A 72,089-nucleotide genomic window follows, 5' to 3' on the forward strand; every position below is an offset into this window, starting at 1 on the left:
ATGTCTATTATTAAGGACGCATAAAATTATGTCTTGACCTTTATTGGACCACGTCCAAGAACTTTTAATGTCTTGTTAAGCCATAGTCAGCAATCAACACACTATCATTACTCTAGACATAATTATAAAGTTACAAATCGGGCACAAAAATGCAGCACAACAACACAGTCAGCTTCATGGAAGACTGGAAAAAAGAACATTGATCCTCGTCAAGGAAGGTTTTGCTAAAATTAAAATTTAGAATTGTTTTTTTCAATATCTCGCAAAAGTGTACTTTATAAAATGTATGTTGCCGCTTTACTACATGTTTATCTTTTATATTGAAATAAAGGAAAAATTCCAAATCGTTTCCTTATCACACAGGAGAAGAGTTTCATCCTATTTATGTAAATAATTTGTAATTTGTGAAGTTGCCCAAAAAATAAAAAAAATAATGATAATAATAAAAAACAAACAGAAAACAAACGCAAAAAAACCTGGCAAGCAACCCCGCCCACCCCTCCCCCTAAAAAGAGAGAAAAAAAAAACAACCCCCCAAAACGATTATGACACTGACATTAGACAAATGATTACTTAGCAAAAATTCTGACCTCAGATAACCGTGTTTGATTCCATTTCCTGATAACACCGGAGAATATTACGATCAAATTTTAAACTAAGAATGACAGTTTTGGCCTGAAGTACCATACTAAAAAACTTCTACAAAAAGCCTTGTTTTTGTATCGACAGACCGTAGATGAGAAGATGAAGAAGAGGGGTGGGGCGGGGGGGGGGGACACACAATAAAACAAAAGTAGAGTGTCATGGCCGAGTGGTTCGAATCCCGGTCGTGACACTGGTGTCCTTGAGCAAGATACTTGACTATAATTGCTTCTCTTAACCCAGGGGTAATTGGGCACCTGCGAGGGAAGAGGTTGATATTGTGTATGAGGAGGCGCCTTATATGCAGCTCAGTCTTGTATACTCCCCAGGGAGCTGAGAAACATTAAAAGGGATGTTATTGGCCCTATGACCAGGGCACTATAATGTAAAGCGCAATGACACGGTTATTGTGAAATGCGCTATAATAAGAACTTGTAATTATTATTATGAACAGAGATGGAGAGTGTTTCTTTGCGACAATATAGGCAGCAGTACTTTATCACTATTGGCTGCTTAATAAGCGTGCGGCTAAAGTGACTGTGTGCTGACGCCTATAGTACCTACCGTGTGTCAAAAAAACAAAACCTAAACATTGTTCGAAATGGCTCCCGAATAACAAGTATATGATTATGTGAAAAAGGTTTATATGCATGAATAGCTTATGGACTCAACTTTCAAAGTTCGAAAATAATTCATGCTCGGGTGAGCACCGCTTACTTTTGTAACAGGTATGAAAAGTAGGCTGCGTAGTAATTAGCCTTCCCTTTGTGGGAGGTAAGCCCTTTGGAGCTATACACAATTCAGTTCAAGATGTTGGCTCACCCAAGCATGAATTATTGTCGGACTTTTTGGATTCATTTGAAAGTTGAGTCCATAAGCTACCCATACATATAAACCTTTCCCCCATATACATATATTTGATATTCGGCAGCCATTTCAAAAGTGTATAGTGTTTTTTTGAGACACCCTGTATAGGCCTAAATGATATTTCCCTTGATATATATTACTATCGTGTTGTGACCTTCCTTTATCATTTCAGGAAAGCAATCATTTAAATCATTACAAACAAACAAATAGAAACAAACACAAACACCCCAAAAGCCCAACGGACAAACATTCAAATAATACCCAAAACCAGTAAAGCTGTTTACTGGAAATATGGACTGAATTGCAGGTCGACTGCCCTCTTTCGTCTGAAAAGTGCCATGCAGTTTGTCGAGACCTATCCACAATTAATTTCAATCGTGTATTTGATCTTAGAAACAACAACTAAAATAATACAAGCTATTACCTTTTTTTTTGCAAATTGTCAATCATCTTTACTCTTAGTTTCAAGTCTCATGGAATGTTCAAGTTTCTTAACGATCAGTATAAATAATTGTACGTCATTAATTCTTATGGCAGACAAACGTGTGCGGCACATGACTAAGGAAAAATCTTATAAAATAGTACAGCCAGGCCGCATTTTAAAAACATAAACCTAAGGTATAAACTTGACAAAATTGCACTGCTCAAAGCATTTGGTTCTATGTTAGCATCATTGTCCGGAAATTGGGTCACCCTTACAAGGTGAAAAGGAAACAAACAGGTGGGGAAAAAATGGCAGTACACAAGTCAATTGGGTGCTTCATCACGCCACTGCAATCTATGTTTAGTTCCCCTGCGTTGTCAGTATGATCGCAGAAAACTAACAAAAGGGGGCCAGTCTGTTTCCAAAATGGTAGATTCAATTTCATCACAATGCGAAACAACAGCGTGAAAAAAGGCCCATATCCAGCCTTTTGTTTTACTCGTCTGGTGTCCTGACGCAAATCATTTCCATTCCTCTGGAGGTGGTGCAAGGTTCTCTTCCGTGTCCGATTGATATTTTGCTAACCTGGGCCCCACATTGTGGCCAGGGTACGCCCCTTCAGTCTCCCCCTCGCACTCCTCTTTGAGCGACTCTTCCGTAACGAACTCCGTTATCGCCGTCAGGGTGCGCGCAGGCACCGACTGATGGCTAGTCGCACCCGCTTTGGCCTTTTTCTTTCGTTCGTTCTTGTTCGAGTCAACTTTCCCGTTGCTCATGTGCATTAGTAGAGTTACTGTGGTACTGTATTCCATAGTTCGATCTCTAAGAAATTGTTTTTTACAGAGTAGGCGCTTAAAGGCCGTGCGGAATTCCCTGTTCGTGGCATATATCAAAGGGTTCAGGGAGCTGTTTATCCAGCCAAGCCAGAGGACTACAGTAAATACACCGTCGGAGACACACTCCGGACAGAACGGCAGGATGCAGTTCACCACAAAAAACGGTAGCCAACAGAAGACGAATACACCCAGTATAGCACCCAGGGTCTTGGCCGCCTTGTGCTCCCCTTTCTGATTGTTATCAAGGACCCTATTCTGGCTTCGTATGCTTTGCTCCTGTCTTCTCGCCTCGCGGTAAATCATCAGGTACACGATGATCATCACTATGGAAGGAACGTAGAAACTTATGCACGACGACAACACGGCGTACACCCCGTTCAAAATAAAATCACATTTGGGTGGGTTTTCGTCCATGGTGTCCGGGCCGTCCACCGTGTGTATCCCCGTCAGAACGGGCACGAAAGACAGCACACAAGACGTGATCCACACGCATGCTATCATGAACATCGCTCTGTTTTTCGTCATTTTACTCTGGTAGTCAAAGGGCTGTGTCACGGCCCAGAAGCGATCCAGGGAAATCACACATAAGTTCAGAATGGAAGCTGTCGACATCATGATATCCAGCGCTTGGTGCACCGTGCAAAATTTACCGAAGGGCCAGTACCCTATGGTGAAAGACGCAGCGTTCCACGACATGACCAGAAATCCCACCAGAACGTCCGACAACGCGAGCGACACCACGAACCAGCTTGTTATCTTGTGCCGAAGCTTCCGCCATGACGTTACGGCAGCGATCACAAGTATATTCCCAAAGACGGTAAGCAGCGAGATGATGGCCAGCGCGATGCCGGCAGCCACGTTGGGATCCCCGGGGGCTAGGAGCTCCGCCTCACTCATTGAGACATTCCGCAGCTCGCCCAACTCGCTGTACATCAACTGGGAGCTGGTGGGGCCCTGTGATAGTGAGGAGGACAGCTCGTCTGCTAAGTTTTCCAAACTCACGGTCATCTTCCGCACGAAGCTAGGTGTGACGCCGCTGACACCATGTCCTCAAGTTAAATCCAAACAAGTCACCGCTCCGAAATTTCCCCGCGTGTACACTTGCCCAAACGGACACGGCATGTAAAATCCATCCGAATGCGTTCGCTATTAGAATCCCGAGAACCTGTGGATTCAAGAACAAAAAAATAACAATCATCATCGCGTCAAGAATCTGTGTCAATCTATAAAAAAAAAAAAATGACAAGTAGACCTGTATGTACAGCAACAAACTCCCATGTCCTTGTTTGGTCGAGGTTGCTTAGTATCTCCACGTACGGTTGCTAGATTGTTATTGATATTGGACGTCAAACACGATGGCATGGCAGCGTTGAATGTTAGCTTTAATATCAGCGACATACAAACCGTATCTGGTATGTTTTATTGGATATCGAGAAGGAGTGTGAAGCGACTGCTGATGTGCATTGGTGACGTGCGCGCATGTCAGCGGCCCCAACTCATACTCGGCATCGCACCACGAGGCTGCGGCGAAGTTTGTTTGGTTTCCCAAATGCCCCCCAAAATTATCATCGATACCATTTTTATCAGAATACTGCAGCCTGAACCTACTTTGTGTCTAGCATTCGTTATAACATTCAAAGTTGCAGAACCATTCTCTCCTCCCGGTTGGCGAACTTAATGACGTCAGTAGTGACGCACAATCTATACAAAATCATTTTTTGTAATACAAAGACAGGGGAGAAGACCAAGAAGCCCGGTTTAATGTCTCTGTAGAGAAGTTAAAGCATGGGTAAATTTCTGTTCATCCGAGAGGGCACTATATCATATTTTGTTTAAATGCAGTGGACACTATTGGTAATTACTCAAAATATTTGTTAGCATAAAAACTTACTTGGTAACGAGTAATGGAGAGCTGTTGATAGTATAAAACACTGTGAGAAATGGCCCCCTCTGAAGTAACGTAGTTTTCGAGAAAGAAGTTATTTTGTATGAATTTGATTTCGAGACCTCTGATTTAGAATTTGAGGTCTCGAAATCAAGCATCTGAAAGCACACAAGTTCGTGTGACAAGGGTGTTTTTTCTTTCATCTTTATCTCGCAACTTCGACGACCAATTGAGTTCAAATTTACAGAGGTTTGTTATTTTATGCATACGTTGAGATACACCAAGTGAGAAGACTAATCTTTGACAATTACCAATAGTGTCCAGTGTCTTTAAAACAGAGTTCAGGTGAAAACTGGGGACAGTGACCGTGAAACAACCTGTTTTTTAAATAAAAGAAGATTCATGTAATATTGTAGTTTTTCCTCTGAAATTTAGTACCATTTTAGCGTGGTCCTGCACGATAATACACACAACCTATGACATAGCCCTAATTGAAGTTATGTATTAATTTTGGCCATTTTCCCTCATATACACCGATGTGTGTGAGCACTGTACACTCAGGACTTTCCCGAGTTCTGTGAAAGAAAGACACAGGCATATTACTCGAGTGGGGTTCTAACCCACAACCTTTGCATTTCTAGGGCAGTGACATATCTTACCAACTAGACAACCGAGATTGCCCGGTAGCTAGAGGCAGTTCGAATCCTATGTTTTAGCGCAGGGTACCGCATTGATGTAATATATGGACAATGTTGTACATGGGTAAAATCAAAATACGTATTTTTATATCCCCGATTCAAATTTCCATCTAGGAATTTCAGTAGTTGGTGAGTCTTTAAACAAAACCTACAGCACCCCTTCCTCTATTCTTGTCAACAAACACAAACCCCCCATCCATCGAGAGATGTTGTGCAAACATGCATACACCACTGGCACTGCCATCACATAATAATATTGGTCGACTGTAGGACAGTCGTCCCTCCGCCACCTGCATATCGGCGTGCGTGATTAACCGAGGTAGTCAATACAAAATTATGACATTAAAACATTGATTGGTAGGGGCCCCATAAAAGAAGCCGTCTTTCTAAAAAATAAAAAACTGTCGTGCGTATATCACTCACTAGCGGGGGAGCAAGAGAGGAGAGAAAGGGGGGGGGGGGGGGGGGGTAAACACACACCGTCGTGTGGTGTCCACTAGTTCAGAGCGGTGCAAAAAGACAGGACATGAAAAAATGCCGGCAATTATTTGACGTTCATGCTCCACGGTGCATGAGTACATCAAAAGAAGATTGTGTGAGTGATGAGAGGATGATATCACTTGCTAATACAAATCAACCCCGTCCTCCTTTCCACACACATGTTTGAAAGGTTAGCAGAATACAAAAGTGTACACGGGTCTATGGGTCTATGGAACAAGAAGACAAAGTTTAGCAGTTTGCATTTCTGTAATGCTTATTTAGAATCAGGGCTATCATAGGTTCGTCTAAAAATGATAGTTCTTCCCCCCCCCCCGATATTTTCGATGCATATTATTTTATGAATGCATACTCTCATATAATATGCATACACTATGCCTACTGGGACATACCGGTTCGTTTGTACAATCGGAACTCTCTTCTTGAACGGTGAGCCAAAATAATATTTAAATCATAGAGGGCGCTGCTTTGGATGAACATGGAGTGAGAAACAAAGTCTTATTAATAGAACAGATTGGTTGACACAATGGTTACAACTTGTTTAACATGATAACACTATCTTAAAGGCAGTGGACACTATTGGTAGTTACTAACAAATACTTATTAGCATAAAACCTTACTTGGTTACGAGTAATAGGGAGCTGTAGATAGTATAAAACATTGTGAGAAACGGATCCCTCTCATTTTACATGGATTTGACTTCGAGACCTCAGAATTAGATTTTGAGGTCTCGAAATCAAGCATCTGAAACTACACAACTTCGTTTGACAATGCTGTTTTTTTTCCTTCCATAGTTATCTCGCAACTTCGACGACCAATTGAGCTCAAGTTTTCACAGGTTTGTTATTTTATGCATATGTTGAGATACACCAAGTGGGAAGACTGGTCTTGGACAATTACCAATAGTTTCACAATTCTCTATAGAGTGTTTTTTTTTTTCAATCGGAAGGAACCCATTACCAGAGAACACCGAACACAGATCAAAATAATGGTGTAAAACTCCGGAGGTAGTTAACACGATAGTTAACTAGATTAAAAGTCGACGAATTGCAAGTTTCATATGAGGGAAATTGTATTGTACAATCTTTGATATAATTCTCTACCAGTGCTAGACGAACATTTTCTTTTTCTTCCAGTCATGTTCAAAACTTTACAAAACGAAAAGTTGTTTACTCGGAAAATTTTAAGTTTTTATCAGGTCCCATTTCAAAACAAGGTCACTAGTGGAATAATTTAAAAACCTCAACCGGTGTCAGAGTGCCGCAAACACCCTCCCAGTACGAGCTGGTAATCCCGATGTCTTATAACAAACCCTCCTAGGTACAGCACGTGATCCTGGGGTCTCGACAATAAGAGACACACCCTGTGATGGGCCATAGTATGGATTCAAGATCAGATCGAAGCTTGACAGAGAGGGCCGAAAGAAGACAAGAAAAATATAGGTCGTCTAACCCCCAGACGAAACAAACACTGGCGCAAAGTCTCCCCCCTCCGCTTTGATCCAATTCAATCGAAAAGCAAACACACACACCGCGGTCGGTACACACCCCTGACTTGACAGGAGGGGGGGGGGGGGGTGACCCTAGGGGGTTTCCCCTTATATGTCGGCCTACGCTAGGTACTGTCAAACCATCCGTGGAAACCCTGTACCGAGAACCCTGGAAACGGTGTCGTGAGACCGTGGACCCAGGAGGGTCATGAGCCTTTCGTTTACCCCGGGATCGCATCGGGGCTCGGCAGCCTTTGCTGATGATTATTACCAACGCACGGCCAGAAAACGATCCTCCTCCGATGTGTAGTGTATTTGCGGAAGTAAACAAGGAAGGATTTTGCACGTTCTTGGAGGATTTTTGGAGTATCCGACTTGAAGATGGTCAATCCACCCCAAAATGTACTTTTGTTCAATCGAACCCTGCGTGTTTCTTTGACCTGTATTCGCTATAGTTGCATCAGGTTCACACAAATTAAGAACCAACTGAAGTATCTACACTGCAAATTTGTTGGTCAAAAAATGTGTTGGGTAAATGTATTACTATTTCGTTGGTCACAAATAATGGACGTCGGTTAAACAAAACCGTTGCCCAACACGCTTGGGCAAAGTTGACCAAACTATTGGTTAACTGATTGGTCCAATGTGTATATTATTGTAGTTGGGCAAGATTTGCCCGAGAAGTTGGGCAAAATTACCACATTAACCAATGGTGTTGTGCACAAAGCTTTCTGGTTGTTGGGCAAGTGAGTTCCCGGTGCGCATTTTATTATTGCAAGTACAGCGTTCGTACTGTATTTATGTAGTAGAAGTAGGCCTACACATACACACACAAGCAACATCATGGCGGCTGGCTGCCAAAAATACTCTTCGAGATTGGGGAATGGAGTGCTTCTCTGAAACGTTATAGGTAAGATGCTAACAACAACCAATATTTAAAGGTATACCCATAGAATACACTGATTCATGTGTAGGGACACAGTTAAATTTTTAGAAGTAAAGTAGGACGGAGCCCACCGTACATATGTTTACTCCCGTGTTGGGGAAATGGCTGCATAGTCCGTTGTCGTTAACGATCGAAAGGCAAGGGTTAGATTGAATCCGTTGTGTTCCAGACTTTTTGATCGGGCTCAGTTATCTCGTCAAAATTATATAAAGGCAATATAATTTGGAAATTATAATTTAAAAAAAGCAAAAAAAAAAAAAAAAAGCAGTTAACACTGTTGATTGCTGACTCTTTTAGCAGAATACTTCTGACATGCTTAATTTATTTACCTCATCAGATCGAAAAATACTACGCTGCCCAGCTTCCACAGATACAACAAAGCAGAAGTTGAAGCCGAAGTGAAGAGGAATGGTTGGGTAACAACCTTTGCCCCACACGGTTGCCCAACGTTGGCTCAAATATCAACTGACAACATTATTGGGTAACATTATTTAACCAACAAAATGGTAAACAAACTTGCCCAACTATTGGTCAAAAAATATTACCCAACTTTAAACATTATTGCCCAACCACTGTTGGTTAAATTATGCCCAATTATGTAGCCAGTTGATATTTGAACCAACGTTGGGCAAACAAGTTGGGCAATTTTTGACCAACGAGTTTGCAGTGTAAACCTTGACAAAACTTTGCTTAAACGTTCTGCGCGAAAAACCTGTTCTAAAAGCCATAAAATTCGCAGCCCATCCCTTTAGTTTGTGTAAAACATCACCAGCATTCCATTTCTATCATTATCATTTCCGCAGCTGACATTAAATCTGTACACTTTAACAAACAAAGCGCCCTGAAGCGCGCTTTAGGGATGACTTTGAATGGAAAACATAAATCATCAACCTGATAATGGCAAATACGATGAAAAATTGTACACAATATTGACTGATAGTTATGTTAAGCCAATCCCATAACACATATCTTTTGGAAGAGAGGAGTAAATTCCTTCTGAGCCTCAAGTTGTCAGTAAACTCACAACTCCAAAACACACCTTTCATTCCCATTTCAAAATGCCAAACATTATCAGCTAATCCATAGTCTGAACATTACTGTTTCCCCCTAAACTCTTGTCACAAAATGTGTTTGTCCACAAGTTGGTTGACCGGACATGTCTGTTGAATACTAGATGTTTGAAGTGGCTTCAATAAAGGAAATATTGCACTCTGCTTTCTCGTTTAAGATAATAGAAATGAACGGAAAAGAAAGCACATTTCAGATGAAATTTGCACAGTTAAACTTCAAGATACCTGAACGAGAATTTTGTTATGATTGAACACACTTAAAACAACCAAAAGGTGCACCGTTTATGCAAAAACAAAGAAGAAGCTTGAAAAAGGAAGTAAAAAAGTGCACAGTTTAAAAGAAAAGATTCCCGTGTATGATGAAGTTGAAGGAAATGGTGGACAACTTGGAAGTGGATATTGAGCGTTCTGAAACAGTAGGGGTCCCTCGTAGCGGGTCGATCCCACCTTCTGCACCCACCAAAAACACCTTCTGCACCCACCAAAAACAGTAGGGGTCCCTCGTAACGGGTCGATCCCACCTTCTGCACCCACCACAATCACAAGCCCCGAATGACATCTTCAAGTGACTGATATTGATCTCCAGACGCAATAAAAAGTGTATTGGTGAAGAGGAAGCCCGAGTGTTGGACCCAAGAATGCCCAGGGGGCACTTCTGATGGACTCCTTTTACCCTTTTGGAATATTTATATTGTTATTCAAAGGACGTTAAAGAGCGTTTTTCGGTATGGAGTGAAGAGGGGAGGTATGTTTTATTGTAACTCTTCTTGTACATTTTCGACTTGCCGCGTCAACAGCATTTGGCTCTACAGAGTGCATTTGACCGTGAATGCGTATACCGTCTGTGTCTTGTTTCCACTTCATGAATTATTATGCATGTATACTCTGTTTTTTATAAAGCACTGAAGCGTCGAGCCATTGCATTATATAGCCTCAGTTTTGTTATCGTCTCTAAAAAGAAGAAGAGAGAATTAAGAAAACAAAATTGTTGGCCCGTGTCTTCTCGCCTATTTATGGTTGACGTCAGCCTACCCTATACCGCCATCTTGAATATATAAAGCTGCAATGCAACAATAGAAACGCACAGCTATACGCGCGGCTAACACCATAGACCTTATTGCAGATAGCAAAAATCCGACGTCCCGCAAAGGATTGTGGGAAATATTTTGCACCTCCAGTTATACGGTCGTCACGTAACGTGTTCTACAAAGTTTTTTTGTAAACAATAAGTTTGTAAACATTGACATTGTTTGTGGTGGACGGTCATGCTTCTGTGGCGGAAGACAGTTTCACCCACGAATACGGGTGTACCTCCATGATTTATTTAGCCATGTCAGATGTGTATTATTAACATAAAAAACTACGACAATAATGCCATCGGACCAGTGTGTGTGCTTTGCGACTCAACGGAAGAACGAGGGACTGTACATGTACGTACATACGTATGGGGCGCCGTTTGTCCATTAATTGTTTGACACTTTTAAGGCATGTTTTTACCATGGTTTACAGCAATTAGATGTAAACCATAGAAACTGTTGCCAAATCCTGTTATGGTTTACATACCAGTAACGTATTTGTTGTGTATAAGTTTATGGTTTACAAACCATGAACATACAAAAAACATTTACAAATCGTGGTTCATAAACCAAGAAAATTTACGCATCTTAAAAACATGGTTAATAAACCATAAAAACTGAAGCATCAAATTCATGGTTTACAAATCATGGTTTATAAACCATGAAAATTGAGACATCTAAAAAACATGGTTTATAAACCATGAAAATTGAAGAATAAAAATCGTGGTTTACAAATCATGGTTTATAAACCATAACAAATGAACCATAAAATCATGGTTTGTGACCATAGTTTATAAACCATGAAAATCGAGACTTCTTAATAAACATGGTTTATAAACCATGAAAATCGAGACTTCTTAAAAAACATGGTTTATAAACCATGAAAATCGAGACTTCTTAAAAAACATGGTTTATAAACCATGAAAATTTACACATCTCAAAAACGTTGTTTGTAAACCATAACAAAATGTGCACTTACAAATCATGGTTTACAAACCATAAAAATGTGCACCCACAAATCATGGTTTACAACCTATAAAAAATGTGCACTCAGAAATCATGGTTTACAAACCATAAAAAATGTGCACTCAGAAATCATGGTTTACAAACCATAAAAAATGTGCACTCACAAATCATGGTTTATAAACCATGAAAACGTGCACTCAGAAATCATGGTTTACAAACCATAAAAAATGTGCGCTCACAAATCATGGTTTATAAACCATGAAAACGTGCACTCAGAAATCATGGTTTACAAACCATAAAAAATGTGCACTCAGAAATCATGGTTTACAAACCATAAAAGTGTGCACTCACAAATCATTGTTTATAAACCATAAAAACGTGCGCTCACAAATCATGGTTTACAAACCATAACAAATGTGCACTCAGAAATCGTTTACAAACCATACAAGTGTGCACTGACAAATCATGGTTTATAAACCATAAAAAACGTGCACTCACAAATCATGGTTTATAAACCATAAAAAATGTGCAGTCAGAAATCATGGTTTACAAACCATAACAAATGTGCACTCAGAAATCGTTTACAAACCATACAAGTGTGCACTGACAAATCATGGTTTATAAACCATAAAAAACGTGCACTCACAAATCATGGTTTACAAACCATAAAAAAGGTGCATACACAAATCATGGTTTATAAACCATGATCGTCTCAATTAAACCTCCTTCCCAATTCTGATCGGTTCCCATTTCCCCCATGCCACGTGCGAGCCAGCAATTATGCAATGCACCGTGTGTGTCAATGCTGTGATCAATGCACCGTGTGTGTAATGCTGATGCAATAATAGCTCTATGAATGCACCGTGTACAGAATACACCACAAAATACACAGAAAATCAGCTCTTTCTCGGTCACACTCCTGCCACATCCATTTTGCAAACCCATCGATCGTGTACGATCCGAACGTTGAACGTTGTTTAGGCCATGTCCGAAACGTAGCTGTAGCCGAAGTCGTCGTTTCGGACACGGCCTAACTTTTTTGAGCGAGGTGCCAAATTTTTCCCACAGTCCTTTGCGCGCACATGCGCAGTTGTTCAAAATCGCTATCTGCAATAAGGTCTATGGGACAAAGTGCAACCTTTACGCGAGGTTATACCCTATATTCAACTGGCACTGTGCTAATGCTACACAACATGATGTGAGGGCTAGTCTTTTGCTCAGGTCGTTGGAATTCTCTGGAGCAATACGGGCAGATATCCTGCAACACACTTTCAACATGTCCTTGGATTGTAAAAACAAACACAAAACAAACAGTTCATTGTGTTGTCATCCAGCCATCACTCTGAATACACTGCTTGAATGCAAAAACATTATAAATATCATTGCCATCACCGATACAGAGTACAGTCATTCCAGTTGGGTTCCTAGTACGACAGTCGGATATTAGCATTGGGTAATCGATGTTTGAACGGGACCAGTCTAAGTTTGCTTTGTTTCATAGGCGAGACATTAAAACATTTTCAAGAGGGCGAAAAGACACCGAGTATAGGTCCACAGGATTCATTTTTTTTGCAACGTCACAGCCCAAGTTTTTTTGCCAACCGAGGTTGGAAAACTATGGAAAGCCATTAATGCAAAACACAAACAGATGACCACAGTTCGTAACAATGTCACACAACTATTCAAAAATAGTGTTGAATTTGCTGGAAACAAAGCAATCAATCATGAGAGATATCTTATTTAGATGACAGTTTGCAGAACATTTGGAATTTTTGTTCACATCATCTGTTTAGCACAACTGAATGTTTGGTTAACATTCGGCCGGCCGTTCCAACCACCAGCGCGGTTCGTTTACCAACACTGGAAAGATCTTTTACATCTAAGTTTACAAAAGTAGTCATAGTCTTGTACCCGAGCGTTGATAAAATAAACCAAGATGGATACAACAAAACATGTGCGCTATTGTTCTAAGAAACACATCATCGTTCATTTATTCCTATTGGTTTCACAGATGAACTTATTGAAAGTATCCGCCCATCTTCAAGTAGTTTTTCTTGTTCAGTTTGACGTCGATGTCACTTGATCAGGACCCTCTTTCGCTTGGTTTTAACACCGGATCAATCAGTAAGTCTTTTAAAAGGAATGGATGGATTCAGTTTCAGCTTATTCATCAGTCTGAGAACATTAATTTGCTGAAACGAAACCTAGACAGCAGACAGAAGGAAAGAAAAAGGAAAATGTTGGGATACAAAATGATTTGTGGGCCATGCAGTGGGCTGATGGTCGTAGCCTGCCGTTAGATTTGACTCGAGTCCCAATCCCGTGCCATCCCCGTAAAACTGTTGTTTTGTGATGCTCTGCATTCCCAAACCTGTTCCATTCTCGGGACCACATTTGGACGGCGAGCGCGCACTGCTATACGGCTTGTGTGCTAGTTGGCACGATATGCCACACATCTCTATGTTGCAGTGACTCTGTGGACATTCCATACACTTAAAAACACTGGACACTATTGATAATTGTCAAAGACCAGTCTTCACAGTTGGTGTATCTCAGCGTATGCATACAATAACAAACCTGTGAACATTTGAGCTCAATCGGTCGTCGAAGTTGCGAGATAATATTGAAAGAAAACACACCATTGTCACCTGAAGTTGTGTGCTTTCAGATGCTTGATTTCGAGACCTCAAATTCTAAACTTGAAATCAAATTCTACTCTCGAAATCAAATTCGTGGAAAAGTACTTCTTTCTCGAAAACTATGGCACTTCAGAGGGAGCCGTTTCTCACAATGTTTTATACCATCAACCTCGCCACATTACTCGTCACCAAGAAAGGTTTTATGCTAATAGTTATTTTGAGTAATTACCAATAGTGTCCACTGCCTTTAAGGACAATCCTATTCTTCAACATTGTAAACAGCGATGTGTGGACGCTGTGCTTCAAGTCCCTCTACTGTGGACCTCTCTAGTTCTTGGGTCCACACTTCGTATGTAATGCCTACCCACACCTATACATCTTATTGTTTGGATTTACTTTTTTCTTTGGTGACGTCCATCGGTTTAGTATACACGCAAGCGAATCGAGTATCCTCGCCCATCCTCGCTTTTGTTCAAGTTCAATGAATGGGTATAAAAAACGCACACATACATAATCTAGTTTGGTGGTGGGCACCAAAGTCTTGCTATTACACCGTTAATGTGATCCAATTAGTTAGGACGTGTTGTTTTTCAGTTGCAAGTTGAGTAGGGTAGATGGCCTTAGCTTCCAATCCAAACCGGAACTTCTTCAGAGGCATTACATACTTAATGACAGGTGATATGTTTTTCAGTTGCAATGATATTTCAATCAAGACTGAATTGATTTCTACTGAAAAGGATTAATATTATGTCATTAATGGAATATGGATAAAATACGTCATAGGCGTAAATGTTGAGACTCAAGCCACTACCCCAAAAACAATATCATTCGCAAAAAAAAAAAAAAAAAAAAATTATCATTGGAAAGAAGTAGACATAAAGAGCGCTTCGCCATTCAACCTCTCTCCCATCATCAGCAGGCAACACGTTTTTCCCCATCAACCCCGATGGCATCCAATACTACAGATCTCACTGTCATAAAAGCAACTGGTACCATGAAACAAGCAGCGGAAGGTATAGCACTACTATCCACTCACCACTCCAACTCCTCAAGAACCTCCCAAGCCGATCCTCTCAAACTGTTGACTCGAGCTGCCTATCCCTAGACTAAAACAGAAAAGTATAACTCAAGTATCTCCTGCTCGGTTCAAGTAGAAGAAGAGGACGATGATGATGAAGGTGATGATGATTTTTTCCCTCCTCCTTCTAACACATCGTACAATGTTTGCTTTTCAGGTATGTCGCACTTCACGGCTCTGATTAAAGCCTGCCGATGTTCAAAGCGCCGGATAATTTTGCAACGTGCATCGATTTCCGATGGCGGAACTGCAGTTTGGTTATGTCTGACCCAGTTTTAATACTTAATGACAGGTGATATGTCCTAGAAAAGCCCCTATACATGTATGGGAGAAAGGGGGGAATTAAATTACCAAAAGTAATGTATGGGCAAGCAAATTAAGTTATCTCCAGTTTTCCACCCCTCGTGTTTTTGTTGTTTATCAAGGTTGGAAGGGGGTGGAAATCTGATGGGGGTATATAGGGTTGGGAAACGGCGGTGTATATGAGTGAGAGCTTTCTCGTCCAGGGGACATGGGTTTCAGTCACTTGGAGAATGCATATACTAATCGAGAAAGAGAGGAGGGAAATGCCTATACACACACCTGTGTGTTTGTTGTTGCTCCTAGCCGAGACGAGAAGCCATGCCAAAAAAAGCCTGCGGATAGGGAAATTGTGCACAGCACAAAAACTAATCAAATCTTACCCCCACCGTTCATCAGTACACCCCGCGTGTCATATAACGGCCGTCGTGTTTCCCGACTACAGCAGACATTCCATCGCTTGATAATGGCGGTACTAATTTAGAAAGACAAACCCTGCGCTCATTTAGATGTGCGTAATGAAACCTAGTATATTAAAGGTTTATCTAGCCGATGGGGGCGTGATGGGGAGAGAGAGAGAAGGGGGGGGGGGTGCAGACTATACGGACGGACCGACACGTCTGCAGACTCTAATGGGCGACGGCGGAAAATTTAAGTTGCCGATGGGGTTTTATAAAAAGAGAGAAAAAAAGAGAAGGAGCTGCTGCCAGACTATACGAGCTATTGATCAGCGCAAGATATACAATGACTACACTCAGTGTATGAGGCCCGTGGTTGTGTACATATTAATAAGTTGAACCCAATCAAAGTCGATTTGAATTGCAACGAGTGGCTATGATACGTCGCTTCCGTGAAAAAAGGAGAACAAGGAGGAGGCGAAGAAAACGAAGAAGAAGACGATAAAGAAGATGAAGAAGAAGATGATGAAGAAGAAGAGAGAGAAAGGGGGAAAACACCACCATGTAATTACTTGAGAGTCACCCATGAACTCGGTGGTGTAATTATCCGGCGCGCAGTCTGGGTGGATGAGATTGATCCAAAAATGTATCAAGATTTTACGGTAGGCAGAAAATCATGGGATAAGTTGTAAAGGTTTCTTGGGCTAAAATTTAATTGTATGCGTATGGATGGGGGGGGGGGGGCGAGGGTGCACTGCAGTGCTGAGTAAATGAGTAAATTACTTACAGTACACAATATCCACTGAAATTTAAAAAAGTGTGGTAGAAATTTGTATATTTATTTCTTACAATGTGACTGTGTTCGATTTCATAAATGCCAATTATAAACGATATTATCAATCATTATTTGCTTAGTAATTTTGAGTGTGACGTCACAATCATCTGCTTTTTTGATAAATCATCCTAACCAACGTTCATGGCATTTTCAAAACCACACATTCAACTTTTGGCTACGGCTTAAGCTCCAGCCTTCTTCTTAGAATCCCCATACCAACAACGCACGTTTTCAAAATGACCGACGGAAGCCATAAGCCATAGCTCAAGTCAAAGTTGCGGTTACGAAAAAGCCTATCCAATATCCTGTAAAATCGAACTTAACCATTAAGAAATAAAGTTAACCGCAATTTCAGCCCCATTTTCTGTATTGTTTAGCACAAATACATAATAACCTTTAAAGGTCGCTACCGGACAAAAAACAAAAATTGCGAGGAAAAATAAGTACAGATTTAAACAAATTAATACTTTGAAGACCAGGTAATTGCAAACAAAGACACTTAATGGGAACGTAAACCACATGGAGAGGATCCATTATTGGGCTGTTCGTATAGATTCACGGCCGGCAAGTTGCGATGGTTGATGATAACCCAATACCCGGTCGCTCTTGAGGCAGAGTGGTACAGGTTGAAATACAAGACTCTGCCATCCACTCAGACGGTTCCTTACCGCAGGTATAGAGGGTAGAAGTATAGTTCAGAACGGGACGGTATGGATTAGTATAGATCACCTTGCTGTGTGTTTGTGTGTGTGTACGAGCCGCTGAGGGCGTTTGTTGTTAAGATCTCAGAGGCTTGGAGTAGGTATACACATTCAAACCGGGGACCTATAAGAAAAGAGGACATTAGGGTCCACTGTGCGGGAACGGCGCAGAGATGGAAAACGTGTACAAAGCCAATGTGAGCTGTTGCAAAAAAATAGGTCCATAGTTGCAGGCGTATATACACTTGTGTGCATGTGCGTAAATAGAACAGACCATATTTCAAAAAAGTAACTTCGAGTCGCATATTTTGAGTAACGGTTTGTAACAATAGCATACCTAGTTTACCTCATTTGGTTCTGAATCCGAATTTGTTTTATTTGTTAGTAGTCCCTGTCCCTGAAAAATCACCTTTAAAACAGCGCAGTAAACCAAGCATACGAGAGTACTTTACATGCAACAAATAGTCAGGTTCTGCTGTAAAGCTATACAGTACGTCGAAAAGTGCATTATGTGTCACCAGAGTAGAACACGATACACATCACAGCCTGAATGAACTTATCATATTAGCCGCAGTCATGCTAATTTTCTTTGCCAACCGAGCACATTTAATACCCCAGGGAAGGGGAGCAATTTTTATTCTCCCTTTACCTCTCCTTCCAAAAGTTAAAACTTAAACCATAACTCTACCTCTTACACAAGGGGCTCAATCTTAACCGTTGACATCTCTCGTTGACAGAAATAGCGCCCGCTGCCGATAGTCGACGGTCAGTTGCTGCCGAGGAACAAGTGCCATAACAGAAGAAGTTAAGATGTCATAATGGGGTTGGCATATATAAAAACCTTCACAGTACAAACGAAGTTTTTCATCGAGGAAAACAAAGATGGATAATTGCAAGCTACATCAGAACGTTTGGGAAGTACGTAATTGTCGTCGGACCAAACACAGTGTAAATGGGCGCACCATAGGAGTCATAACCTTCTACTAACGTCAAAGCTTCAATTTTTGCCAACCCCCCCGTGAGCCTGCACTGCAAAAACACACTAATTATTATTACATGGCTCACAACTCACCCAATCTCATCGATGTTTCAATGGTTTTTACTCCAACAAATCGACAGTGAGAATAATTCTCCTCGCAAGGGATTTGTGCATTTCACGGAGAGTAAATTTGTGCCAACCAAGTTGGACATTTTGTAATTAATCAAGGCCGTCCATACAAAAGTGAAGTTTGTAAACACCTTATGACCACTGGTAAAACAAAACAGATTTAACAAGGATTCTGCGTCAGTTTGACGCCTTTCTGGGTCTGTTCTGACACTGATTTTGGGTCATACGGACTCATTTCGGGTCAAACCCCTACATGTCATTTCTGACATGGACACTTGTCGAATGATTGCACACTATGCTCTGTTCGATGATGTGAAAGTCTTTACTTCACTCAGCGCTAGCTTATTACAAATAAAATACACACCTGACTTGCAAAGAACAACTTTCCTCCCAAAACAAGTTCTCTTTTTTAAGGAACACTGTCCTAACCATCCCCAATTTTCCTGTAGTAGAAACTGCTGAGAATTACACAAAGATACACACAAAAGCTTCCTATACATTCTATTGATTTCAAGACAAGGCAGTATTCAGCGGAGAGCGGCTGAAAATACCTTCCGTTAAAATTACTGCGTTCACACACTCCACGGAGTTGATGAATTAAAACACTGAGCACGATTGACCAAATAATTACTCCGTGTGTGTACGTCACAAAATCACATTAAAGAAGCTGTACGCCGACGCCATTAAGAAACTGCATTGTTTTTAACACAAAAAACAATGGCTGACCTTTTTATTCAAGGCACGACACAGTGTTGTTATTTTAAAGAGCAAAGCGTAATAAGTACACAGTGTGATATATTTGAATGTGGACAAAAGTTAGATCATCACGGTGTTTTTGTTTAAAATAGAATACAGCAAATACACCAAAACCGGTTTAAGCTTTGCTGAGTATTCTGTGCACGTAAACCAATCACAAGCTTTTATTCTGATTGCTTCAAGTCCAAATAAGCAAAGATGAGGTTATAGTGATGATACAAGTTGCCAATTCTCTTGACAATCCGTACTGAGTAACTTTTATAATCAGTGAGCTCTCAGATTGAAACTAAATAATGTTTTCACCGATGTTACAAACCCCGAAGTTTGTATATAAAACATAAGGCAGAATGACTTTATGTTAGGTCTGGGCCCATTTTTATAGAAGTGCTTAAGTAAAATTGCTTAAAAAATCTGCTTAGCAGCAACAAGCAGGATACCAGTCACAAACTGCAAATGTGACATGATATTTTGGCTGGTAGACCTGTTCTGGTAAGCAAAGCTATGTTGTGCTTTACTTTTAATTGTTCTTAAGCCGCTCTATGAAATTTGGCCCTGGTGTATTTTGTAGCCCACATTATTTTTGTTAATATTTCCAACTTTCTGTAGTGTGAGAACTCACAGCCTGAGCGATTCAATTTGGTTGAAGATCTTTTGTCAATGGGCGTTGTTGTTACAGTGAAAGCATCTATTTATAGCAAACGGTTTCGTGCGATTGCAACCAAGAAGGGGGTTCTCCACTTTATTATAATAATAACCCCATTTAATTGACTGAAAGACATTGACTGTTTAGGGGAGTGGATGGAGCATCAGGTGGTTTTAATCCTCTATAACGCACAAGAACACTATTAAGCCTCACTATACTAATCCCAAGTCAACGCCCCATTATAATAGCCACTGTCGTTTTGAAAAGGACACACTAACTGGCTGAGTAACTGTTTCGTTTTGTTTCGAGATGGATGGCACATCAATAAGATAAAACATTTAGCTTCGTGCGGTATCGATTCTTTACTTTCAAGGCCATCTCAAGAGGGAAGATTTTCACTGGATAAGTGGTGTGTGGCAGCTTGAACCCGCTATTTCTTATTGACAAAGAGATTTCAGGTCCCAACTCAGAGTTATTGAACACTCTGTAACGCCCCCTTTACAATCACAAAACAATTTCTCTCTAAAACCATTACTTTCAAAACAAACATCCCGTTAAGCACAAAACACAAATGCAACTTATTTACATTTAAACATAAATTGTTTAAAAACAATGTTTTAAAAACAATGATGGTAGAAAGCTCCACTTTAAAAATATTACTTTCTGAGGTGTTGTGGTTTTTAAGAAATAAATAAAAACATTTTCACGAAAAATAGTTAGGCACGCACAGGAATCTCCTGAAAACATTGCTCTCTAGTTTCCACTTTTTTTCCTCACATAATTGGCGACCAATGAAGGTAAATTGTAATTATAAGCATCTTCATTCAAAGTAAGTATTCATGTCATAGCCAAGAACTTGATCTGCAACAGGTATCAAAATCCTTTAACAGAACTTGAGCTGTGACATTCTCAGGAATGTCTTAAACTCTTGTTAAGACCCCTTTCTATAAGATTACACGAACCAAATTTTCAAATCATAAAAGACTTCCAATGCTAGATTATTTGCAATTGCTTTCCGAACCGGGCCAAATGTATCAGAGTTGCTTTAAAGTAGCTAAGCACAACCAAATGATGCTTACCAGGGAAAAGGTTATCAGCCAAAATTTAATTCCCCATCAAGGCCCGATGCTTCGTTTGTTGAAAGGGCAAGGGCACCAAAGACGTTTTGTCCTTGGTAAAGGGCGCCAATTTCTATGAGGAAATTCAAAATTTCTATCGAAGTCATACTATATGGGCAACGGGGTAATTGTCCATGTTACCTCTATGAATTAATAGGCCTGCCATTATGTATCATCTATCGACTGGTTTCATAATTTCTGATTAGCAGAGACTGTAAGCAATACTTGCTACCGTTAGACCAATGCACGGTCAGAAACGCCGAGCAGCGGCTACAACGGTTAGCAAAAACATACGGAGCCATGAGCTTGTTTCATATGCAAAATCCAAACCACCCCTTTAAAGCAATTAATGTCTGGCTCATTAAGATTGTCTAATTCCTGATAAAAACACACTATCCGCATAAAGAGAGAGAGTTAATTCTTACGTCCTCGTGAATATTTGTAAGTGATGAACAGAGATGGGGGGGGGGGGGGGGAGAAGAAATAAACCCTTGTGTTGGGATGATACACTCTGTGCAGTGTGTCAGCCTAAAGTCAATAAGACAAGATTCAATTGGCGTTAATTTGTCTGGCCCAAGCCCCGAGCCCCAAGCCCCGCGATGTTTTCATTACCGCTAAAGGTTCATCTGGTTCTGTTTTCCGTGAAAATAAGGAGGAGACCGCAGTATCAACTCTACTACAACTAAGTGAAGCTCTAGTTGGTTTACAGGATGGAGAAAGCAAGATTGACTTTTATTATTTTTTACTATTTTGATATGAGCCTTTCCAAGTTATACAGGCGGAATATAGTGAAGTTTTGATTTCTTTAAAATGGGGGTTGACCTAAAAGGCAGGGGAAAACACTGAAATGACACGATCCCATTCGGGCGGGGATGATGATTTTATCAAAAAGTGGGAAAGCTAAAACAATAACATACGAGTGTTGACTGAAACCATAAATGTAGCTTTGACTTCTTTTAATTGGGGTTAACTTCAAAGAGGTGGGTAGGTGGTTGGCGGGGGGGGGGGGGGGGGGGGTACTGGATGGAGATGATCTCAGTCGGGCAAAAATGATTTTATACCAAAGTGGGAAAGCTAAAACAATATAAGAGAGTGTTGACTGAAAACATAATATAGTTTTTACTTCTTTAAAATGGGGTAGCCCTATTCCTCCTAAGGAGGAATACTGGAAGAGGATTCCATTCGTGCGGGGATGATTTTAAGAAGGTGAGCTAAGACACAATAGTGAGAGCGTTGACCAATAGTTTAGGCTTCTTTAAAATGGGGTTGACCAACAAGGGAGTGGGTCGTGGAGATACTAAAACGCGACAATCCCAAGCTGGCGTTGATGATTTTGATAAAAAGGTGGGAAAGCTAAAACAACAATGAGAGTGTTGACTGAAAACATGAAACGAACTTTCCTAAAGGGGGCGCTTTCCCAACTGACTTTGCTATCCTTTCCGCCCAGATGATAATTCCCACAAATAAAAAAATAGAGAAAATAGGTTAACAAAAACAAGGATAATATATGTCAAAATGTAAAACAAAAGAAAAATGAAACCACCCAATTCCACCTATACTTGACTGCAGTTTGTCTGGGGAATATGCATTTGAAACGAAATATATCGGCCTCAATCCATTGAATATAATACCTAGAAACCCACTTGAACCACCCCCTCCCCCCGCAACTACATTTTGGATGAAGAATCCATTAAAATGGAGGCATTTTCATCAGGACATTAGAAATACTATACTTTCAAAACGTTGAGTGTTCTTATGATGAGTAAGCAAAATACATTTTTTTTTCAAATGACCTTCTTAAAAAAAAAAAAACATAACTTTTGGAGCGGCTGCTCTACTTTCAAAGATCTAGGCCAAATTTCATGGCGTGTGCTTTACCACGTGCTAAAGGTGTGTGATCAAATGCATAGTTCTGCCGGTGTCGCATGCAATTATGTCCTTTATGTAATACTATCCGGAGGACAATATTGCATATGCAATAATGTCCGCCGGACGGTTTTGCATATGCAATCGTGTCCGCCCGGACGCTAATGCATAATGCACTCGTGTCCGGACACACTTGCATATGCAGTTGTGTCCGCCCCGTGCAAAACCGTCCTTGCAGTAAATTAATCGCCCTTGGTCGAACACGTTTATTTACAAGCTAAGTGCATGTCATGAATGAAATGGAAAGTTCGGCCGTTGGGTATTCGCTGCAATCATAAAATACGTTAATACTCAAGCTGCATATTATACGTAGGTTCAGTGCATGCACGCTCGCTAACGCGCGCAATGCATGTACTGCCATGTATATGTCCGCCGGACGGTTTTTGCATAGCCACGGACACGATTGCAGTGCAAAAGTGTCCGGAGAGGACAGTATTACATGGCGGACACAATTGCATCTGACACCGGCCGTAAATGCATATATTGGCGGTGACCAGACCCAGGAATGTGGACACTGGGCAGATTTAACATAGAACCACTAGTTGCAAAATATAGCGTGAGTTGTGCTTTGCTTACGTTAGCGGAGTTAATGAAATAGAAATTCCGCTAACGGGTCACCTATAAGCAGAAAATAGCCTCTTAGGAACTGGCCATGATCAACAGGGACTTACAATACGCGTCAACGTAAAATCAATGCTGATAAGGCGCTGTGACGTCACATTATTTGCGCATGACCTCATCAAAGTATAGGGCGCCCTCGGCTGGAGGTCAACGAAGGGTTTTTATTGGCCCATCTTGTGCGTCGTGCAGACACAACAAAATTAGTCCTTGAAAACCTGTGACAGGAGATAAGTTTTGAGAAGAGATTTGAATTTTGCGCATGCGGTTTAAAGACAAGATCTAAGATTAAGAGAGCTCCATATGTGTGGCGCAGCTGAAGAAAAGACCCGTCACCCCAGGAGTTCTCGAGACTTGACAGCTCAAAGATGAATCTAAATGCTTCGGTGAAATCGAGCCCAGAGGTCAATTTCACAAAAGGTTAAGATCTTAACTACAAATCAATCAAAAAATTGCTTAGCAAAGTGCAATGTCACAAAACAAATCACTGTCACAGTGAAACTGACAACTCATCATAAAATGACTCTTTACAATCGGGGCCAGAGCAGATATACATAATCTACACATTGCTCAACGAATGTAAAACACCAGTGACATTCAAACAAAAACAGGAACTCAGCATAAAAAAAAGAAATTGAGAGCCAAGGACCTAAAATTGCTTCATCTCTTATGGTTCGTCCTTGTCAAAGTCACAAACCTACTTGTAAGTCACAGCTCATCAATACAACAAGCGATAGCACATACACTAGATAAACGATCTAATTGCAGACAGACTGAGGTGGTGTATTGAATACACATTTTGGAGAACCGAATACGACGTATACGATATCATATAAAGGCGCAGATGTTTGATTGATATGACCGCATGTCAAGAATTGAAAGAAGGTTTAAACTGTTAAAGTAAGACACGCTTCAGGTGTTCTTAAGGAATGTCTTACCTGTCAGTCTGGAGAGCACTCAATGCCAGTCATACACTAATCTTGATCAAGATTTCATCTGCTGTAGTATAGTAATGTCAAGTACGGTCAGTTAGTAGTGTTGAGCAACATGCTTGCGACAACTACTTCAAGGAACCCCATGCGTTATGCATGATACTGAGGTATCAGATTGTGAAAGGGAAAATCGACTCGGCCTCCTCATCTCGGTACGGGTGATTGATGATGCTAATGATGATGATGCGCAGCCGGATGACAACCATGGTATATTATATCCATCCATCAAGACATGACTCCGTGTGCAGCTACACGTACGTCTGCGTGTGTACTGCGTGCGTTTTGGTGGAAGCCGTACTTCAGGGGAGCAAACGGACTCTGTAATTGTGTGATGAGCGCTCTTACCGTCCCCGCGGGAGCATCGGGCCCCGTGCTCGGCTCGCCGCACAACCCGGTTAGCACGGTGATCTAGCCGTGAGCGAGTACCTGAGATTGGTGGTTCCTCCTTCATCCAATGTGACCCGTCATCTTCGACTGGACATCTCATCGCCCGGTCAAACATCAGGAGGAAAATTATGCATGAGAGAGGGTTTGGTTCACCGTGCTCCCTGCTCAAAGCTAAAACCTATATCCGGTTATATAAATAAACACACAATTAATCCTACTTTAGATGCCGCTGATGCTACGCACCATGATTAGACTGTGCTTTTGTTTCTGCGCTATTACTCTATCCGTCTGTAGATTTTGTTTGTATAACAACTGGAGTTGTTTCAGCCGTGATTGATTGCCGAGTATACTGTCTACAGTAATGAACACACGACACTTTACTCCCCCAACATCAACTGAACACCATGAACATACATTACGCAGAATGACGACAGCTGGAAATGCGTGTACTACAGCACGTTACTTCACACTATTGGTTATTACTCAAAATATTTACTAACATAAAACCTTACTCGGTAACAAGTAATATTATGAGAGGTTGGTATGTACAACATGTACACAACATTGTGAGAAACGGCTCCCTCTGAAGTGGAGTAGTTTTTGAGAAAGAAGGAATGTTCCACGAATTTGATTTCGATACCTCAGATTTGGAATTTGAGGTCTCGAAATCAAGCATCTGAATACACTCAAGTTCGTGTGACAAGTTTTTTGTTTTCTTTCATTAATATCTCGCAACTTCGACGACCGACTGAGCTCAATTTTTCACAGGTTTGTTACTTTATACATAATATGTTGAGTAAGAAGACTGATCCTTGACAATTACCAATAATAGCCAGTGTCTTTGAGGAAATGCATACGAGTAATCGCTTTTAAAATTAATGGCAATTAAAACTTGGTGTTAAAGAAGCCTATTATAAACCATTATAAACATATAAAATCATTTGTTATATCCCAAAATTTGGATACCAGAAGCGTTTCTGCAGTAACGCTTCTGAGATTGTATTCATATAAGGGATTATTCTTCCTGCGTGGACATATTCACCCCAGATTAGACATTTATAAAAACGCGACTACCCTTTGAAATGAATTTTTTTAAAATTTGTGATTTATTGTTCTACAAGTAGCCATATACAGAGGATTGAAACAATTGAGCAGTTCCAAATACCATACTTAACGCACACTCAATATCAATACAGTTGCTGTATTTTGAAGAAGGCATCAATAAATAATATGTCCCAAGTAAGACCATTAGCATTGACCCATATCGTACCAGCTATATTAGTACAAAAATAAGTCCAAAATTGCATACAATTTAGTTTCTACTCCAATGCAATTCCCCAAATGAACATTTCCACTGAAACGGTTAAAAAAAAATTGCAGCTCTGAGCGTCAATGAACCTTGGCTTAATAACAACTGAAAAGATGATGAACTCCCTCCGGGGGTGAACAATAAATGAAGTAAAAAAATAAAACATGAACATCAATAAAGATTGGAATGCAATTTCCTGATTTCTAATCAGGCGTAATGACCCATTCGCCATAATTTGGAAAGGTTGTTTAGCTGACAGTATTATATATAAAGTATTGCAATGGGGGTGATGAGAGGTTTTAGAAGCTACTCAGGGGCTCGTTCTGGTCGTCTAGGGTCCATTTGTTTTGCTCGGACAGAAGTTTTACAATGGGCATTTTAAGTCCATGCAGCATTGAGTTTGCAAAGTTTAATTTGTACGAACTGCCGAGGACACTATATCAACATGTCGGTACGGACATGACATTTTGATGAGCGCAGTCTGCCAATCCAATACCTCGAATAAGGTTTTTAATGATACACAATGCCGGCCTTTTTGACCAATTAATATCATCTACTATGGAAGTGTCGTGGCCGAGTGGCTAAGAGCAACGAAATCAAGGGGTAAATGCATACACAGTACAAGGTTAACCCTCCTACTCTTTGACCATTCGGTATTATCCATTGTGGTTTTGAATCATACCTATTCTAGCATGCAATTGGGAATGTATGAGGTGTTTGCATCTATAACAACGAAATCAAGGGGTAAATGCATACACAGTACAAGGTTAACCCTCCTACTCTTTGATCATTCGGTATTATCCATTGAGGTTTTGAATCATACCTATTCTAGCATGCAATTGGGAATGTATGTGTGCATCTACACTTTACCTCTGCATGCCCCACAGTTACCATGTCGAATGACCCGAGCCGAACACAAGCGGCTTAATATCATTTCCTCACGGACAAATCACTGATAAAATATTAACATTATTATTTTCCTCTAAAGGAAGAAGGGAGGCAAATGACTTTCGGTGGGAGAGGAATTCACCGATATAATGTGGTTGCTGGGAGGTATCGAGGCATAATGCTTGTCCCCAGCCGTGCATTGCCTCCCGGTTACCCATTCAGTCTCTGACCATCAACGCGTTCCGACGGAACCAAAAGGGTCTCTACTCCGTAATCCGAGGAATTCCAGCGGCAAATATCCGCAAAGATCCGGACGCCTCGGGAACGTTGTCACTAGGGGGGAAAGCCAACATTATGCACAAACGGATGGATCTACATGTCATTGCCCCCCAATACTCACGTCATACGGGCACATATCACAGCATGAGATAAAGGTTGACTTTTAGCAAAGGTAACATTATGAAAGTTATAATAGATGTTAATTATGAAAGTTGTTGGCATAGCAACAACACAACGTAAACAAGGTTGAAACCTTACAAAAATATGTGTTGTTTATTGTTTTAATGTAATGTATGTCATAAATTATATGATTTAAAGCGACTGGAAGGGGTTACACGAAGGAAATAAGTAAGTTGGAAAAAACTCAGGGGAGCTGAAGGAATGGTATAATTGGTATTCATCTCAAGACATTGTGAAGATCACCCGTCAAGCCATGCAATTCGTGGGGAAAACATATATAGGAATGGATCTTTTTCTTTATGAGTGTTTTGATGAGAAGCAGTAGCTGTTTCATGCTCAAACACACTGTAAGAAATGAACCAGGTCGGACACACTGGTGGAACAAATACAATGAAAATATATGTGGAGAAGACAGAGGCTAGAAAGATGACCAGTGGGAAAGAGGTTTTAACGTTGATGATACCAACGTTTAGTGAACAACACACAGACGCGTCATCACACAAGACTTTACCCTACTATTAAAGCCCATCTTTACAGCCCATCACAGGTTTCCCCCACTCAAGGAGAAGTCACAAACGCAAATCAGACAATCTGACTGAAGACCCATCATCATTGAGAAGCATAAATAGTACAGCCGTCCGGGTTCAAATCTTAATAGATTTTCAAGGTTCTAGAATCGAATCGAACACGTGCCCTAATTCTTCCCCTCTTTTTTCCGCTCATTCGTTCCCGCGTTTTGTTGATTCAGACGACCTGCACGTGGACCCGATTTCTCGTCAAGAAACAAGTAGCACAATGAATTATGCAAACTGAACGTCTGGAAAACCTAAGCGTCTCAGTGTAACCGCTTATACTTTCTCCTAAATCAAAGAAGAGAAACAGAAAGAACTACCCCAGAAAACTAATGAATATAGACACGGGAATAGTCAAGCATTCACAATCAAAAAAGTACAGTTGATGCGACCTAACGGCATGAGGCTTGGGTTTTCATCATACATAGCCTTCCAGTGTACGTCCCTAAACCCCTCAGCCCCGATTTCAATTTCAAACAATTTGAATGTGTTTATAAAGTTTTACGAATTGGGTAAATGTGTTGCCAGACAGCCTGAATAAACACCTCAACACCCGAGGCACCTTCCTCAGAGGGGTTACATTATCCACAAAATCCATATGCATTACTGAATGTTTGACTTCAAAGGTGTCCCTTGAGACCAAAAAGGGAGGTCTTTATAATAATGTCCACAAACTGCACACCTTTACTTTTGATGTCAGCTGATGTTTAAACGCATTTACCTTGCTAATACCCAGCATGTTGCTCATGTGTTAAGATGATTAGCAGCAATTGCGTAAACTATCATTTGATTTAATCTTGGATATTGGGAAGGGAATAAAGTATAGCTTGCCCAATAAAGTGTGAGCCGACTTATGGAGGAGGATCGCTTCAAGCTATCGTACCCCGATAGCACGGGGTTAAGATACGTATTATAATATACGACCCCACGAGAGCGCTTAATTCGTCCCCCACGTGGCGCCGTTTGTGGCAATCTAAGCTAATTAGAGAGCCAATCTCGGCCAGTGAGTTCAAAAACTATACACGCCGCGGTCGACCGGGCATCAAGCAAGACAAGCGAAATAATCGTCCCCCGGCTTCGGCATTAGGGATTCCCCTATTGAGGGGCGTGTATACCAGGGTTCTTGTTTTTGTTACGAGAGGGGAAAGCCGATGTTTGCCACGCATGGGATGGCGGGTTGCAACCTCGAGACCAGGCACAGGATTATTCTAGGGTTTAACGACCATAACAAGAAACACAAACAAACAGATGAAGGACATGAAGGACGAAATGAACTTAAGGTTAGAAATGAACGACGATACAAGAACTACCCGAAGTTTTTAGGCATTAAATAGCTTTTTATAAGGAAAAACATGTTTGATGACTATATCCACGAGTTATGCGATTGGCATTAGTCAAAGTGGTGTGCATATATCTTACTCATTCACACTCCATAAACCGAAACAATGATAACTGATGTTCCCTGTAGACAAAAGTTCAAAGAAGAAGTTGATTTTCTACCTTTACTGCGTATAACTCACATTAAACTATCGTGTAAACCAGCCTTCAACAAGTTTTCTTCTCTTACCGTTAGAAAAGGCCTTCCGTTTTTCAAAAGCAAACCAGTTGAACCCCTCCTTTCCACCAGTCTTCACTCACCAAGAAACAATTATCTCCTCACGTTCCGACAGACGGCTCACCGACACAAAAACTTGTCCATTACTCTACACCGAGGCAGGGTCGGGTAGGTCTGCAGCAGCACTCCGCTCCGGCGTTCCGGGTTAATGAGGGCACCCCGGAACTTGATTGGATTCAGGATTTTTCTTTCCCCCAATCTTCCTCAAGTCTCTTCACAAGAGTGCATTATAATTAATTTCCCCTAAGCCAGGAGAAGAAAATTGAGAATGAGGTATCATGCCCAACAATCCAGTTTGACGATATAGTTCCTGCGGCATATGTTGTTGTTGTTTCGTCTCCCTGTCGCACGGACGAGCTGACACAGTAAACTTCCGGTAGCACGAATATTGGCTTACCTTTTAAACAGTGGATTATAAACTACGCCTTGTGGTTGTTACTCTAATGTCATTAACGAGTTTATTTATTCAGATCTATCAATTTAAAAGTCTTCCTTTTAATATCCCCCAGTGGGAGAAGCGGGTGTTGCAATTCAGGCCCCAAAACTGTTTAAGTTTGCAACTCAATTTACTAAAACCGCTAATGAACTTAAACGGCGGCCATCTTGTATCAAGTAACTTCAACCTCAACACAACCGGAGAGTTATCTTTTAAATTAAATATTGAATATCACCAGACAAGGCGAGTTAATCATCATCGAAGTACATACTTCTTCTTGAATACGGTTCGTAGATTATGTCAACAGTTTGTTAGGGCGATTGGCCAAGGAATTGGGTCACTGAATTGCTAAAGGGGCGGTTTGGAAAGGGGGTGCATAATGCATCATATACACGAGTTTTTATCCAGTGCTTGCCGCTCCCAATCCCCTGCAAGCCCGTATATGTATAGGTGTACCTACATACGGAACCACAGGTCTCGACTCCTATAAGTTTGTGCCGTTGTGCGTTTGTCCTAAGTCAATGTTAGCCGACCTCTACAGCCAACACGCACACTTAACCGTTTCTAACGGCGCTTTCTATGCGAGCGAAGAGGTTTAGGTTCTCGCGGCCCACACTCCACTCGCCATTTAATTGTCACTATCGTAGATTTTGTGTACACACTGATGATAGCCGAGGAGGTGGTACAGCATTTGTTTTCTTCTTTTGCAGATGACGCTGCGACTGCGTGTGTGATGATGTCGAGATATCGAGCCGTGCGACGGTCGAATCAACAAACTTGATGAAAGGGTTGGCGGTGATTTTGTAGTTGTGTAATTTAAAACAAATTGCCATTTCTCACCTTATTAGTAGCGTTGACTTGACACTGTGCGAAACACCTGCATTGCGTTGGTTATTGCCTGAAAGAAACGAAGACGAAACTGCTACGGGACACACGTTCAGCACCTTTAATTAAAGCAAGAAATAATCATTATAAGAGTGACACCTAAATTAAGTTTCGTTAAGGAAAAAACAAATCCTCAAACCGCATAATACAAACTCGAGAGTGGTTGGTTCGTAAAGAATAGAGAAGTATTAGCTAGAAATTTGATCTAATTGAAATTCGATGACTTTTTTGTTTTGCTATTTTTTTCACAGGCGGCTTTGATATTTTTGTATTCCCATATATTTTTTTTAACAGAAATATAATATTCATATTTTATACAGTGCTTAAAATTTAACCAGTAACCGAACGATTAACAAAAGAAGTCTAAAAGTGCAAACACAAATCCAACATCATTTTATAAAAAAGACAACACCTACTCAAACGGCCCGTGAACAAAAACTGAAAAAAAAAACTTTTTTGTAATATTATTAATATTTTTTTTATCCCCGATACAAATTTCCATCTTTTAAAGGAAACTGATTGCCAAATTGTCATCTCGATACAACTTTAAATTCAACTCTCTTTGAACGCTGAATGTTCGATTAAGTTTCAACGCCATTGAACATCTTTTCATTTCTAATAAACATGAAAATATCAAAATGTAGGAAAATATCAAAATGTAGGAAAAGAAATTACAATCGACAGGCGAGAAATGACATCGGCGGCCATTCCCTTTCAGCAGTACGCCAGCTTTAAGATCTCGAAGATATAAATGAGACCACTCAGAGAAATATTCTCTTGTGTGTGGTTTGCATTTAGCACAAACCCCGGAGACTAATTTGTCAGCGGGCAGTCTTGAAATAGCCATTGGTGTTGACTTGTGGGATGATTCATTACTTATCATGGACGACTTGAGTGTCCGGAGAACACTAAGGATCTCTAAGAGCCATTCAAACAGAAGGAGCCAAACTCTTCCTGTTGAGATAATTTTTTTGGCAACCGTACGAAAGAGCAACATGTCTTGGGCTCGACACATCACAAGAGTGCACACTTATTAAAGGCAGTGGACTCTATTGGTAATTACTCAAAATAATGTTTAGCATAAAAACGTAACGAGTAATGGGGAGAGGTTGATAGTATAAAACATTGTGAGAAACGGCTCCCTCAGAAGTGAAGCAGTTTTCGAGAAAGAAGTAATTTTCCATGAATTTGATTTTGAGACCTCAGATTTAGAATTTGAGTCTCGAAATCAAGCACAGTGGTGTATTTTCTTTCATTGTTATCTCGCAACTTCGACGACCGATTGAGCTCAAATTTTCACAGGTTTGTTATTTTATGCATTTCTTGAGATACACCAAGTGAGAAGACAATTACCAAAAGTGTCCAGTGCATCTAAGTGATATTCACATGACAGCAATTTAACTGGTATCCATTGCTTAATTTAAGCATGGTTGTAAAATGAAGCAATGTTTGACAAGATTTTGAAAACGAACTTAAACAGTAAAATTTCCCTCGTGTGAACTGCATGAATTGCATACATGACAGCTGCGGCCGACAAGCGGTGTGTACTCTGTGCGTGACATCAAAGTCTTTCAAAAGTGGCCAATTGGCCAATTCCAAATCCGTCAACAGAACATTTTTTTTCGTTGAGACAATACAACTGTTGTTGCTAAAATGTGAAAATGTCCAAGGGCCACGTCAGACTCTTTCGCGGTGGCCCGTTTACGGACTCAAAACCGTCTAACAATTTCGCCAATAAGAAAAAACAAATTTATATATGATGGTTGTTGTCGACGCGCTAGTCTTTTTTTTTTTTTTTTAATTGTCAGTGTGGGACGTCATATAAAGTTCAACCGAGTGGTAGAATAATTGTTGTATAGGGATGAATGTCCAGATAAATGCATTTAACAGTGAAGGTACTAAGACTACGATTTGAAAGGTAGAGATGGCATACATGAGATGACATCACACGTGGTAGTTCAATTGGTTAACTTTGAAATGCTGGACAACGTAACAGTGGCAAATTTATTCCCGTTTATATCAAGGAACGGGATTCTGTCAACACCTCTGTTGTCTTTCAGTTTTAACGGCTAGCACCGACTAATCTCAACATTTTAAATTGGAAAAAGACGGAATTTGTAAGCAAAACAATATATCACGAGTGAGCGACCTGAGCGTCCTCGACAATCACGACAGCAGTTTGGTGGGATTGTGTAGATTTTCAATTATTAAATAGAAACAAGAGAAAAATCCCCACCTCGCTTGATTTAATAATACAATTAAACAGAGGGCAAGCGCAGAATTATGGCTATTTCAGAGTCTTAAAAACGCTATAGGCTTTCTCGCGAGGCCGTGTCCTCTGGTGGACATGTCATCTAAAATTAATGCTTATTTGTTTTTGTACTCCACGAACAAGTAAAAAATGTAACGTGCTGCTGAGAACACGTCCCGCAGAGTTTAGATTCTTCATCGCTCGATTAGAAGTGAGGTGATCCATAAAGAGGAATGTTACTATCCAAGAAGAAAGCATGAGGGCAAGGGCCATGCTAACTTGGGAACAGTCACTGATCAGATTCTCGCGAAGTAAAAACCACAGGGAAACGGGTCCTTTAAAGGCACTGGACACTCAATTTCTCAAAAGAATTGTTGGCATAACAACTTACTTAGTAACGAGCCATATGAAGAGCTGTTGATAGTATTAAACATTGTTAGAAACGGCTCCCTCTGAAGTAATGTAGTTTTTGAAAATGAAGTAGTTTACAACTAAAATATTTGAATTGATTTCGATACCTCAGCTGAGGTTTCGAAATCAAGCCAAACTTGTGCGAAAAGGGTGTGTTTTTCCTCCATTATTCTCTTGCAACTTCGACGACCAATTGAGTTCAAATTTTCACAGGTTTGTTATTTTGTGCATAAGTGTACACCAAGTGAGATGACTATGTCTTTGACAATTACCAATAGAGTCCAGTGTCTTTAAGAGTCGTGTTTTTTTTATTTTTTTTTTTATACATGTCTCCTATGGGGTTTGACAACACAGCGTAAAGAAGAGATGACATGTGTTTTTTTGACCCACGAGATTGGGCAGAGCTATGTTTTATTTTGTGGACCGATCCTAGAGTAAACTTAATTAAAATTGGCGCTTCACTGTATTGTCACCACAATCTGAAGCCATGATCACTTGTTTACAAATGACCCCGAAAACATAATAGACTTTATAATTTTAATTAAACCGTTAAATTTTAATGAGTAGTGGTATACACGGGTTAGAAAAATGGGCCCGTGACTTTTCGATAATAGGGTTTCTATAACGATTCACGAGAACACAATTATTAGCAATACCAAAATGGATTGATGTATGACAATTTCTTTAGGAACTTGCAACAACACATGAAGCAACAAATATTGAAGTCCACAATGCATATTATTACCATAACCCCCCCAAAAAAAAAAAAAAAACAAACAAAAAAATAAACATTCGTTTTGTGGCGTCTGAAAACCAGACGTTTCACAAAAAGAGTACATATTTTACAGTCGTCTCTCTAAAATGTTGATTGGTCACTATTTGCAAGAATATAAATATATGTTCATTAAGAAAGCGAATAATTATTCTAGCATAAAACCTGAGACAATCAAACGGAATAAAACAAGACTCAGAAAGATTTTTTAGAAAATGACACTTTTGTAACATTTGGAAACTAATATCTCGACTGACGATCTCACTCGCGGACATAAAGTAGAACAAATATAGACATTATCTTCTGTTGACAGACCAATCAATAATTAGAAAACACTCCATTATTAGCTCAGATCTCTAAGATTGACTGACATCAAGGAGATAAACCCCTCTTCCCTCCACCAGTTTGCTCTCAAATCCCCCATAATATAACAACCCGCGGAATAAATGTTTGCAAACCACACACTCTTAAGACGTGGCCACTTTAAATATTGACTTTCCAATATTTATATATATTTTATTATCTCATTAACACGGTTTCTCAACGGTGTCTCCCAACGGAAGATAGATCGTCTCTTCGGCTTTCATGTCACGTATCACAGCAGAGTAATCTTTCCTTACGCGTTTGTTAATCTAGTTATACATTGCCCCAGCATTTAATAGAGACTTCTATTTATGGTGGCGAGCCAATGCCAGTAACCTCCTATTGGAATATAGTTGATACACCAACAACCCGATTGATTTCCTAGCACGCCGTAAATATTTTACAAGTGTTGGCCTTTAGCTGTGAGCTATACAAAAGTTGATACCTTGATGTGTGGACCTGTATACAATACAGAATGACAGAGAGATCTGCCAATTGGGTTTTATTTTTGGATGCATTAAAAATGAATTGTGATGGTGTGGCAATACTTCAACTGACTGTTTGAAAATGTCCTTGCCCCCCAAAAAATATTCGAAAAATGAAGAGGACCTTTTTTCTCTCTCCTCACGTTGAAATGACTAATAAATAGCTGACCAAATTGATGCTACACTCGATATCAGATTATCAGATTCAAAACCCAGCATTGATTTCGATATTGCAAAGGAAGTATAAGGTCAAGGGGACAAACGAGTAAAAGAAAATCCAGAGTAGTAATTTATGAGACACAAAGAGGCATACGGAGGCATCGTGAAGGCATAATCAAAAGACCAATTCTTGAAGAGGAATTCCTTTGTAAGACAACAATTAAGTTACAGCAGATCGACAGGATAGAGATGGGCTGGACGGATCGGGACAAAGAAAGCTAACCCAACCAAACCTTTTCTGCTAGGACGAAACAAGGGGTTAAATCACTATTACACACTCATAGAGGTGGATAGAAGAATGAAAAGAGTCGAAATCCTAAGATTATTAAAATAATTTGTTAGCATTGCTTGAAAGTAATATCTCAAACTCTTCAATAAACACTTTCCCACTTTCCACATTATGGACATGAGTTCGAATTCAACCTCTTGCTCAAACCTGACAAACAGAACGGTGCTTCGTGCCCCCACGTGACAGATTAAGTTTTCCCGCCATTTCGCATGCATCCCTCATGTCTCTCGCAACAGAAAAAAAACCTTTGTATGTTTTTCTTATCAACGTGGAAAGTCACAAAATAAAACAAAAAACAGGTGAAGGCACTTTTGGATGGTCCTCAGTTTCATTGAATGTAACCATGAATGTAAAAGTGACGCAGGTTCGACTGATGCATTATAATGTTACGAAAATCCCCATTACGTCGCAAATCCAAGGAAGGAAGTTCAATTTGTAACTGATCGCTATGAGAGAGGACCAGATGAACCTCTCAATGTGGCTCTTTCAAATGAATCATGTCACGTGATGGGTGCTTAAAGGCACTGGACTCTAACAAAATAATTGGGGTTAGCGCAACGAAACACTGTTCAGCCCTCACAAGATCCCCTTTACCACACCTGGTGATAGAGAAGCAATCATGGTTAAGCGCTTTTCTCAAAAGGACACACCATGAACTTCTCAGATTCAAGCTACAGCTCAAACTGCTGCTTAAAACAAAATCAAGATGCAATCAGTACTTGAAACCTTTTTTTATTTTTTATTTTATGATATAATATTTCTTCTGTCGAATAAATACTTTTTTTTTCTCGCTGGGAGCGTCAGATTGAGAGTCAAGCCCTTACTGTCGCCTTCTTCATCATGGATTTAAAGGCACTGAACACTATTGGGAATTACTCAAAACAATTAGTAGCATAAACACTTCGATAACGAGCAATGGAGAGCTGTTGGTGGTATAAAACATTGTGAGGAACGGCTCCCTATGAAGTAACATAGTTTTTGAGAAAGAAGTAATTTCTCATTCAAACGTTAAAAGACTTGGATACACCAAATAAAAAATACTGGTCTTTGACAATTACCAAACGAAACGTGCCCAGTGCCTCTAAAGCAAATATTGCATGGATCTATAACAACCAATCCCCTTGCAGTATATTATTTCCAATCTGCCTGATCGTTCGCAAATGGTATAACTAAACATGCCTGGCTTTGCTCAAAAAGGGCTTCTCAGTAATACGCGGGGTGACATCTTCGTTAAATTTGATATCTTATAAACTTAGCTGTCGTTGCTAGCTGGCCTAATTCCTTTCTGCCTCAACTGAAAAAAAAAAATCCATACAAGTGAGAGAGAGAGAGTGCAGCACATCCGAGGAAAGCATATATATAATATGCAGTATTTGAGAATTTAAAGGGGTCAGGATTGGGGCCAGTGGTTTCCGTTCTTAAACAGGGTCGAGTGTTGACCGGTGGGGATTACAGCGTGTTGATAGCCAGGGTTGTGTGTTTTGGGCGCCATTACACGGACGACTTTTTGATGAGTCTGTAATACTGTGATGTTATGTCCGAGGATCTACAGCCGCAAAATGGGCAGCAACCATAAACAGCATAAGCACAGCACACAGGGATCTTGCTACCCACCCTCTCTAGGACAGCAGCAATGGAGAGTCAAACAATTTAAGATTCAAGATCTGAGAACACCCTCAGCAACGTTGCTATACACTTTTAATGTCAAGTCGAAGCAACTTACTTTCCAATGTTTTAATCCTTCAAGACACTGGACACCTTTGATAAATGTCAAAGACCATTATTCTCACTTGGCGTATTCCAACATAAATAACAAATAATATGTGAAAATTATTTTGACTCAATTGGTCAACAGCTCTCAAATGCTCGTTTCCAAGTAAGTCTGTATATCAACATCTATTTTGAGTAATCACCAATAGTTTCAAGGGCTTTTAAAGACAGTGGACTCTATCGGTAATTGGCAAAAACTAGTCTTTGCAGTTGGTGTATCTCGACATAAACATAAAATAACAAACCTGAGAAAATTTGAGCTCAATCGGTCGTCGAAGTTGCGAGATAATAATGAAAGAAAAAACACCTTGTCACACGAAGTTGTGTGCTTTCTGATGCTTTATTTTGAGGCCTCAAATTCTAAACTTGAGGTCTCGAAATCAAATTCGTGGAAAATTAATTCTTTCTCGAAAACTACGTCACTTCAGAGGGAGCTGTTTCTCACAATGTTTTATACTCTCAACCTCTCCCCATTACTCGTAATCAAGAAAGGTTTTATGATGATAATTATTTTGAGTAATTACCAATAGTGTCCACTGCCTTTAAAGGTTTGGTATCCGAAATCCTGTTACAAAGATTGTGACGGTAGCAAGCATCGTGGGAAATTATTTCCTCTAAAGTGCCCCTGTTGATTGAAACTCAATTAAATTGTGTGAAATCAAAACAAAGTCAGCGAAAATCGCCCGCTGTCACATCGCTAACAGCGGCTGATTTTAATGTTTTTGATGAAATATCGTGAGAGTTTGCTCTGTTTTCTCAATACATAGGATCGGCTCTGTATTCAACAGAAACTTTCACATGTGGCTTTTATTTTTATCTTTCTTGAATTCAGCATAGTGTGTTGACAAAACCGAATGATGACCGTACGCTTTTATTGAATATTAGAGTGAAAACGCTCATTTTTGTCTACCATACCACTCTTGCAAAGAGCCTTGGCGGACAACCCTTTTTGAGTGAAAGACGGGTACTTTCAACTCGATTTAGAGTGAAGTTCGTTCCAATTTCACTCAAAAAGAGTGACACAGATTGACATTAAGAATCTTTTAAAATTACCAAATCTCACACAACTTTATCGTTGAGAAAAAAGAAAAAAAAGTTAACTGAAGAATGTCAATAGTGCAGTTACACTGCTTAGTATTCCATTGAGTATTTTCAGATCATCTAAAAATTCCACGACCAGCCGATACTCTGCAAAAAAAGTGAGGTATTAAAATTGACACCAGGGGTGTTGTGACATTAAAGACACCAACGAGAGAATCGAACTTGACACCGTGTGGTGTTAAAGTAACACCAATGCAAAATGTGTTGGCATTTAACCACGGCGATATATCGTAATAAAATATGGCGATATAAAGAAAAACGTATGACGATCAATGCAAAAGTGTGACAATGACACATCGCAATAAAATACGTCAGAGTCAAGCAATAAAATACTGCGATATTACAAAATTAAAATATAGCGATATTATCCAATGGAAATACGGCTATATTTACAGAGGAGGTACAATGCACTATTACGTCGATATATCCAAATCGGCGATCCACGCCATTAAAAAAAAGAGTTCTCTGGATATTAGTGAATGATTGTGAGTAACCGAAGTCGTCTAACATGTGTTGTCAATTAGTTTTTGGAAGAGTAAATTCAATTCTATCTTCAGTTTTCATTCCAATAAGCACTCATCATACACACCTGAGGTGATTTCAACTTAAATGGTGACTGTTTTGGCGAAATTAGTGACAAGCGGGTCGGTGAATATTGCATTGTTTTTGCTAGTGGGTGTCTCCGTATGTCATTTTCCCTGAGTTGGAAGTATTTCAGATAGAAAATTTGTCTCTGGAGGATTGGTTAAAGCCATTATATACTTTCGGTACAGAAAAAAAAAATTCACAGATTTACAAATAATTTACAGGGTTTACAGAATGTAATGGTGAAAGACTTCTCTTGAAATATTGTTCCATGAAATGCTTCACTTTTTGAGAAAACATTAAAACAATTATCAATTCTCGACAACGAGAATTACGGAATGTAGTAAACACATGTCATGACACGGCGAAACGCGCGGAAACAAAGGTGTGTTTTCCCGTTATTTTCTCCCGACTCCGATGACCGATTGAGCCTTAACTTTCACCGGTTTGTTATTTAATATATAAGTTGTGATACACGAAGTGTGGGACTTGGACAATATTGTTTACCGAAAGTGTCCAATGGCTTTAATGGTTATGACCATCACTGTGCTTTTACAATGAGGCCAATCAATGCACTTGATACGATGTCTTAAAATGGGTCACGCCATTTAGAGACTGGCATAGTTTTTAATTGGACATCAGGTGACGGAGTGTATATTGACATGGCATTCATAAGACTGCCATTCATGGTTGGCCCAATTAGAAACGTGATTTCAGGTCACAGCGGGTTGGCTCAAGGTCGAGGTTATTCGTATAGCTAAATAGTATACACCAAAGCAACACCCGTTAACTCTTAGTGCTGCGCGCACTCAAAAACTTACTTAATAACGAGCGACGGAGAGCTGTTGATGAACATTGTGCGAAACGGCTCCCTCTTGAGTATAATTTTTGAGAAAGAAGTAATTTTACACTAAAATATTTGAATTGAATTCGAGACATACAGCTGAGGTTTCGAACTCAAGAATCTGAAAGCACATAACTTAAGCGGCATGGGTGTTTTTGGTCCATTATTCTTGTGCAACTTCGACGACAAATTAAGCTCAAATTATCACAGGTTGGTTATTGTTGGCATAAAGTTAAAATACAAAACGACAAAACTGGTCTTTGACAATTACCATAGGTTTTCCGAGGACTTACGGTGATTTGGAGGAAATAAAGGAGCTCAGGACAGGGTCAATTGAAAGTTATTGCGAAATGAGGAGGGGATCTACAAAAACCCACCTTCCACGTGATAAACCATATCTATCATAACTTTTTTTTTTTTAATACAACGAGGCGTATCTCCTTGGCTCGATGCATGAAGCCCTGATGTTTTCTTAACCTACTTTCAAAGTGGTAAAATGTCATGCTCGACGGAGCGCCTATAGTTGACTTCTGTACGACCCGATCCGACCCGTCACCTTTGATAACAAAACAGTCTGAAGACGGACATGACGCAACTTCACGGCAGGGCAAGCAGCTATCGCGAGCGTGTCTTGGCAGTGATATGGCTGTGTTTTAAAGGGTGAATAACCGGTAACACACGACAGGATTGTTTGCGATCCTCCGTAAATTAGAAAGAAAAACATCATCACAAAATAATTGCGATCAAGGCTGAACATATACAATTGTTAGGAAATTGTAGACTGTCTAGTTATGAGTTGTTTAACCTAGTTTATTTATATTAACAATGATTCAACACGGTTGATTGGGTTTCGGGAAATGTTATTCTTCGATTGTGAGTGTTCATTGCTCAATATTATTGAAGTATCTTTCAGATGTAATTTTTTTGCAAAATATATATATATATATATTTTTAGAAATGTTTGTCTCTTGTGTTGCCTGTATAATTTACGAAGTACCCTTAAAAATAATAATTTGATATTTCCATACTGCTTAACTCATGACCCCTAAAATTGATTTTTTTTACGATCTCTCTTAAGAAAAAGGTTCAAGTTTCAATCTGAAAGCATGATACCAGCAGTTCACTACAATCCCCCACATAAATATTTTCGACAGCCTGTTAAATTCGAAGAAATAGCATATAGGAACAACCTCATTTCACCGTTGCTTATTTCAATAGCTACGATCAAAAAAAGACCCATGTATAGACCCCCACCCCAACACACCAACCATCAGCAGGCTTCATGGGTTTTCACTAAACGTGACAACCAAATTTGTTGAAATGTTCTCAATTTGTCCCTACTTATAGACTCACTGAAAAGTGCCTATATTCTGAAAAATATTGGTTGGGTACTGACTTGCTCATGAGTTCCCTTTAACTTCACAACTTTTTTGTTATATAAGAAATTTTGACATTTTTAGAATATTTTCTTTGAAACATTCACTTCCGAGACTCAAGAGAAATCATGGCACTCAGTCGCTGAAGAAGCACAACATGACACGATCAAATCACGAAGGTAGAAAAACAAATCGCTGGTTTTTAGCCCGAAGCGATGTCTGGAATTGGCTGCTTGCTGTCTGAGGAGACGAAGAAATGAGTTTTTGATTCTTACATGGTATTCAAACGAATATTCGACTTATTTTGGTTTTACCAAACCAAGACATGATATTGTCAACAGCTCTCCATTGCTCGTTGTCAAGTAAATTGTTATGCTAGCAGTTACTTTGATTAGTTACCAATAGTGTCCAGTGCCTTTAACAAATGACAATACACATTGATTCAGCAGCTGCTTTAGTTCTTATCGAATTTACATGCTTTAAAATTAAGGTGAGTTATAATTAAATATTATGGACAGGTCAATAGTGCAAGCGGCAACAGAACGATGTGATTAACTAAGTGTGATGCGATAACACTATAATAAGCCATATATTGGTAGCCGGGATTCATCCTGGTATGGGGCCCCTCGAAATCAGGCCAACCGGATGTAATGACATTTCACAGGTTAACAAACCCTGTGCTGCACAACAACAAAATGTAATCTAGACGTTTGGGAGGATCAGCAAAGGGACATTTCACAGCTTTTTCCAAGTCTTGAGGAAGATCTGACGATGGAAGAAATTCAATGAAATATTTTTGATAACACCAAACCCAGATATAATCAATCAGAGGGTCTGATACTATTAAGATTTCGTTATTGTGTTCGATATTCACGGGGAGCGCATCCTCACCCGTTGAATATATGAACACCATGGAACTGTGTAACAAAGTGTAATCTAGAGATTTGGGCATTAACAAAACGTACTGAACAAATATGGGCCCAATTTCATAAAGCCTGTAAGCACAAACATCAAACTAAGCACAGGAAAGTAGGCCTATTTCTTAACAGAAACAAGTTACCAGCCAAAATTACACTGAGTTAACACTTTTTGTGCCTGGTGCCAAACTCAAGTTTTGCCAAGTAAGAAATTCGTGAAGCGGTATTTTCTGCTTAACAACTTAATGGAATTGGGCCTTTTAAATGGACAACAATTCAATGCATCCTGAAATCAGCAAAACCCAGACATAATCAATCACAGGATTTGATACCAAATCACGTTATTGTGTGCGATATTCCGAGCGAGCGAATCCCCACCCGTTGATTATAAACACACTGGGACGGTTACGTTTGAGGATACCAATTGTGGGGCCCCAAAGATGTAGCCACAGACCTATTTTGTAATCCAGCCACTATGTAGCCCCAAGTTGGTACATTTTCATTAATTTCAAAACATTTATATCCATTGACCAACAGATAACCAAAATAACACTAAGAAGTGACTAACTGAACAACAATGCTACACACACTCTACTTACATGATTGGTTATGGTGCTTGCAACGGTATGTATTAAGTTATTACCAAGTTAACAGATTGATATTTTCAAATATTTCTTCGCTTTGATTACAAGCCCCAAATCTACTTAAACTCCATCGACACACTAGAAGTGATGCATGTACAGTACTTCTAGAACATTAAAGTGGGTGCCCCGATTTCCGTCTACCTTTCATCGAATACGTCCTTTTTGATGGTTCATTTCTTTTTCACTTTTCCACAAAACTCTCTAAAATAAACGCTTTGATGTTAAAAAAATAGACGTATAGAGTTTGTTCTGTTTCTCCTACTCCAAAATGTGGTGCACGTCTGGAGAGGTCTCTGTTCCTCGTCAATGATAATGCAGTTTTCTTTTGAATTGAGTTGAATTGAATTGAAATCTCGACAAGAGCCGCAATTTGAAGCACTTACTCACCTCACACATGACTGCCTCCCCTTCAACACACATTAAACATCCAAGAGGGATTTGCTCCCAAACAACGGTACCCGTGTCGAGCGTTTAAAGACGGCCTCCTCAATACAGAAACCTTGTTCACATTTTGTAAGACAACTTTGTAACACCAGAGTGCATCTAAATAGAGATTCCACCACCAATGGTGTCCGACATAATGGAGTTGGTAGCAGCATAGAGTAAGGACAGATTTGTAGCAGGTAGTCTAACAAGACCTCCGATGATAGTGACACAATCTTGCTTTTTGTCTCTTTTTTTTTGTTATCCCGAAGAGAACCGTTAATAGGAGACCGCCAAACAGAGCCTTGAGAAGGCAACAAACATGTTTTGCATTTTGCAACTAATTCGTTGGGAAAACAAGTAATGGTTACAAAATACCAAGAATGGACATGCTGTGTTTATGGAGGTATGTAACTGAGACCTCTTCGACAACATGCCCCTAAAGCAGAAGAGTTGACATCACTCAAATTCGACGACGTCTTGGTCAAACCTTAAAGGTGATTTTCTTTCCTTCACATTTCAAAAACTGCGGGTGGTTCCCTGAAGTCTTGACGTACAACCTTGGTACATGTATTCATGACAAATCAGCGGAAGGAGCAAAAGAGACAGTTCTCCTCCTCGGGTGTTATTTTTGCTGTGGCCGAGCCTTTTGTGAGGGCTAACCCCCATACAATCCTCCCTGCTCATCTGTAAAGGCTTAACGAGGTGACTAACACAGTACATTGTAAAACCCGCGAGCATGAGGATTCAGTGGAGGCTTAAAATCAGGATACCAGGCTTTGCAAACAACTGCTTTAAAGCATGATAATCTGAACTTTGGGGATATCTTTAAGGCGTATTCCTCAAACCATACTTTTCCTTACACAAGTTATGGGACTCTCCGTGCCAAAACTGCGGGCTCTTCCTACCAAAAATTGATAAAGACAGGTACTTTCTCTGCCCGAAACCAGTCAATTTCTCTGCCTAAAACCAGACACTTTCTCTGCTCAAAAACCAGGCACATTCTCGGCTCCAAAACAAGGCACTTTGAACCGTCCGAACCGGGCATTTTCTTTGCCAAAGCCATTCACTTTCAAAAGCAGTTTCAAGGGCAGCTTATCACCATGACGACCTGTTGTGCTGAATATTAACTTTGTACCGTCTGAGTAAATCTCGCAGAAATTTTAACTCTTGGACAAAAGTACGTGAGTTCGTTTCATTTATCTCATAGAACTTAGGAGCCATGTACGTCGTGGGTCTAGGGTGGTTCCCCAAAAGGTTCGGTATCGAAAACGCGCGAGACTTGTATTGCCTTTTGCCACTCTTACCATAGTGGTGTACACAAACCCTTCAAACCCATGTTTTGTTTAAGGATCACGAACGTAGTGCCACGGATATCACCCCATGTGACTATTTTCTCAAGTGGTTCTTGTTGTAACAGCCTTGGGCCTTAGTCTAACTTCCGAGAAGTCTTTTTGTACAATCACAGTGCGTACAATTACTGACTTTTTAAGGAGAGCTTTTTTGCATTAACGCGGAAATAATCAGGGCATGAAATCGGTGCCAAAATGTGGCCCAAATAATCCATACGTCGCAATATTGGAATCCGGATTTTCAACCCCGGATATAAGCTCATGTGCAATATCTGGCCCAATTGCGACCGACTTGATACTGATTTGGTTCATGGTATCTTTGTTTGCTAGCTACGGGGCATATTCTATAACGAGCTCTCTCTCTTAATACTTCAAGCACACTTCTCCTCAAGAAGCACAGATTAAAGGCGTCGTGTAGCAATACTTCTTGCTTGATTCTTTTCGGCCGAAACCCCCCCCAAACAATTCACTCAACGTTTGGCATGCATACAAATCATTACATTTTTGGTTTGCGGTAACACCATGTGTGTATTTACTTGCCAGGTAGAGTTTGTTCTTAGTGAACTGTCTTGCTTAATTCTTCTACTGCGGAGTAGATTGTTCATACAAATCATCATGGGAAAAACATCATGTCTGAAACTGATGTAAGTTTCGAGAAAATTGCTTGTGATCTGCATGGTTGTACTCCCAAGTAGTCAAGCGGATATGAATAAAATTATAAAAGGACCGTGAAGTTCGGTACATATTTATGTTTATTGTTGAAACTGTTAGATGAGGGTGTTACAGTCAGAATGTGGCAGGTGCTTCGCACCCTATTGGCGATTTGTTTAATTAACATCATACGCCACGTCCACTTTTTTGATTACGTAATAATTATGACAAATGTAGTTTGTCACATGATATGGTCATATTAACATGTCATGTTTAGTATCAAATCAAGCTGTGCAGAGAATGCAAAAATATACAGATGAAAAAAACCCCATAAATACCAAATGTAGGTCTCTGTTCCGTATAAAGGGTTATTCAAGCAAAAACAGTTATCTTTTGGTAGGTTAAAGTGAACAAAATAGGTTGTAAAAGCTTATACCTGGCATCAGATATGTTCAATATGATTAACTGGGAAGGCATTAGTTTTAAACATCATCATTATAATGAAAGACAGTTATTATTTAGTTTTTCACAGAGTGTGGGTGATGATAAGAGCTCAACTGGTCGCCATCATCGTTAAAAAATGCACGTCGTGCCATTTTCACTCGTCGTGTAATTTTCACTCAACCATGAAAATCGCCTACCAATGAGTACAGTTTAATTACGAGCAGCTAAGAGCTAATAGTAAGTTTTAAAAAACGAAGGAACAAAAGTCTGTATGTGCTTTAAAGATATACATTGTGATGTGATTCTTAAGTAGGAACGGTACTTGTGGTGTGTTTTGATGTTGTGCACACCACAATGTTTTTGTTACAGGAACAATTAAAGAAAAAATTATCATAGACAACATATAGGGAAAGCCCGTAATTGAACTGGCAGAAATTCTTATTTTTTTCAATACCGTATAATTGTAAATTTTGATTTTGTTTTGGTGTTAATATTAACTTTAAATTTTTAATGCAGAGGGCAGTCCTTTTGGCATACATATTGCGTAATTTCTTTCACGACAATAATGATAGTCAATTATTTGAGTCGTTAACCACCGGTTCCTTTTAGAACCAACACTACTAACTCAGTTATATACTATTCAGTCTCTCGAACTCTCTCTAGGAATAGAACGGGAGACCTCCGAACGGCTCCCTCTGAAGTAACGTAGTTTTCGAGAAAGAAGTCGTTTTCCACGAATTTGATTTCGAGACATCAGATTTAGAATTTGAGGTCTCGAAATCAAGCATCTGAAAGCACAAAACTTCGTGTGACAAGGGTGTTTTTTTCTTTCATTATTATTGAGCTCAAGTTTTCACAGGTTTATTACTTTAAGCATATGCCATGATACACCAAGTGAGAAGACTAGTCTTCGACAACTACCAATAGTATCCAGTGTCTTTAATGTCGCTGTTGCAAGTCCCTTTTCATATAAAGGCTTCAAGTTCACCGAGTTGTTACCTTGCTTTATCATACCTATTTTGCGGTTGAATGTTCCTTAGAAGGTATCGTACCACTCTGAGTCAGTGTGTACATTGCCGGTACAGTGGTTCCAGTTAATAACAAGGTTGGACAACACTTATGAAAAGAAAAGCAAGACAAACAAGACCCCCAAAGCATCAAGGTTTTTTGCATGTTGTTTGTATAAGGTGTATGTATATTAAATGAAAACTGGAGGATTTTAATCAACTTATTCAAAAATTAAAATAACTCATTTTGCTTGCACTTTAAACTAAAAAATTCATGTGATAAGTTATATTATGTGGTTTCTCGCTCGAGAAGGGAACATCATATCAATAAAACAGCTGGCAAAAAAAAATAATAATAAATAAAGTAAATAACAGACATGTTTAGTTAAAAAAAAAAAAACTACGGGTATATTGATTCAAGTTAAGTCGTAAAACTCGACAGAAGTTCATAACATTCATGTAAAAATCATACGTTTGAACGATTTTCCTGCCAAGGTACGGGACTAGAGCATGTCTACAGAGAGGCAATCTATCAACTAACGCGCATTCAAGAACAGGTTTGGTGCCAAATCCATCAAATCAACGATCCTAATACGCGGGGAATTAATGCGCATTTGCTTCCACTTACTCAAGTATATCGATCCGGGAGTCTTCGAAGACGGTGAATAAATTCATGTGGAGTCTGGTCACCAGGCAGAGTTTGATAAGGCAGCACAGCCAGGTGGCTTGTCACAAAAACACCCCACCCAACCCTTATAATCGCACGTGCATTCTATGGTTAGTTGTCATGTTTTTTTTATTATAGAAAAACTAAGTAATAAACAAATATTTGAAAAATGTACCGCAACGTTCTCAGAATGATGTCATCAGTCGTGAACCATGTTGCACTGGAAAGGTTCTCTAACAGCAACGTCCATTTACACCATTTTAACAAAGGTTAAAGATTTGAAGGGATTGTCCCCTTTCTTCAAAAATGAGGACTCTAAGGAAAAGTACTACATCACAAAATTGTAGTCGACATGTCCCTTCCTCTTTAAGCATGGGGAGGGGGGGGGTCGATCGTTTCACGTCACCACTGGGTTTAAAAACGATATCGATCACAGGCTTAACTACTTATAGGTCTCTCTCTCTCATCAAACTTAGTCTAATCACCAATTACCGGCGCGGCAGCCGATAATTAACCACACGTGTATTCATTACATTTCAATTATCGCGTACAGTACCATGTATCAAGCGATATTGATCTAGTACAAGCTATAATAATTATGATAGTCATTCTTTCTCCCTCTCTCCAAAGTTCTCGATGTTTTGAGGTTAATATCCCCCATCATACCGAACTCGTTCCCAATCTCAGTACGTTCTGAACAAAATGTCGTCTTGGTGCAAGACGTTGTTATTCACACTATCACTCAACTATGGCGATCCCCGGCTAGCTCCCTCCTCGCCGCGCACACTACTACCGTTTTGTAACAAGACTACATTTTCAGTGCGAACGATTTGGTTGAATTTGGGATATTATATACATATCAGTACAGTAACAGTTGTCAGAATTGATTTAACTTTCTTATATAGACAGGTCTATTAATAATTTAGTTTGGGACATTGATATGGGAAGCTTATTTGTGCACAGAACCTAATAGTACCGGGGCTTAAGTGAAAACAATCCCCCAGGATTCAATTAAATTCAACTCAGTTTCATTCAATTACGTTAAGTGAACATGTTATTCCGTGCTGTCAAATAGCAGTCGCATCTTGTTAACAATCAAATAAATCATGAGCTCGGCACAGCGAAGAAAGACAAAAACTCAAGGCCATACGATCCAATGAAAACCAGTACTACTAGCTCATAAATTCCAATCAGTTAAAAAGCGAAGAGGCACAAGCTAAAAAAACAAATAACACTCCAACAAACTTTGCAAGTTTTACAACTTCACTCGTGATTAGGCTGCTCCGAGGTCAAACTCCTCGTATAATATATAGATTAAACCAATCAAGCAACATTTACACTATTTGATAATTTCATTACAGCAGAAATCACATTCAGTATAGCAAAGATAAAAGCAACATCTAAATTGGAAAAAAAAAAAAAAAAAAAAAAAAAAAAAGTCAAACAAACTTTGCAAGTAATATAACTTCACTGGTGATGAGGTTGCTCCCAGAGGCACAAACTCTTCGTTATAGATTAAACCATGATTAAACTAAACCAATTAATATTAATTTTGGTTTTACCCATACACCGATGTGTGTTAGCACTGTATACTCAGTACTTTCCCGAGTCCTGTGAACAAATACCACAGGCGTGTTACTCGGGTGGGATTCGAACCCACGACCCTTGCAATTCTAGAGCAGTGTCTTACCAACCAGACCACCGCGGCCGCCCGGCAGCTAGAGGCAGTTCGAATCCTATGTTTTGGCAGCGGGTACCGCAACGATATAAACCATCAAACAATAGTTAAACCATTGAGTGAATCCATTACTGCCGAGGTAGATAAATTCACCGGTCGTGACATGATCATTGACCCCTACCTTGCTTATTTGTTTGTTTGTTTGTTTGTTTGTTAATTTGTTTGTTTTGATTTACAATAATGTGCAAACAATCATGTTGGGTCAACAATTAATAGGTATGAATGGGAGTGTCATCGAGAAGGCCTTCTGTACTGAATAACCCGAGACTGCTGTCAAATTACAAATAAGTGAATAATATCAGTTGAAGAGCGTATATATTAATTCATTTCATTTTTAAAATATCACAAAACAATACCTGATATCGTAGAGCAAGGGTCAGAATATGCTGATATGACCTTTGTCATTTGTCACAAAGTCCCCAACAGCTTGTGTATATACTCCACCAAAAACACGGAAGGCAGTTCCACACAGCAAAATCATCGTCCAGTTATTATAGAAGAAACACGTGTTGCATCCCACCGCAATAAAATCCACATCTTCAGTATTACGTGTAGGGCCTACCCGCAGTATGACGGCACAGCTTCCATAGTTGGTGTACGTGTAGATCCTCTCCAATGCTGTAGTAGCGAGATATGACTGATGAACCTACACGAGGCCTTGACATGTACCCTCCCAACCCAGGTGGTGACCAAAAACTAGGGAGCTACCGTAACTGCTAGAATGTCAACAAAAGCTAAGGATCAAGCGTTAGGCCCTGATATTTTTGTTTTACGGAGGGAAGTGTTAACGGAACAGTTAATCCTAGTGCTTGATAGCGGTGACGGGCTAAATAAAGGCCAAACTGTGTGAGATTACGTAATGAGTTTATCACAATCAATATATCGGTCGGTCGAGGCTGTTCACCAACATTTAACGACTGAAAAAAACTCATCACAGGTGTCTCCTGGAAAACATATCCTTACAAAACGGAATTTGTAAGAGGTCAATATTTTACCACATTCTCATTGGTCCTATGTTGTTAGGACAAACGCGTCAGTGTGAACAATAGTGGCGGTGGGTAGAATTCTTAGCGGACACCCCGTCACGTTAATTAATAAATGCTCTAATTAATGTAATTCCGAACCCCTTAATATCAATGCAACATTGTGGAACTCCAAACTCCTTTATTGTTTGATGAGTAAATACAAACATGCACAACTGTTTGTGTTTCCGTATCGGCAGCTTGTACCAAAACATTAACATGACACCAAAGTCAACGAAAACTGCACCCCTCGAGCTACCGGGTAATCTCGGTGGTCTACCTCCATTGTAATGCCCTAAAATTCCAAAGGTCGTGGGTTTGAATCCCACCGAGTAATTCATGTCTGGTATTTTGTTCCCACATAACTCGGGAAAGTACTGATTATACAGTTTTAACACCAACGGTGTATATTGATACAACCAAAATGAATATTCATAATAGACAATACACCGAACTAGAACACCGACTTAACACCAAATGAGCCACATCAACTATTGGCTACTGTACAGCAACACACTCCTTAATATCATGAGAAAATCCACAGTGGGAGCGATACCACTGAATACCACTGAAAAGGACACTCGATGAAACTCAACTCAGTTTCAAATTTATATGGGGCACCATGGTTGCAACAATGTACGGAATGAACAGTTGACATGAGATTAAATGAAAATAGTACTGATTAAAAAACTCAATTGAAAGTTCACACAACCCAAAATATTCAACCACAATTTATGTGGAAAGTCACGCAAGTAATGTGCACACAAACAAACAATGGATACTGCATTTTTGAGTATTTTGCTTTTTTCTGAGCACAACAGACACAAAGAAACCAACGACAAACGTAGAAGCTTCCGTCCCCAGTTTAAAAAGAAAGAAAGAAAGAAAACAGAGCCAAAACCCAAGCTGTTGGCAGCTTACCCAAATATTAGTTCACGTCCACACCCGTAGAGACACTGGTCTTGAAATGCCGTTGGCTGTTTGGAAACTGGCAACAGTCGCAGATTGCATTTTTCTCAAATAGCCCGAGAGGAAAAAGCACACACACCAAAAATCCATACTGTAACATGGAGCCGAGAAATAAACGTGTTCCAATGGCAGCGGATTGTGGCGTCCAAACTATCTGTATGTACAATATTGTCCGACAACACACTCACATGCTATTCAGATTGAAAAACAAAATCCCCACACCACGGCAAGAGGTTTTGTGTACTCCCCCCCCCCTAAAAAAAAAAAAAAAAAAAAAGTGACAAGAAAAAGATGATCATCCCCCGTGACAAATTCGATGACAATTGTATGTCAATAATCCGCGCGGGTTTGATTGATGTAAAAGGTTGCTGATTGTGAGACCATGAGTAACGGGTCGGTGAGGAATGCATTCACTGATGAGCTTATTATTGTCCCCGTTTATAAAGCATGAAAAACGAGCAATTGCGATCTAACGGGCAGTCATTTGTTGCCGTAGACCGCGTGTTTTTTTTCTTCTGATAATATCAATTGAAACTTTTGTGGTAATTTGCAACATACTGTAATTTGTTAATTTGGTAAAAAGGCACAAGTGTCACCTTTCCGGTAATTACGGTACGTGATGGAAGAGAAATGGGGCGTTAGGGATCGAACTATTCGGGATCCAGCATATTGTTAACTCTTTCATTTCACATTTTCTTAAGTATCATTATCATTTTGTCACGTTTACTTGTTGCTGTTGTGTACACACTGCCTAAATATCTTAGAGATATACAGGACATTTCTCACTTCTCAAACACTTAAAAAAAAAAAAAATCTTCAACTTGGCTTTTGCTGAACATATCTTAGAATTCTTTGATTGACCTGGACTTAACTTTAAGATTACATGTAACGTTTTTTTTTTATGACCGGTCGTGTTCGGGTCTCAAGGCAGTGGATACTATTGGTAATTACTCAAAATAATTATTAGCATAAAACCTCAGTTGGTAACGAGTTATGGGGGAGATGTTGATAGTATAAAACATTCTGAGAAACGGCTCCCTGTGAAGTGACGTAGTAAGAAAAAAGTAATATTCCACGAATTTGATTTCGACACCTCAGATTTAGAATTTGAGGTCTCGAAATAAAGCGTCTGAAAGCACACAACTTCGTTTAGCAACTCCGACGACCAATCTTGCTAAAATTTTCACAGGTTTGTTTTAATGTTGAGATACACCAAGTGAGAAGACTGGTCTTTGACAATTACCAATAGTGTCCAGTGACTTTAAACTCTGTAAGACAATCGGTCCCGTATTGTGATCACAGTTTGTCCCCCTGAGTTCGTGACCGGCTTGGTGTTGGGGGGGGGGGGGGGGGGGTGTACAAGGACAGCGGTCGTTCATCCTCCGTCATTTGCTATTGTCATAATGATCTGATAGATCGATTGTAGTTGCTCTACCGCATTATATCCGTCTCGATTGATTATTTATTGGTAGTAGTCGATCACAGAAACCATGTGTTGTAATGGGCTTGTATCGGCTGCCCTGCCCTGGCTAAAGTGGCCCCCTATGGAGGTAGACTAGACGAACCGAATTCTGAAGGTTTAGGGTAAACACCCTCGAACCCTGATCTCTGGGTCGTTGCTCGAACCCGCACATGTTTATGCTAACCTGACATACATAGCTCGAATATTTGGGGAAAGTCCACAACACTATACATGGCTAGTTGTTCACGAAAGTTAGCCTGGTTTTTTAATTCGTTGTCGTCATCATTTTGTAGTATCAGTGTTCGTATTGTCTGTCTTGTCCTTGTGTCGTGATCCTGCTTGTTTGTTTGTCTGTTGAGGCTGTTTTCTACAAGCCTCGGCTTACACTATCAGCCTCATGCTCTCGCTCATCTCTTGTACATAGTTTATTCATAGTTACTTATATATTATTTGTTTAACAATATATATACTTGGTATACTTATTATATGCGCATTTGATTATGTTACCTTACTATGTACTGATCAATTCTCACATTGAACTATTTTCCTACACGAGTATAGAATAAATGAATTGAAGTGTTTTAACAATCTGAACAACCACTCAGAGAAGATCTATGAATTAATTTGTGTATGTCATCATTTTCTGTATACGGACCCAGAATTTGGAACCAACTTCCAGGATACATCAGCTATACCAAACTGCATATAAGACACTCCTGAAAGCTCACCTGTTTCAGGAGGTGTATCATCAATAAGGTGTCATCTGTTTGTGTCATATCAGCACCTTAGAGCATACTTTTGATATTGGCGCTTTAAAAATTTCTTTTGATTGATTTATTGATTGATTGATTGATTAATTGATGAATGTACCTTGATACTCTTGAAAAAGAATAGGAAGATCATTATCATTCACAGTCAGCATTCTCTACCAAGACATTACACAATGAGGTATTTAGTATTCAAATGAAAAAACACAAGACCATCAAGTTTACTGGGCCAAGACTAAAATCACTGACCCGGCCCCCTGCCATGGTCTAGATGTTAGGATAGAGCCCTGCCATTTGTTCCAAGCTAAAGACCTGCTTGAACGAAAATGTCAAGTCGTAAACTTTGCTGAAATTCACTTAAAATGTTTTCAAAGAATAGGGAAATCGAGTCATATGACTATAAAAAGATTTCAATTGTGTAAAAAAAAACAATCATTTTGAATGCCCTTATCCAGTGCTTTTCTGAGAGATTTGCGAAAAGCCCTGTTACGTAATCACTCTCAAAACGTCATCTCTGGGAGCTCCAATTTGTAAAGCCGCTTTGTTGCCGCGTGGAGGCATAACAAAGCAAGCTCCCAGAGATGACGTCAGCGGCATTGTCCTTTGCGCGCGCTCTCAACGGCAGAAGTGTTTTTAGTTTTTCCAAAACCTTTAGGTTGGGGCCTGATTTTTTAATCGATAGTTACGAAAAATTCAGAAGTGTGCACATATCAAAATTACATTGAAATGGTGAACAAGTGCATTATGAACAAGTTACAATACCATTTCCGTTAAAAACATTCCGCTCAGGTAGCTGTTTAACACTCCTACATAGCTTTCATTATTGTTATTATACTGATGTTACCCTCCCCAGGGTTACGGGGTTTGTCCCAGTTTTGGAATCAAATCAAACAATACAAGAATATGGAATGATTGAGAATCGAATGCGATCCTCTATTCTAGACACAGTCTTCCCCATTAGTCATTAACACCAATTGCTCTCCTCCTGCAGAAGCATCGTGAACAAGAAAGTTGGCAATTTTTCCCGCACAAACAGACACCCTTCACCGCAATTTATCAAGGAGGTTGGCAACAAATACTCCATCAACCCCATTTTCATTAACTTACAGAATACAACCGCGAGCTAGACTAAAAACTGGAAATTGAGAGTCCCTTTTTATATTAAGCCGTTTAATCACCGGACGCGGTATAACACCAGTTTAACCGTTTTCCATCTTAACCTATCACGAAACACACTTAAGAATGTAAAAAATCACCTCCGGTCTCGCCGTGGTTTATACATAATGGATGCAGGAGGTCCATTTAATATTCAGCGTAAAAAGTACACAAGTAAATTAAAGGAACACGTTGCCTTGAATCGGTCGAGTTAGTCTTTGGAAAAGCGTTTCTAACCGTTTGTTATCAAATGCATTGATTTAGAAAGATTTGACTCCCATAGATGGCCGACCGTGTTAGTTCGCAAAGTAAAAGCACGCCAATTCCACGCAAAAAAAAACACACGCAATTTCGAGGCTAATGTGTGTTGATCATTGTATTCTACTTTTAAAACATCTTTCTAATCATATGCATTTTAAAACAAACGGTTATAGAAACGCTTTTTAAAGACCAACTCGACCGATCCAAGGCAACGTGTTCCTTTAAAAGCTGTACGTACAGGTTTTACCCCCATGTTTGTTTAAAGGTGTATTATTAAAATGATTGGTTAATTTTATTTTTTAATAATTAAGAAGTTCATATCAGAACCAAATTTTCACATGTTTGTTATTTTATGCATATGTTGAGATGCATCAAGTGAGAAGACTAGTCTTTGATAATTACCAATAGTGTCCAGTGTCTTTAACACCTTAGTTGCAAATGTTGATTCCTTTTTTGAGGTAATCGACAACACTTATAGTGGTGTGCTTTTTAACACAGCATCTTTTTGCAGCGTATAGCTGTTTTAACTCTAATGTAAATTGTAAGTCAACGCGACAAAAACTAGTTTAATTAAAATGTTTATTTGAATGTATTGATGCGGACCTTCTTTTCGAAAATAAACCTAGCCATTAAATGGAGTGGGAAGGGCAGTCTTATTTGAATTTGATATACCTGAACAATCATTGCAATATAAATGATTGAATTATCAACCAACGCACATAAGTACTACAAGTTGATTTGGTTATTGTAAATCTTTTTAAAGTCACAGTTCCTAGCTCAAAGACTGAAACTGCATTGTTACATTATAGTCATCAAAATATGACTTTAAAGCCATTATACACTTTCGGTACAGAAAAAAAAAAGTTCACAGATTTACAAATGATTTACAGGGTTTACAGAAGGCAATGGTGAAAGACTTCTCTTGAAATATTGTTCCATGAAATGCTTTACTTTTTGAGAAAACATTAAAACAATATCAATTCTCGATAGCGAGAATTACGGATTTATTATAAACACATGTCATGAAACGCACGAAAACAGGAGTGGGTTTTCCCGCCGTTATTTTCTCCCGACTCCGATGACCGATTGAGCCTAAATTTTTACAGGTTTGTTATTTTATATGTAAGTTGTGATATACGAAGTGTGGGATTTGGACAATACTGTTTACCGAAAGTGTTTAATGGCTTTAAAAGACATGAGAGTCAGTAGAATATTACGGAATCAACAGAGAGAGAAATAAACCTTATAATTTATCAACCGACAGACAACAAATACTCACAAATTGATTTTATCATGTTGTCATCTTTTTAAGTCACGGAAACTAGCTCAAAGACTAAAACTGCATTGCAACATTCAAATATTACAATGACAACACATATGACTTTAAATGAAAGCAGAGTTAGTGGATTAATTACCGAACCAACCGAGTCAGAGAGAGAGAGAGAAGGGAAAAAAAGGTTACAAAACCCTCTAGAATTTCAACGCGATCAAAATCCTTCTCCCGCAGTTTACACGGAAATGACACCCTGACATTTTGCCGACAACACCGGCGTATAGAGTAACAGTTCCAGCCGGTTCCACGATCGATACAGGCGGTCCTAGCCAATAACACCGTGTGCTTGGAACCCACACATAACACACCTCTGATTCCTCCACTGTGTCGAGTATGAATATTACTTCCCTATTATTTTGATGTTGTTGTTTTATTCTATGCACTTTGAGGGAAACTTGACAGGTTTTTTTAAGTCGGAAAATTTGACGAGTTTAATCGAGCAGGCATGTCAAAACAGACAAGCGTTGTTATACATGCCGATAATATTAAGAGTGAGGTCAACGGGTGTTTTTAGAGAAGAGAAAAAAAAAGTTTTAATAATTATTGTCAATTCGAAAGAGTAAACGCAAAAATAGTTCATATGCTAGGCGTATAAGCACCTTGAAGTGTGTGGGTGGGAAGCAGGCACAACACTCAGGGAAATCAGTAGTCGTGGCCGTGTCATCAGTTTGTTATGATTTCCACTCAACGACAAGTGAATTGCGCTTTCAAGTTTCACGATATGAATATTTGCAGTGTATCCTTATAGTCTCTGGTTTACCTGTTATAAAGGCAGAGTATACGTTTGGTAGTTGCCAAAAGATCTTCACCAAGTTTATTCCAAAACAATCCAAAGAACATGCACAAAATAACAAACTCTATAGAAATGTGGGCTCTACAAAAAAAACAAGAGGTACTTACTGGTCGTGCTCAACAATTGTCAACGCTTGTTGGTGAATTTCCTCTCTAGAATCTCTTAGAACATAAGTGGATGTCTCTCCATTCTAAATGGCTGAAGAGTATACTTTTACGGTATGTTGCTGTAAGTGGGTGGAAGCAACGGGAGGCAAATCATTATGCTGCAAGTTCATGCCCTCACAGTGATTGAAGATTCAAAAAGCATGCACATGATATAAATGAACACCCGTGCATCCCTTTTGCGTAGTAATTGAAAACTAGGGTTTCGTTTTGAGGCACAACAGCGTCAACTGCATACCAATTTGAATCTCTGCATGATATGGAAATCACAGCACGCTATGTGATTACACAGTCTATACATGAAACAGTACATAGTGCCTCTTTTGGATAGGGGGGGACAAATATTAAGTTAAGCCATAGCGATATTTGTTCAGAGCCAAAGTACACCGTAACGGTGTCCGAGTCTGACAATGGGCCACGAAGTGGCTGAAAGAGAACCCTTTGCACGTTTCTGTGACTTTTATATTTGCCAGTTTTAGTCATGGGTACCGAGATCGCTTTAAAGACACTGGACACTATTTGCAATATTACTCAAAATAATCGTTCGCATAAAAAAACTTACTTGGTACGAGCAACGGAGAGCTGCTGATAGTATACGAATTATGAGAAACAGCTCCCTCTGAAGTAGCAGATTTTTTGAGAAAGCAGTCATATCTCACTAAAATATTTGAATTTAATTTGAGACCTCAGCTGAGTTTTCAAATTCAAGCATCTGAAACACTTTTCTGCCATTATTCTGTCGCAACTTCGACAATTAATTGAGTCCAAAGTTACAAAGGTTTGTTTTTTTATGCATATTATGTCGGGATACACCAAGTGACAATACTGGTCTTTGACAATTACCAATCGTGTCCAGTGCCTTTAACCCCTGAACGATGGGATAAAGAGAGCGCTGGAGTTTGCCAAGGTACACAGTGTCATCACAGTTTCTGAATGCTGTGACAATATTTGAGTAGGGGTTAACTCACCTGAAGTTGAAGAGGGTGCTTTCAATGGGCTCGTACAAGGTGCACGATTCCTTCTATTCATAGAAAACCATCCCCCAATGAGTGACAGCCAAACAAGGCATTTCTTTTTGGCATATAAGGTGTTTGATGTTTGGCAATGAATTCCAAACCTATTGGTGTTCATGTTGACTAAAACCCTTGATCAAAGATCGATTAGTGAATAAATATGACTTGAAGTTAGCCCTGACCTCTGTACCCTTCTCTGTATTTTAATTATATGCACCCCAGATGGTCTAAGTGTTCCTACAATGGCTTCAGGGAGGCCTTAGTTCTTGGATTGGATGGGAGATCAATGAACGCGTCATTTGTGCCTTGACAACAATACTTAAAGGCTCTGGACACCTTTTGGTAATTGTCAAAGACCAGCCTTCTCACTTGGTGTATCTCAATATATGAACAAACCTGTGAAAATTCGACTTCGATCGGTCGTCGAATTTGCGAGAGAAAAATAGAAGAAGAAAACAAACTTGTCGCACAGGTTGTGTGCTTTCTGATGCCATTCAAATGTTTCAGTGAGAAATTAATTCTTTCTCAAAAACTACGTTACTTCAGAGGGAGCCGTTTCTCACAGTGTTTTATACTATCAACAGCTATCCATTGCTCGTTACCTAGTAGGTTGTTATGCCAACAATTATTTTGAGTAATTGCCAATAGTGTCTAGTGCCTTTAAAGGGTTTTGATACCTTTTGTAGATCAAATTTGTGGCCGTGACATGAATCCTTACCCACTGTAAATGAAGATGTATGCATGTATGCAATATAATTTTCATGTAGATGTTTCAGCTTCATTAGTCGTCAAGATTTTAAGAAAAGAAGTGGAAATCACAGAGCGATGCTTACAGAGAGTCGCGTTCATACAAGTACTGGTGAATAATGTTTACTCCTGAGACGAAAACTATTTTTGCGACAAAAACTACAACACCTCAGCAAGTAATGTTTTAAGGCGAGCTGTAATATGCTTCTTACAATTTTGCTGCTTCTAAGTTCTATAATTCAGCCAGCAGATAAAAGTCTGCATCGATTGCAGTTATTTGTTGGTTCAGTAACTTGTTTGCATAACAGTTCACCCAATCATACACCAAACGGCATCTCTGAAAAAACTGGCTGGACAAAAACCTGCTATCAACGTCCGATAAGATAACGACTTTTAAAACCAAGTGATGTCATAACTTGACTCATCTTAAACTCCCCGGGCAAAACAATACCTCACACTGCATCAGAAATATGCAAAATATTTCTTAAACAACAGCTGCACAAACAAAAAACAGCGTCCACGATATCCTCCGTTGATGACAATGAATTAACTCACATTACCAGGAAGTGTAGATCATCTTCAACGGACACAGAGCACCGATCTGTCCCACGAGACAATGCAGTGATTCTCGGTGAACAAAACCCAGGAACTGTTAGCTAAGCAGAATTTTGTCCAAAACAAATATTATCACTAAAAGATGAGGGATATACACACACATTGGTTGTTGCCCGTGCTCTTTTCATAAATTCTAGGAATCGGTTTGATAACAGAAATCTTTCCGTTCAAGCCTGATGAAGTGGGACATATTTGATAATAAAGCCCTGAGGGCCTGAGTTCGAAGCCCTGGTGGCCTGAGTTCGAAGAATGTACAACAATAATTTGCTCCTGTGATTACAGGCTTCACGTATAGGGATATGTTAAGGATAGCCAAACGAACAACTCCTAGGATTTTGAAGAGAAATACTTTTTTTTTATAACCAAAACCGAAACAAACCATCATGGCAAACCACAAATTGAACCAAAGAAAGACACATTTAACTGTGGCGTCACAAAGCGAACATGATCTTTAAGTGGCTGTCTTACTACCGGTAACCATAGAAGAAACACAAGTTTGGTACCTCCTTTTTCATAATTTTAGACCATGATTATTCCTGGCCAATCAATTCCAAAATGTCACTGGGGTTTTGAATTGATGGGTGGCACAGCGCAACTCACTCACATGAGGCAACTGGTTCACCTCTTAAAACACGACAGGATTGGTTACAGGCTTTACGTATAGGGATTTGTTAAGGATTTAATAAAACGGACAACTCGCAGGATTTTGATGAGAAATAACTAAAAATTGAAACCAAAACCGAAACAAACCATCATGCCAAGCCACAAAATGAACCAAAGAAAGACACATTCAACTGTAGCGTCACAAAGCGGTCATCATCTTTATTTGGTTGTCTTACTACCGGTAATAATAAAACAAGTTTGGTACCTCCTTTTTCATAATTTTAGACCATTATTCCTCGCTGTATTTTGAACTTGGAGCAAGACACAAACTAAATTGACAAATGTCCTTTGCCAATCAAGTCCCAAATTTCACTGGGGTTTTGAACAGATGATGGGTGGCACAGCGCAACCCACTCACATATGGCAACTGGCCCACCGCTTATCATGACAGCAAATAAATATACCAAAAGATACACTCAACTGTGGAGTAACAAAGCGTTCATCATCTTTATGTGACCGTTTTTACTAAAGGTAACAATACTGAAAAAGGAAACCGATTAGGCCCCTTTTCATAAACTTGGACCATAATTAGAGGCTGTATTTTGAACTTGGAACTATAGTAGATGTTAAATTTGCATCATGGATAAAGAATATTAATTTATGGTTTTTACCGATACACCGTTGTGTGTTAACACTGTATACTCAACATTTTCTTGAGTCTTGTGCAAGGGTCGTGGGTTTAAATCCCACCCGAGTAAATAATGCAAATGATACTTTCTTTCATAGGACTCGGGAAACTTGGAACTTTAGGTAAATTACTGCGAAGGTCCTTGACTAATCAAGTCCAAAATGTCACACAACGCGACTTACAAGCACTCCACACACATGTTGTTCTTTTTTTTCGGAATAGGCCAACGCCCTCTTGTGACAATGCCTAATAAACTTATTACACAGACGGTAAGTGTAATAATTGTATTAATCTGATATTATTATTAAACTATAAATACCTACAATCTTAGTACTCCTGGGTCATATATGACCTAGATTCTGGCTCTCTGGTTGACTTGAAAACTGGACATGAATGGGAATGTGTTGGCAATAACAAAGGATTCGGGTACTTTTTCTAACACAAAACACAATGTCCACACAGATTTTACTTTAAACTTACACCGTTTGAAGATAATGATAGTGGAAAGCATACCTTAAAATATTAGTTGCCGAGGTGCTGTAGTTTTTGAGAAATGAGAAAAATAATGTCAATACGTTTTTACATGCCAAAAAATAGTTTTCGTCTCATGATCAATGAGACAAAACTATTTGAAAGACATTGCTTTACTCATGTCTCAAAAACTGCAGCACCTCAGCAGATACTATTTTCAGGGTAGCTTTCTATATCTACACAGACCATTTAAAACTATAAAAAGACCCAGAATCAAAGGGTTTGCAAACCTGTATCCTCTGCGTGATTACAAAGGGAGATCTTTTACCGTCAAATAACCGGATATGTAAATAATAATCAGTAGTGTAACAACGGCGTACCTTAACTTGATTCAGAGACAGTACACATACTTATACAACAGCCAACCCAACATACTGTGTCTTGCATTTTTGAGACCAACGTCTTCTCGGGCTGTCGTGAGGTCCACGCTCGCCTTCAGGTGTCTCTAAATATAACTGATGCACTGATATTAGATTATCCGCAATCTCAAACTGCTCGCTAAGACAGAGGGGTAAGAGGGGGGGGGGGTGTCAATCTTTGAAACAGACTCCCCTACATTATTCATCCATATTCATCTTAAAGACGCTGGATCCTTTTGGTAATTGTCAAAGACAAGTCTTCTCACTGGTGTATCTCAACATATGCACAACATAACAATTATGTGAAAATTTGCACTCAATTGAAAAATAACCTACGAAGTTGTGTGCTTTCAGCAGATGCTTGATTTCGGGACATCGAAATCAAATTAAAGTATTTTAGTGGAAAATTACTTCTTTCTCTAAAAACTACGTTACTTCAGAGGGAGCCGTTTCTCACAATGCTTTATACTATCAACAGCTCTCAATAACTTATTAACAAGTAAGTTTTGATGCTAACAATTATTTTGAGTATTACCCAATAGTGTTCAGTGCCTTTAATACAGACCCCCTACATTATTATCCATATTCATCGTAAGATTCAGACTATTGGCATCATATCAATAAATCGTATGGGGCTGCACCGACTGAGTTTGTGCCCCGAATAAAAATAGTCAAGTCGTCTGGCAAAAAACACATTACGGGAAGTTAAGGTACTTTCAGATTCCTCGGTTGAATTGGAAAGCCCCATAGACTCCTTGATAATGAGGACAACCAATGCTAAAGCACAAAAGCCGGAACTAAGCTTGGAATTAACAAGCTAAAAATCAAATCTGTAATTTGATTTAACATCAAACCACTCTCTTGTTTTTAATTTGTAATTTTAGGATTCGAGAAAGGATGTTATAGAAAAGAAATTACTGCATATGAAATCAGTTTCATATCGAGAGAAGACATAACTGAAAAGTAGGGTGGGGTGGGGAGCATCATTTCTTGGAATTAGAAGGTTTTTAAGATAAATGGCAACTTTGTGGAATAGGCAATTTTGAAATGTATGGAAAAACACGTTTTCGTCGTGTTTGTTTTCCTTTAAAGGAATACAGTACTACAAGTCGGTTTAAAGTTTGATGTTTTTTTTTTCTTCAAATGGCAAAAATTTTAACCCCCCTAAATATATAATATTGAAAAATGATAAAAATGCTATATAATAAATAAAATCCCATATAATTTCGTATTTATCTATTGATTTATTTTAAAACGCATTCCCATTAAATTAGTTAAATTTATATATTGTTCAATTTCCCCAAAGGTATAATAAACAGGCCTTTACTTGGATAGTAAAAAACACACATAGCTACAGAAATCTGTAGAATTTATTAAATAAAGAATATACAGCTTTTTGTAGCGATGTTTGATCTTTTTCTAAAAAAATCGGTACACATTCGGACCTTGCAACTGTGTGTGTTTTTGTGTGTTGATTCACAACGGGTGAAATAGTCAATGCCCATGTAAAGAGAAACACTGATATCACAAAATAATGAGCACAGAGTTTGTTTAAGCCTAGGGTAACGACTCTTGTGAAGCCGCCCACTTCAAAAGTATATTTAGACCTCATGTACATGAATACATTTTCAGAAAGATGTGTATAAGTATATGATGTGCAAACACGCATAGAACAAAATATATTGAGACTTCTTGCAAGCGAAGCACAAGGGCCTGATTTATGTCACCGGAGCGGAACAGGCAAAACGTGCGTGCTCGTTTACGAGCATCGGCTACTACAAGGACCGCCTCCTCCCCCGGGGGTGTAGGACACACAAGCATGAGAAATCACAGCAAGCACTATGCGGTCAGGGTACGGGAAAGGGCATTGGGGAGCGAGAGAGAGAGAGAGAGAGAGAGAGAGAGAGAGAACGAGAGAAGAGCATACAAAAGGAAAACGAGGAGAGAGCAGAAATAATGTTGACGTCACCTTTAGTGGGCTACAGGGCTGAGTGTACAGTGCTTCGCTAATGTGATGGAAACGTATACAACACCTTGTTGAAGAATAACATGCCACCGACCGCGTACACAATGGTTGGGACTCGGTCCTGAAGCTAAACCTACCTATCCACTAAAATTGTTGACTTGCTTCAAAGTGGCATGGAAGCACAATGACGTATAAAGGGCACGAGCTGCCGGACTTAAAATGATATTATAAGCATGCATAAAGTTAATTTGATATTGGGTAATTGACATTCCCACAGGTTTGTACAGCAAATATCAATGTTTTAACTTTTCGATATTGGGTAGTGGACATTACCTTAGGTGTATACACAGTGAATGTATACCTTTTACATCGATGATGATTGGAAATTCCTATAGGTTTGTAAAGTGAATGTCTACCTTTTATATATATATTGGATATTCGACATTCAAATAGGTTTATACATTGAATGTCTACCTTGTACATCGATATTGGATATTGGACATTCCCATAGGTTTGTACAGTGAATGTCTACCTTGTAAATCGATATTGGATATTGGACATTCACGTAGGTTTGTACAGTGAATGTGTTGTCTGTCTTATACATCGATATTGGATAATGGACATTTCCATAGGTATCTCGAATGGATTTTGGACATTCCCATAGATTTGATTTGTACATCTACAGTAAAGTTAATATGATATTGGATTTTGGACGTTCATATAGGTTTGTACAGCGAATATAGATGATGCTTTTTCAATATTGGATTGTGGACATTCCCATCAATGAGTGTCTCTTGTACATTGATATTGGATATTGGACATTCCCATATGTACATATACAGTTAATGTCTACCTTGTACATCGATATTTGATATTGGACATTCCCATAGGTTTGTACAGTGAATGTCTATCTTGTACATCTATATTGGATATTTGATATTCGCATAGGTATGTACAGTGAATCTTGTCCATTGATGTTGGATATTGGACATTCCAGTATGTGTAAACATTGAATGTCTACCTTGTACATTGGTATTGGATATATAAGAGACATTCACATAGGTACATACAGTGAATGTCTCTTGTACATCGATATTGGATATTGGTAGAATACAAAGCTTAAGATCCACACAAATTTGCCTCAAAATTGCGTGGTTTTCTTTTTACTTTGCAAACTAACACGGTCGGCCATTTATGGGAGTCAAAAACTTGACTCCCATAAATGGCCGACCGTGTTAGTCGACGAGGTATAAGGACAACCACGCAACTTTGAGTGATACTTGTGTGGATCACTATGTTCTATTTATTAAAAAATCTTTTTAATCACATGCGTTTTATAACAAACGGTTACAAACGCTTTTGAAAGACCACCTCGTAAAATCCAAGGCAACGTGTTCCTTTAAGGTACATATTAGAAGCCATTCGCTGTCAGTAAACGTTCAGCTCTGCATGGTCGACTGTAATAGCCAACGTCCAACGAAGTACAGTGACACTATTTGTAATTGCCTTTCATCAATCCTGTCGTTGGATTATTTGTTAATGGAAGAATCGTGCGCAAAAAGAATTGAGTTCATGTGAATACCAAGGCACTGTTTGTTCAAATCTTTTTTGTCTGGCAATTGAATCAATATAAAAATAAAACATCCGCTTTCGAACGCCAAACATCTCAATACACAAATAAATGATCACAAACTAGGATAATATGTTTTCCGTCTTCTTTTGGTCAAGCCATGCCAGTCCCTTTCCTTTAAACCCCCACCCACTAATGTCCCACTGTCCCTTGTTTACCCCTTGCTTTTTCTGTGTACTTTTTAACCCCACTCATGTATTTCCACTTCACTGCTTATGTTTCACTTAGTTACCTTTTCATGTTTGTTGGGTTGTCATTTAGCCTTCGAGAAAGACTCTGCTATGGTCGAAACGTCAGGCCATTAACAAATGTGTGCACAAATTAAGATAAGAAAATAGAATTAGCTGTTGCAAACAACTTACCAACCAAATGGACCGAGAGTATAAATGCAAAAAATAGTTAATGGCCTGACGTTTCGACCCTAGCAGAGTCTTTCTCGAAGGCTAAATGACAACACAACAAACATGAACAGGTAACTAAGTGAAACATAAGCAGTGAAGTGGAAATACATAAATGGGGTTAGAAAGCATACATAAAAATTAAGATAAATAAACATTAACAATTAAACAGATGAGAAAAATAAATACAGTTAAACCAGACTTAATATAATTTGAAATTATTTACAAGCAAACCGTGGTCATGGTGGTTGATTTGCCCAACTTAAAGGTTGTGAGTTCGAATCCAGCCCAGCTATATCGTCCCGCTGATTTCACCAAAGAAGTGTCGTTATCTCTAGTTACTGAGTGAAAATTTATTGAGTTCTAATTTTCATTATCGTAAACGTTAAATCAAACTGCGGTACAATGTCAGTTATTAATAAAACAAATGATTTTTAATCTAATTAAAAACTGAAGCAAGACAGTACTCACAGATAATTCAAACGTCTTTTTATGTTGACAAAAGTTCGGTTCGTAATGGAATTGCAGTAAAAAAAAAAAAAAAAAAAATCACGCTTGCTAACTCTTACACGTTTACAAATCGTTTGCGACAGAAAGTACATGTGCAAGTCATCCCTATTTATCCCGAAGCCAGTTCAAATAATAAACGGTACGTTAGGCACAATGTGAACCAGCACTGTGTCCAATCATGGAAAAAGATACATTATGCGCTTTGAAAAAAGCAAAATCGAAAAAATTAACACAAAAAAGAGAAAAAATTCGGTTCCACAATTCCTTTTTCACACACATCCTTATGGGAGAAAATGTTTCCGTGAGGAGTAGGCCCCTATAGTGTTACCTCAAGATACTCTGCGTGAGATTCAGACAATTCGGTTTTCCAGCATCTTGGATGATTTGAGTCTCAATATGCTATTTGATTTCATATCAAATTTCGGGTACTGTACTTGGTTTTTTTTTTCATTTGTTTTTATTATTATAGTATTTTGCCCAATATTGAACACATTTTACACAACATTTCATACCCAGCAGTTTTTTACAGAAAACTTTAACAAAAGGTTATACTTTTTAATTTTTTAGAGTGTAGAGAAAGCTCAAATAACCGAAATGCAAGCACCTAAAGTAAAGTGCATTATTAATTGTGTGACTTATTTTACACTATGTAGGCCTGTTTTGGCAACACAGTACAATGCAACCCATATAAATCGAAGTTGCTGGGTAAAAAGTGATGTCACAATACAAATCACTATGGTGATACTGACCACTTTTCTTACGATGAATAATATTGCTTTGTGAAATTGAACCTAGGGTTTACATGGCATTTCTAATTTTAGTTTATTAAAATTAAAATATACTATTGGTAATTGTCAAAGACTATTCTTCTCACTTGGTGTATCTCAACATATGCATAAAATAACAAACCTGTGAAAATTTGAGCTCAATCGGTCATCGAAGTTGCAAGATAATAATGAAAAAAAAAAAATTCTTGTCACACGAAGTTGTGTGCGTTTAGATGGTTGATTTCGAGACCTCAAGTTCTAAACCTGAGGTCTCGAAGTCAAATTCATGGAAAATTACTTCTTTCTCGAAAACTATGGCATTTCAGAGGGAGCCGTTTCTCACATTGTTTTATACCATCCACCTCTCCCCATTACTCGTCACCAAGAAAGGTTTTATGCTAATATTATTTAGAGTAATTACCAATAGTGTCCATTGCCTTTAAGTACAGATTTGTTTTGTCTCTGTTATGAAGTGGTCTTTAATGTGTGTGTGTGCAACATCACCAGTATCAATTACCGATTCCGAATCTTGCAATTACCATTAATATAAACATCCCATCAAACAAACAAGAATCTCTCTTAGTCATATTATTATAAGACCATTCGAAAGACCAGGGTTTAGGTGACATGTCTACTATACTTTATAGTAAGACACTTATACAATTTTCTCTGCCGAAGTGGTGTCTATGTGTGAGCAACAACACTGGTACAAATATAATACTCCATGATCCCTGATTCCAAATCATGCAACCAGCCTCATATAAAAACAGCCCACACACTCATCCATAATTTTGGACGTCGACTCCTATAAACCTTTAAAAAACCACTGACATAAATATTTTGTCTTCTTCAACTCGCCAGGATTTTCCCTCTTGGGGAGGAGACAATACAATCAACGGCAGATCCATTGCCAACCAGCGTCTAGGGACTTCCTCTAAGTGTTGTCTTCAATACGAATAATTCATCCACAATCAATTCATCTTTAAGTCGGTCGCTGATACGAACTTGAACGATGTACGACCTGGTGATAATTTAATTACGAATTGTACAGAAAAACGTAGTTCTAGTGCTTCACAAAGTGGGAAGATCCATGTGGGAAATGGTGCAAAATATGAACTGGGGATTTTCTGGGAAATGACACTATAATAAATACAGATCCCGCGCTTCACAAAGTGGGAAAATCCATGTGGGGAATGGTGCAAAATATGGATTAGGGATTTTCTGGGAACTGACACTATATGACATGTACTGGTGTTTATTAATTATGGAAATATCTACTGCGTTGTGAAATGCAGGAACGGCTGAGTAGCATGATTACCCATTAAGCAAATGATGAAGAAGTCAGGGCACCAGTCTTGAGCACAATACATTATAATAACCGAATGTATAGAATGTTGACCGATATCATGCATATATTGATTACATTTGAATACTTTATATAAAACTGTTGGTGTTATTTTGCACGGTCTAACAAAAAAATGTATTTCCATTTTGCAATACAGAATTATAAAGTGAAAGACTCAATAGAACATTTCTCCCCGATAAACCATTTTAGCTGTCGTTTGGGCTAAATGTACTTCATGTCACGGAAGAATAATAAATTCATCTAAGATGGTCAGCTGCAGACAAAGGGGAGACCACAATGTTTCAACTTGACCACTTCGGTTCAAATAAACCCGAACTGGGTTCCAGATCAACATTACGTTTCACAAAAACTCTATAAACACCCAGGTCAGAACTGTCACATTTCCGACACCCATGAGAGGGCCTGAGAAATAGTAGCTCAGGAGGACTGCGTCAAACCGATTCCTAACTGATGTGTCAAACTAAGCTCAAACTATGTCAAACTGACCCTTAAAGTCACCTGGAAGTGGTAATTGTCAAAATAAAGCTTTTGTCACTAAAATATGTGTTTTGATGAGCGGAATATGAATAAACAATCAACTAAGGTTTAAAACAAAATTATTTCCATGTATATTACAGTGACGTTAAGTGAGGCGCGATGAATCGCATGCAGTGCCAACACAAGATAGTGACGCTTGGCGCAAGCTTAAAACATGCCCTCAAAGTTGAAACAATACCTGATTTTGTTCACGTTAGGCAAATGCTCCTTTAGGTTCGTTACGTCTTTCAGGTACCTTCTTCGACTTCCCCACTAACCTGGAAAAATTGTTGGGATGGCGTCATGTTTTAGAAAAGAACTTTTCTCTTCTTGTCAAAATGTGTAGTGTGTTCCGGATTCTCGAGGCACGACGGCTCGAAGTGTTTGCAGCACAGCGCTGAAAAACGACTGGCAAACTGACCTCATCTTTGGTTGTTCTGCTGCATCCAGCAGCAATACACCTGGTCGACATTGCCGGAAAAATGCAAGAACAAACCTTTTTTCGTAATGTACAAACTCACGACTAGGACTTGAATGCACTTGCACGTACGTGTGTTCGATGTTCGATCGACTCAATTGACGTCACAAAAGGGGTAGGCGGAGTCACCCCACACAACTTTTTTTGTTTAAACATATTAATCGTTTAAAACAATTACTCAACAAAATCTTTTATTGTTCAGAAACATACTCTAATGTTTGAAGAAAAAACAATTCTATTTCTAGGTGACTTTAACTATATCAAACTGACCCCGGACTGTGTCAAGCTGACCCAATACTACGTCAAACTGACCCAAAACTGTGTCAAACTGACAAGACACCAAACTGCGTCAAACTGGTCCAGCACGACTCAAACGGGTCAGGGACCATAATCAGATCAAATCCGACCCACTTTGCTTTGAACTGTGTGTCTCATAATGGTTAGCATTCTACATTACTTTCAACTCAACCTATATACAAACCGATGAAAAAAAAATATGAAATCGGCAAACTGACGTATTATTATTTTTTTAAACCTCGTGGAAGGTGAATAATTAGATAACAATAATTAGCAATAGGTTATTTGTAGGCTTCATAACGGTGTATAATTAAAACCCGGTTTATGAAAAGTAAACCAGCTGTTTCAATCAATAACCGAAGCACATGATGCAAACCTTCTTAGAAAAAGGTCGACGAAATTACAATAGTAACACTGTGCTCCACCTAAAGCATCACAAAATAGATTTATGAAATTGCTTGTTAAATCAAAAAATTAGAATTTCCAAAATTGAATTCTGTATCTTCTCGTTCCGGAATTAACCCAACTGCAGGAGCTATATTATACAATACAGTGGGTGAAACCCAGTATGCATGGATACATAATTCAATAATGACTTCGCATACAAATCGGGCAAACTCATTTATCTTTCTAGAGCGCTGTGCAAACCAAGTGCATAAGGTTTTCCATCATACAGCTAAACATCTGTGTGGCCAAACGTCACACCAGAAGAGTTTAAAGGGAACAGGACACTAATATGGTAATTGCTCAAAATATTGTTTCCAATCTTACTTTTAAACGAGCATTGGAGAGCTTTTAACAGTTATGTAAAACATTGTGAGAACAGGTTTCCTCTGAAGTAACGTAGTTTTTGAGAAAGAGGTAATTTCTCACTCAAATAATAAAACACTCCAGCTGAAGCCTTTTATTAAGCCATGCAAGCAGACATTCCCCATTGTAATGCAACAGGGGTGTTTTTCTTTCATTATTCTCTTGTTAATTCCTTGACCAAATAAACAGTTTTCACAAGAATAAGCCCAAATTATGTTAGGATAACACCATGATACACCAAATGAGAATACTGGTCCTTGACAATAACCAAATGTGTCCAGCAGACGATTTCACGAAACGCTAGGATTAAAACTATCTCGATTTAGAACGAGTAACCAGTCATAACTTCGGATTACTATCAAGGTTTACATGTATAAACCAGACGGCTGGGACTCGTCCTAAATCTACGATTAGTACAAGTTAGGAAGAGGTTGTTGAAATCGACGGCAGTGCCTTTAAAGCGGATGACTATGGTTTAACAACCATGATCAGTTCAATATTCCGATGTGCACGTCTTCGGTAACATATTAATCTACCTCGTTTATTTACCTGGCATTCGCTCGTGTATCCTCAAATACAAATAGGGGAGGATAGAAAAAATACATAAGTGATTCAACTGATTAATGTCAGGATGATATTTGCAAATGGATGGCGTTTCCTGGATACCGTAATGATCAATTTCCTTCCATTTTTTTTTTCGAAGAGTACATTAGCCATTATGTCTGAGCTTTTGGTGGTGATTATTTTCACCGATACCGATGTGAGATGTGATTATTTTCACCATGACTGGTGATGCTATCCTCATTTTTGTTCACATCGCGGCGATCGGAATGTGGCGTGGACAACAATACGGCCATTTCCGATACCAGGGGTTCGGCGGTGGATTCGGCTTCAGGTTTGGTCATCTCGTTTGAAGACCTGAGCGCGTTACGCAAAGCAAGCGCGCATTTTGTCAAAACAACCGCGGGGCCAATCTAGCCTGAGCCAAATCCGAAGCCGAAGCCGTGGTTTCGAAAAGGGACAGAGTGTCCAAGTGTTTACTGCGTTCAGCTTAAAGGCACTGGACACGTTTGGTAATGATTGTGAAAGACCGGTATTTTCACTTATTGCACCCCCATCACATGAATCTGTGAAAAGTTTGGACTTATAATTGGTCGTCGTATAAGTGAAAGAGAGTAACATAAACAAAACACCCTTGTAGCACAATTTGTGTGCTTCCCAGGCCCGAAGTCTTTCAATATTTGAATGAAAATTTACCTCTTGCTCAAAAACTACGTTACCTTCGAGGGAGCCGTTTCTCTATTTATACCTTCAACAGCTATCCATTGATCGTCAACTGCGTTTTTATGCTAACAATTATTTTGAGTATTACCAATAGTGTCCAGCGCCTAAAAAAAAGGGGGGGGGGACTTTCCAGCATCTATACCTTATAAATCGGTCTCCATGGCAACTGAGACAAACTATTGGCTTATTTTCCCGCGCTCAAGTGGACACTGTTGA

At 39.2% G+C, this 72,089-nt stretch overlaps 1 protein-coding gene across 1 annotated transcript; it reads right to left on the bottom strand.

Moving 5' to 3' along the window:
- Window positions 1–2,367: 2,367 nt before the first annotated feature.
- On the bottom strand, window positions 2,368–51,564 carry LOC117295021 (D(1) dopamine receptor-like). The gene is made up of 3 exons (XM_033777583.1): window positions 51,313–51,564; window positions 31,016–31,119; window positions 2,368–3,934 (listed from the first exon to the last, which is right to left on the bottom strand). Exon 3 carries the CDS (start codon window positions 3,775–3,777, stop codon window positions 2,455–2,457), a length of 1,323 nt encoding a protein of 440 aa, XP_033633474.1. The 5' UTR covers window positions 3,778–3,934; window positions 31,016–31,119; window positions 51,313–51,564; the 3' UTR covers window positions 2,368–2,454.
- Window positions 51,565–72,089: the final 20,525 nt, after the last annotated feature.

This window comes from Asterias rubens, chromosome 9 (assembly GCF_902459465.1).
Source record: "Asterias rubens chromosome 9, eAstRub1.3, whole genome shotgun sequence".
NCBI lineage: Eukaryota > Metazoa > Echinodermata > Asteroidea > Forcipulatida > Asteriidae > Asterias > Asterias rubens.

What these genes read in the sequence shown, in the direction of transcription:
- LOC117295021 (XM_033777583.1), bottom strand. Translation starts at nt 3,777, where the DNA reads ATGACCGTGAGTTTGGAAAACTTAGCAGACGAGCTGTCCTCCTCACTA.